A 72,089-nucleotide genomic window follows, 5' to 3' on the forward strand; every position below is an offset into this window, starting at 1 on the left:
GGATGCGGATAATGTCAGAGAAACCAAAATCAGCATCCACATTGAGCCAAACGTCAGGGAAGAATTGATCAAAACCCTCGTGGAATTCAAAGATGTTTTTACATGGTCATATGATGATATGCCGGGATTAAGCACCAATCTAGTGGTTCACAAATTGCCCACTGACCCGGCATACCCTCCGGTCAATCAAAGGCTAAGGAAATTTAAAACAGAGATGAGTGTAAAGATCAAAGAAGAGGTGATTAAGCAGCTGCAGGCGAAGGTCATTCGGGTCACTCGATATCCCGAGTGGTTGGCCAATGTGGTACCAGTGCCGAAGAAGGACGGAAAAATCAGGGTGTGCGTCGACTACCGCAATCTCAACAAAGCAAGTCCTAAGGATAACTTTCCGTTGCCCAACATCCATATCCTGATCGATAATTGCGCTGGACGCGAGATCGGATCCTTTGTGGACTTCTATGTAGGATATCATCAGATCTTAATGGACGAAGAAGATGCGGAAAAGACAGCTTTCATTACAACATGGGGAACTTACTGCTACCGGGTCATGCCATTCAGACTGAAGAATGCTGGGGCAACGTACATGCGAGCAATGACTACGGTGTTTCACGACATGATACACAAAGAAATTGAGGTGTACGTAGATCATGTGATCATAAAGTCTCGACGACAGGGAGACCATGTAGCAGACCTAAGGAGATTTTTTCAAAGACTCCGAAGGTATGATATCAAGCTCAACCCGGCCAAATGCGCATTCGGGGTTCCATCAGGAAAGCTGTTAGGATTCATCGTCAGTCGACGGGGTATTGAGTTAGACCCATCCAAGATCAAATCCATCCGAGATTTGCCACCGCCAAAGAATAAAACGGAGGTAATGAGTCTATTGGGGAGGCTAAATTATATCAGCAGGTTCATCGCCCAACTCACGACAACTTGTGAACCCATATTTCGGCTGCTGAAAAAAGATGTTGCGGTAGACTGGACAGCGGAGTGTCAAGAGGCTTTCGACCAAATCAAAGGGTATCTGTCCAATCCCCCTGTGTTGGTTCCACCTGAGCCAGAGAGGCCATTAATTCTTTATCTGACAGTCCTGAAGAATTCGTTTGGTTGTGTACTGGGGCAACACGATATCATAGGAAGGAAGGAGCAGGCCATTTATTATCTTAGCAAGAAGTTCACAGTGTATGAGGTCAAGTACACTCAACTCGAGAAGACATGTTGCGCCCTAACTTGGGTGGCTCAGAAGTTGAAACACTACTTGTCCTCGTATACTACTTATCTCATCTCCCGTTTGGACCCATTAAAGTACATCTTCCAGAAACCCATGCCTACAGGTAGGTTAGCAAAATGGCAAATCTTGCTCACAGAGTTTGATATCGTCTATGTGACGAGGACGGCCATGAAAGCCCAAGCGCTGGCCGACCATTTGGCAGAGAATCCCGTTGATGAAAAATACGAGCCTTTAAGAACGTATTTTCCCGACAAAGAAGTGATGCATACAGGTGAGTTGGAATTACCCGGGGAACCGGGTTGGAATTACCCGGGGAACCGGGTTGGAAGCTTTTCTTCGATGGAGCCGTGAACGCGTAAGGGGTTGGAATAGGAGTAGTACTCATTTATGAAACAGGACGTCACTATCCTGTTAGAGCTCAACTACGCTTCTATTGCACCAATAATATGGCCGATTACGAAGCCTGCATTTTGGGTCTGCGATTATCTGCGGACATGGATGTCCAAGACGTTCTGGTCTTGGGAGACTCGGACCTTTTGGTACATCAGATTCAGGGTGAGTGGGAAACACGGGATTTGAAACTCATACCCTATCGACAATGTTTGCACGATCTGAGCAAGCGATTTCGATCAGTGGAATTCAAACATATCCCAAGAGTCCATAACGAGGTTGCCGATGCATTGGCCACCTTAGCATCAATGTTACACCACCCCGACAAAATGTATGTTGACCCGTTGCACATTCAGGTTCGTGATCAGCATGCTTATTGTAACGCGGTAGAAGAGGAAGTAGATGACGAGCCTTGGTTTCACGATATAAAGGAGTACCTCAAAATGGGGATATATCCGGAACAGGCCACTGGAGACCAAAAAAGAGCCCTTCGGCGTTTGTCGAATGGTTTCTTCCTCAGCGGAGGAGTGTTGTACAGAAGAACCCCGGACTTGGGATTGTTAAGATGTATAGATGCCGGTGAAGCCACGACGGTTATGGCAGAGGTACATGCTGGAGTTTGTGGGCACATATGAGCGGATATGTATTGGCAAAGAAGATCCTTCGAGCAGGGTACTATTGGCTCACCATGGAGCATGACTGTATCACTTTCGTGAGGAAATGCCATCAATGTTAGATACATGGAGATCTGATTCATTCTCTGCCAACAAAGTTGCATACGATGTCAGCCCCCTGGCCATTTGTCGCATGGGGCATGGATGTCATTGGGCCTATCGAGCTGGCAGCGTCCAACGGCCATAGGTTCATTCTGGTGACCATCGACTACTTCACCAAATGGGTTGAGGCTAAAACCTTCAAGTCGGTAACTAAAAAGGCAGTGGTGGATTTTGTTCACTCCCATATCATCTGCAGATTTGGGATCCCGAAAGTGATCATCACGGATAATGGTGCAAATCTTAACATCAATCTGATGAGAGAGGTATGCCAACAATTCAAGATTACACACCGCAATTCCACCCCATATCGTCCCAAGGCGAATGGAGCGGTCGAAGCAGCCAATAAGAACATCAAGAAGGTACTGTGGAAGATGGTGGAAGGATCTAGACAATGGCACGAGAAATTACCCTTTGCCTTGTTGGGTTATCGCACTACAGTCCGGACTTCCATAGGTGCAACTCCTTATTTGTTGGTATACGGAACGGAGGCAGTAATACCAGCGGAGGTCGAAATTCCGTCCCTCCGGATTGTCGTTGAAGCCGAGATTGATGATGATGAATGGGTCAAAGATCGACTGGAACGGTTGAGCTTGATAGACAAAAAAAGATTGGCAGCAGTGTATCATGGTCAGCTGTATCAGAAAAGAATGGCAAGAGCATACAATAAGAAGGTACGCCCCAGAAAATTTGAAATAGGGCAGCAGGTATTGAAACGGATCCTCCCGCATCAGGTCGAAACAAAAGGCAAGTTCGCCTCAAATTGGCAAGGACCTTATATCGTGACCAGAGTGTTGTCCAACGGTGCTTTGTTCCTAACAGATGTCGAGGGAAGATGTGTCGACATGGCTATCAATTCTGATACAGTCAAAAGATATTATGCGTAATTTCTTCGATTATGATAGTTATTGGTTCGTTTGTTTGTATTTGGTATTTATTGGATAATGAAATGACGGAGGCAATTCTTTCTTCTATCAAAACACTTTTAACACTTGCTTCCCCCTTTTGAGCCTTAAGTTATTCTTTCATACCCCTCTTTTGGAATCACTAAATGGGAAAAGATATGAAAAAGAAGAAGAAATTTAAAAAAAAGAAGAAGAGAAAGATAAAAGAAAAACAAGAGAAGCTAGGAACTACGTTTGACCTGATTCCTTAAAGAGGATACGTAGGCGCCTCACGGCTCGGTCATAGTGTGCATAATGCGCATAGCTCAACATAGCGTAAATATAAAATTCCCCAAGCAAGAAAACTGGGGCAGAAATTATGTTTTGAATATCCAAAAGGGTTTGATTCCAGGAGTTGTAACACTTCACCCATCGAAGTCAAGTTAAATATTTGACACACAAAACCAACATCGATGCCCAAAAGACCTCCCGATCAATGTCCGAGAAGTGCCAAGTTAGGACAAGGGAAGCCGAGGATAATACGCTGATCTCCAGCAAAGAAGGGGATCATAAATGAGAGTGAACTGATAGCCAGAAAGAATCTCTGAAAGAGAGAATCATGTCGGCAACACCCCAATCCCCCGTTGAAGGGCAAAATGAGAGAGTCTCATCGGTGGAAACCTTCGCAGGCACCATAAGGCGACGAAAGATGAGAGATATAAAACGAGAGAGTCTTATTGGTGAAAACCTTCACGGGCACCGTAAGGCGCCGGGAGCTGAGAGAAAAGAGAGAGTTTTATTAGTGAAACCCCCTCGAAGGGCACTGTAAGGCGACAAGACAGATTGGCAAAAGGATCCACATTTGCGAAGAAATGGACACCTATTCATCCCCAGCCAGTAAGGCCATCAGGCAGGTTGATTGGTACAAATAGACTGGGTCGGAAATCCATGGTGCACGACATGATCATAAGGACCAGTCATATCATCCAGAGAAGTTCTTTTCTTTTTCTTCTTCTTTCCCACCAGTATTTGTTCAGAAAGATTTTTCTCCGTTTCTATCTTTTTCATTTCTTTCTAAAAATTCGTTTTGAAAAGGATTTTTTAGAGTTTACTACCAGAGGCCAAAGTGGTACAAAAGCAGAATACGAATGGGACAGGCCAAAAGCCGAGGCAATAAGACAAAAGGCGTTTGTTGCAAAACCAAAGGACGAATTGTTTAGAAAGTTAAGGGTGACGTGAAGAAAGCGGAAAACGACGGGTGAGGGACTTGTGGACCAAGTTCCAAGAAGGTTCCCCCGCAGAATGTCGATAAATCACGGACCTAGGTCCGAGGTGGTCAGACACCACAGAAAGGAAAATTAATCCGCTGCAAGATAACCCTAACAGTCCTAAAGGTTATCCCCAGGTGATAACATTCTATGTCTTGCAGTTCTGGGAGGAAATAAACTTCTAAGAGAGTGGTTTTGGGATTGAAGAGGACTCCCACAGCTTGTTCTGAAAAGAGAAAGCAAGGAAGGGATAAGTGGAAAACCATCCCCAGCAGGCATGTCACCCCCAGCAAGCAACTTTATCCCCCAACCAGTTTTGGGAGCGCAGAGCAAGGAAAAGAAAAGAAAAATCATCCCCAGCAGGAAGGACACGGCTGCTCACCATGATTAAAACTAACAAAATCCTCTTTGTCTGCTGTAGGAAAATAAAGGTTGATGATGGCAGAGGGACGCGACGCAAGAAAGGTCACCAAACTGGGGCAGAAAATTTTCTGCTGTTTTCAACATTTTTCTCGGAGGAACGAGGAAACAGACTCAAACATTTCAATAGGAGACGCACTTCCTAAGTTTAGTTTTACCAATAGGAGACGCACTTCCTAAGTTTAGTTTTACCAATAAGAGACGCACTTCCTAAGTTTAGTTTTACCCCTAGGAGACGCACTTCCTAAGTTCATTTTACCAATAGGAGACGCACTTCCTAAGTTCATTTTACCAATAGGAGACGCACTTCCTAAGTTTAGTTTTACCAATAGGAGACGCACTTCCTAAGTTTAGTTTTACTAATAGGAGACGCACTTCCTAAGTTTAGTTTTACCAATAGGAGACGCACTTCCTAAGTTTAGTTTTACTAATAGGAGACGCACTTCCTAAGTTTAGTTTTACCAATAGGAGACGCACTTCCTAAGTTTAGTTTTACCAATAGGAGACGCACTTCCTAAGTTTAGTTTTACCAATAGGAGACGCACTTCCTAAGTTCATTTTACCAATAGGAGACGCACTTCCTAAGTTTAGTTTTACCAATAGGAGACGCACTTCCTAAGTTTAGTTTTACCAATAGGAGACGCACTTCCTAAATTTAGTTTTACCAATAGGAGACGCACTTCCTAAGTTTAGTTTTACCAATAGGAGACGCACTTGCTAAGTTTAGTTTTACCAATAGGAGACGCACTTCCTAAGTTTAGTTTTGCCAATAGGAGACGCACTTCCTAAAGTTTACTTTTACCCAATAGGAGACGCACTTCCTAAATTAAGATTTCACGCATAGGAGACGCACTTCCTAAATTATTTTCATTCATAGGAGACGCACTTCTTAGTTCAAAATCATTAAAGTTTCACCCATAGGAGACGCACTTCCTAAGTTTATTTTACCCCTAGGAGATGCACTTCCTAAGTTTAATTTCATGCATAGGAGACGCACTTCCTAAATTAAGTTGTCATTATTAAGAGACGCACTTCCTAGTTTGAAATCATTAAAATTCCACCCATAGGAGACGCACTTCCTAGTCTGGGTCGTTCAGGTTATATTTTTGTTTTAGGAGACGCACTTCCTAGTCTGGTTCATTTAAGATTTCATTCGTAGGAGACGCATTTCCTAGTTTGAGTCATTGAGATTTTACCCATAGGAGGCACACTTCCTAAAATTGATAGTTCATTTATAGGAGACGCACTTCCTAGTTTGGCTTTTTCAGGTTATATTTTATTTCAGGAGACGCACTTCCGAAATTGAGATTTCACCCTTAGGAGATGCACTTCCTAGTTTGATTCATTTTAAGTTCGACCATAGGAGACGCACTTCCTAGTTTAGTTTATTGAAGTTTTACCTGTAGGAGACGCACTTCCTAATCAAGGTCTTTCAAGTTTTTTAGGAGACGCACTTCCTAAATTGAGATTTTATTCATAGGAGACGCACTTCCTAGTTTTAGTCACCGAAGTTTTCACCCCTAGGAGACGCACTTCCTAGTTTAGCTCATTCCGATTCAACCATAGAAGACGCACTTCCTAGTTTGAGTCATTGAGGTTTTATTTCAGCAGACACATTTGCTAGCAGGAGTTTTTTTTGTTGTTTTTACTCGTAGGAGATGCACATCCTAGTCTAGTCTTTAGTTTACTCCCATCATTGCATCAGTAGTATAAGTGGGTTACAATTTTGCTAACGACTCACAAATCTTCCCAGTGCAAACTGGGTTAGGAAATTTCGTTTGTTTTGTTTGTTTAGGTTGTCAGGAGCCCGCCTGGAGAATAGAGGTGATAAATTTTTGAAAAGTTGTTAAAGTCAGGAGCCCGTATGGAGAATGGAGGCTGATTATTTTGAGAAAGTTGTTGAAGTCAGGAGCACGCCTGAAGAATGGAGGCTGAATTAAATTTTAAGAAGTTGAAGAAGTCAGAAGCCCGCCTGTAGAACGGAGGTTGTTATATGTTGAAGATTGATGAAGTCAGGAGCCCGCCTGTAGAACGGAGGTTGTTATGTGTTCAAGATGAAAAAGTCAGGAGCCCGCCTGTAGAACGAAGGTTGTTAAATTCAAGATGATGAAGTCAGGAGTCCGTCTGTAGAACAGAGGAATATCTTTCAAGGTCAAGCAGTAACCCATTGGAAGGCAGAAGGTTACAACAGAAATCCCCAGCATTCAATCCAAGTTAGAAATAGTAGAAGCTCGCCTCAAGAATGCGAGTAAACAGTCTGAGATGATCAACAGAAGCTAGTCACAAAAACAAAAACAAGAAAAGAAAAAAAGCAAGCATAGAAAAAAAAAAGAATCCAAAGTACGGAAGTGGAGAACAGATGTGGTCTGCTCAAGAACTAGCACCTACAACTAGCAAGTATCAAGGTTCAAATCCAAAGTTTGTATGAAGCACCATTCAAGACTCAAGATCAAGTTTCAGAAGACTTATAGATAGGAATCCTTGTAACTAGTGGCTGATAGGCTTAGTTAGTCTTTTTCATTTTTCATTTTTGATGTAATGACAGGACCGCGGACCGGAACCTCAACGGAATGGCACCTCGATCGGCTCTTCACCTCGGTACACTCTACCATCTCTCTCATTTCCGAACTACACGTGGCCTGATTCCTTTATAACCAAGGATATGTAGGCAGCTCAGATACCAGGGCTCTGTCACATTCCCTTCCTTTCCTTAGTGTAGTCCCTCCAAATAATGGTCGGGTCAAAAACATGTCTAGTCGTTCTTTGTCGAAAAACTCTTCGTGTTTCCAGTCAAAGAGGGGCAGCTGTAAACGTGTGATTTTTGACCCTCCCCGGGTATTTTCACATTTTTAGCGTGAATATTTAAATTGGGTCTAATATAGCTATTTTGACTATTTTACTTTATTTCATCGCAAAAGAAAAATTACAAAAATATATATATAAATTTTAGCTTATGTATTTCGAAAATACAAAAAAATAGTACTTTATTTTTGTACTTTATATAATTTCGAAAATTATAAAAAAAAAGTTATTAACGTTTTGTAGCCATCTTAATCTTGAAAATACAAAAATAATACTTTATATTTTATCTTTATATAAAAACGAAAATGAAAAAAATAGTTTTATTTATGCTTTGTAGTCATTTTAACTTAAAAAATATAAAAATAGTACTTTATGTTTTTATCGTTGTATAATTTCGAAAATTACAAAAAAAAAAGTTATTAACGTTTTGTAGCCATCTTAATCTTGAAAAATACAAAAATAGTACTTTATATTTTATCTTTATATAAAAACAAAATGACAAAAATAGTTTTATTTATGCTTTGTAGTTATTTTGCTTGCATAAGATTAATTGAATAACATCGTGTTTTATTCTCGGGTCTGGGCAAAGAATAATATTTGGGTTCAAACTACCGTTTTTAGGCCTAATTTTCGGACCTAGCCCGTAATAATCTGAGCCCACCACACATGGGGGACACGCGTGGGGAGCACAGACGGAACACCACACACGGGGAACCCCACCGCGCATGGGGGACACATGTCTTGGACCCCTACACACGTGGGGTCCATGTTTCTTTGCACAGGCTACAAAATACACAGAAGGGAAAAAAGGAACGGGGGGATTTTGAAAATTTTGGAGGAGGGCACTATTCACGTTCTTCTTCTTCTTCTTCTTCATGAAGAAAGAACTGAACAAAGGGAGAACACTTTGACTTGGCTTCTTCTTCCTAAAGAAAACAAAGAAGCCCTAGGAGAAACCCCTACCCAAAAACCACCAGCTCCCCGCCACCCACTCTCTCACGTCCAAACGCCACCACCAAACGACCATTCCAGCAGCCCCCACGCACCAGTCCCGTCGAGCAGCAGCTGTTGCTGCAGCTCGTTGCGCCGTTACGCCCCCAAACAACGACCTAGTCATCTCCTTCATCTTCCTCGCAGCAACTTCCCTTCGAAAACCCCATAACTGGCCGGAAAAACCAGTAGCTTCACCATCTCCTTTCGAGCAGCAGGTGTGGCTACGTTGCTGCATTGCATCACCAAACGACCCTTCATTCCCGTCAAGCAGCAGCTACTGCTGCTGCGTCGTCCAGCCTCATCGTCCCACACTGTCACTCACCGGCGACCACCAGCAGTCCACCATTGCTGCTTCACCATCTTGCCCAAATGACCTGCCATAGCTGCTTCTTCCTCACATCCAAACGACCCCTCATTCCCCGTCAAGCAGCAGCAACTGCTGCTGCGTCATCCAACCCCTCACGTCCAAACGTTCGAGCTTATGGCGCGAGCTATTCCGTTTGAGCTTTGATGACTGTTTCTATGGTTTCCCGTTTGAAGTCCGTTGGAGTGCCGATGTGAGGTTCCAGTTCGTTGGTTTCGTTGCTTCATCTCGCCGACTATGGCTCCATTTCGGTTTGACGAATGAGTTGTAAACCCCCAGCAGTGTTTATCATTAGAGGTTCGTTTCTAATCTTTGTTTGAGTTGATATCGGTTACTATCATGTCCGAGCTTGAATACATGTTATGTTGAAGATTTTGTTTAAATCTGTCAAGTTTTAGTTTTGCGCTTATGTTACTGCTATCTCAAATTGGCATGCTAGACGAAACGTTGTGCAAAAGTTTTCATGTTTGTGACTAGTTTGCCGAATTTGTAGTCGGATTGATTTAATAAGTTCTATCATAATTTTGTTAGTCATTATTCTGTTGGTTGCCATATGGGTTAGTTCTAATGTAAGTTCATGTTTAATTGTAATTTGTCAAGCTTGAAACACTCTTTATTAGCCGTACATCCTGCTAGCTTCCATTGTTAGATTAATAAATTAGGATTTCCCTTTTTTAGAGACGAACAAAGTAGAAAATTGTAGTTGCCTTAAGCTTACCCTTTTAAAATAAAAAATGAGACGAGCCTCGCCAAATAAAACGCACAGATTGCGGGGCGGTCACAAAAGTATATGTTTGAATTAGAATTCGGGACAGACCGTCTAGCGAATTTTACGGTCTTCCCCAAATGTAACAATATGCTAGTCGCTTTAGGTGTGTATTTAATAATGTATCTCCCTAAACTCGAGTGCGCATTTATGTGACTCAAATCCAAATCTCAACGACATTGAAATTTGTCTTTAATCGCGGGTACATTGATTGTGACGCGGTTTGAGATACATTTTTACAACGTTGCAATTCCTTGTAAAATAATAATAATAATTATGAAAGCGGTAAAAAGATAAAATTTGCACATAAGTTCATATTTGTATAAAATCAGATAATCAAGCCGAATATAACAGTTGAGCGACCGTGCTAGAACCACGGGACTCAGGAATGCCTAACACCTTCTCCCGGGTTAACAGAATTCCTTATCCGGATTTCTGGTGCGCAGACTGTAATATGGAGTCATTCTTTTCCTCGATTCGGGATTAAAATTGGTGACTTGGGACACCCTAAATCTCCCAAGTGGCGACTCTGAAATAAATAAACAAATCCCGTTTCGATTGTCCTTTAATTGGAAAAAACTCCCTTGTACCCTCGCGGGGCGGAAAAATGAGGTGTGACAATATTGAGTGGGAAAGGAGGAGGGAGAAATGAATGCACATATAGTGGTAGTGGGAAAACACCTCTACTGTGTGCTTCTGCTGCATTTTTGGCTCTGGCTATTGCCATGGTGATTGAACACACATATTTGTTGATTGTTGTGAGCAAAGCAACTCCTCCTCATATACTTTATTGGGATCCTCATTCTGATTCTCTCAACACTCTTGTTTGGCAAGCTGAGGGTTTTTTTTGCTGTTGCGGAGATATTGTTACTAATAGGGCTAAGTGTAGAGTCTGGACATCTAAAAAATTGGGAAATAGCAAAGGAAAGTTGTTTAGTAGTAGGACAAGGATTATTCTTAGCTGCTGGAGTTTTTGGTCTACTGAGTACTGACAGTTTTCTTGGCGGCTGGTTTATACATGATAGCACTAAGAGCACAAAGACTATTGCTTCATCAAGAAAGTATAAGTGCTAATTTTGTTAAGACTGCTGCATGCCTGCATCTGTTGCACCTTGATAATTTATTGTTTTTATTGTTAATTTTGTTAAGTTGTTGCATCTGTTGGTTAAGACTGCTGCATCTGCATCTGTTAATTGGTAATGCAGCCAGTAAATGAGCTATTTAGGTGTTGCATCTGTTGCCTCTTTGAGACTTTGAATTGTGCATACTGCTGCTGCATGTGTTGTTGCCTTTTGAATTTTTAGCTTTTGCTTAGTTGCAGTTACATTAGACTGTTGCTGCATCTGTTGGAAAGATATTGATAAGCTGATGCATCTGTTGGTTAGACTGCTGCTGCATCTGTTGGTTAAGACTGTTGCATCTGCATCTGTTAATTGGTAATGCAGCCAGTAGATGAGCTATTTAGGTGCTGCATCTGTTGCATCTTTGAGCCTTTGAAGTGTGCATACTACTGCTGCATGTGTTGTTGCCTTTTAAATTTTTAGCTTTTGCTTAGCTGCAGTTACATTAGACTGCTGCTGCATCTGTTGGAAAGATATTATTAAGCTGCTGCATCTGTTGGTTAGACTGCTGCTGCATCTGTTGGTTAAGACTGCTGCATCTGCATCTGTTAATTGGTAATGCAGCCAGTATATGAGCTATTTAGGTATTGCATTTGTTGCATCTTTGAGCCTTTGAATTGTGCATACTGCTGCTTCTTGGAATATTTGATACATAATATTGTCATGGCCATGGTATTCCTTGCTTATTGACATGATATTGTTCAACCCACTTTCCCAAGGGCACTGACACGTAAAATATTTAAGGGTTTATCAAACTATCAACCATTGTCTACTTGTCTCTAGTGTGTGGTAGCTGAAGAGCTAGCTACTTTCACTTGAATCAATTTACATGGACTCGTTTACGGGCAGATATTACTCCCATTGTTCTAACTTTTTTTGGTTAAATTACTGAAATGCAACAATCTGAATGGGTCTTGGTTAAACCGAAACCGTACTGAAACCATACCGAACCAAAATAAGAAATACCGAACCGTACCGAAATAATTTGGTACGATATTTGGTATACACAATCTATAAACCGAATACCGAAATACCGAACCGAAATTCTTAAATACCGAACTGAAATACCGAATGCCCACCCCTAGCGGCTATAGGGCAAGGCAAGTGAAGCCTTGCCTTAGGCCCCAAATAATTAAGGCTCCAAAAATAAAAAAGTACTACTATATTATTATATAATATATACTTCATAATTTATATTCATGTAATTATTAATAAAAGATTTTAAATTTTAATAATTTTTAACATTTGGTAGACGTAAGATTAAATGAGTTAATTGGAGAAAAAAATTCTCACTAAATTAAATAATATATTTACCTTCTCATCAATTTTATTTTTCTTTCTTTATGTATAGTCTTTTTTCATGGTTCTTACGATTTTACTTTCTAATTTCAACTCCAATTCTCTAAATTAACTATTTTTTTTGTCACATTTGATTGAACCACATACCAGAAAGCAAGTTCTTTTGTGTCTCATCTTTTTTAACTAAGAATTCCCCGAGGCAAATGTCGCAAGGTTCAAAACATGATGAATAATGGGCTCATCCTTTACCATTTTCACTTAAGGGAAGAATTCAATACCATATGATGTGCGCCTAACTCATACATCACGAGTTGTGCTCTCACGACTATATCAAAGTCATGTAGGTTTTTTTTGTGTCTCAATATTATATGAATTTTATAAAAGACGTTTCAGGGTCTTTTTAATATATTTTAGTTTAGGCCACCAGTTTTGTTGAGCTGCACCTCATTGACAATCAACAATTATTTACAGAGTGTTGCCCCACTATAAACGTACTGTTCAACCATCTTCATTCGCATTTGGTAACTGAATGACAAACTCGCTGCCTATAATGTTCTTGTCATTGTTGCTTTATTTTAACTGAGACTCTATAAATTTTATTGAGAATGTCAGGAGCAGATAAGTGGCTCTAGTAGGAGACTAGTAAAACCTTGATTTAGGTCCCCAAAATTTTTAATAATGGATTTTATAACTTTATTTCAAGTTAGACAGTATTAATTTTTGTAGAAAAAATAATAAAGTACAAAAAAAATTTTAAAAAAGAAAGAAAGTGTCTACTCTTAAACAGTAAAAATATTTTTAAAATTTTGAATTAAACTACTTAAATCTTCATATTAATAAATATATTTTCTACAACAATATCAAAGGTAACCTATTGCAAATACATGGCTAATATCTCATTTATTTAAATTTTTCTTTTCTAATATAAATAATAATATTACTCTTTGAAGTTAAAGACTATGTCATTTAAGAATATATGCTATAAACAACAAGTATGAAAAAAATGGCAAGATTAATTTTTTTGCATATATGTGTGTATACATACTAATAAAAAAAGTATAAGGCCTCTTATTAAAGTTTGGCTTTAGGCCACCAATTTTACGGAGCCGTCCTTATTCTTTATTGCTTCAATTATCAGTTGGTAGTGTATTCTAAACGTGTCTTGAATGAGGATTCATAAAGATAAAAAGAAATGTATGTAACGAATTGTTGAGTGGAATATAAAGCAACTTTAGAATTAATTATAAAGCATCTGGCACATAAAGTTTCACTTGCTCTTCAAGAATTTCTGTTATTCTTTAAAATCCAAATATAAGATGTTTTATTGACTTGAAAATGGGAATATATACAGAGTAAAATGAGGAACTGCCTAACCTATAACAAATTTGAATATGAGGATCTATAAGTTTAGAAACTGAGCTTTATCCTACTATAGCAAAATTATAATATGGAAATTCTTGTTCTTCTACTATCCAAAACTCTTTCTAGTTGAAGCTCCAATCTTGATAAGTGCATCTGCGATACAATTTGCTTCTCTACAGCAATTAGTTATCTGGCATGTCATATTTCTAATAAACCCCTTATCGCACGACATAATGTGATAAACACCATGGTATTTTCCAAACATTTTTTACCACATTACATACCAACAGTAAATCCATTTCAATTCTTAAGGACTGAAAACCATTACAACTCTAAACCATCTGATAGAGCTCTAACCTCTGCTTCATTGTTAGTTTTGATGCCCATAATATATTGCAAATACATATAATACATCTCCTTTCTCATTTCGCAGTACATATCCTACACTCGCCCTTTTACTCCCCCAAAAAAATATAGTAGGGTTTTGCAATATTGTCACGGAAATAGGATACCTAAAATTGTCCAAATTGTTCATTAAGTTCCATCTATGTATTCCATTGAATGTCAAGTAAGGGAGCACCTTGTATAATTGTCACATGATGTTATTAAAATTTTTTGCAGTCCACCAATCCATCACGACACATCTCAAATACTTTACTTGGAAAGCTAATTCCATTGAGGGTCAAGAAGTACTTCCATGAGGCTACAACTACTAGGTCACTTTCAACAAAATAAATGTTGCAAAGATTCTTCTTTCCTATTACACAGAGGATCCCCTTGCCTTAACTCTCTAGTGGAATGGAAGAAATCATAATTTTTTCCATTAATCAATAAAGAAAGTCTTCAAATCATATTTATCCAATCATTCAGAAAAGCCAACAGCTCGCAGGACTTTGAGAAGATACAACCAAGAAGCTATATCATAAGCCTTTGTCATATCAAGCTTAAGGATCACATCCCCATTTCTAGCTTTTCGATTCATGCATCTAACAATCTCCTACACCACTAAGACATTTTATGTGATATAATTATCTATTTCCTATTAACTAGAAATGGGATCAGAGCTTTTCTAATTTTCTTTTTAGGGTGACTTAAAAATTAGGGATCCAATCTCTCCCATTGACATGACATATTACTTAGTCCAAGATATATCATATCTAAGTTGATAGAAAAATCCTGTGAACTAAAAGCGAAATGCATTATGTTTAGTAAAGCTCATACTAATAATAATAACTACCAGTACTCTTCTCCAGTATAAATATCCCATTTTAGTAAAATCACCAAATCAATTGAAACATGTGCATCTCGAACCTTCTCTCCCATTAATTGAATACTTTAACAAAATATTATAAGGCATGAATCACAGACAACCCTAAGGGGTGAATTATACACGAGACGAAACGCTATTTGGGGGCTATAAGGGGTGAAAAGCCAAGACATAGAGCGTGTGTAAGACAATTCAAAATGGTAATTTCCAGAGAGTTTTAGCTTCCTTGATTCCGGGTAGACCTGTTAAATGGGTCGACCCGACCCGAACCCGAACCCGTTGACTCTTGGCCTGTGGGTCCTTAACTGGGCCGATCAAATTTACTTTCTTATAGGGGCCGGTCCGAATTTAACCCGTTAATCAAAACATGTTGACTCGACCAGGACCAGTAACCCGTAACCTATTAACCCGGACCCTATTGGGCCGAATCTAATTTAATTAAAAAAGTTAAAAACTAATAAATGATAAAAATTTCAAACTTCATATATATATATATATATATATATATTTCAAACATTATACATATATACAAACTTGAAATTACTACATGTCCTTGAAGCCAATTAGAATAAAAATGAAAGAAAAACCATACTTTATTAACATTAAATTTGAGAAAGATATGGCATTCGATTATTTCTATAACTAATAATCTAAAATATATGGAATTCTCCTATTTCGACAAAACGCCTCATAGTGTGTGGTACTATATTCTTTCTTCAATGTTTGAATTCAATTTTTTACCACTTATCTGAATATATATGTGAGCTGATCCGGGCCTGTTGACTCGTGAGTCAGCTACCAGTTCAAGTCCGGTCCTGTTCAGTGGATCAAAATATTATAGCCCGGCCCGGGCCCTTTAAATTAATGGGTTGCCCGGTTAGGATTTTGTGGGTCATGGGCCGGTTAAAGGGTTAATTTTAATGGGTTATATGGGCCGATTCGTGGATCGACCAGACCCATTTGACAGGTCTAATTCCGAGGAGTTTAAAGGTCGCCTCACACAAATGCAACTTCCAACTTTATATTTTAAAACATTTGTTTAACCTATGGTGTTATTTAGTTTATCTTAGAAAATTCGGATAATTTGCAGTTGTGTAATTGGAATGAATAAAAGGGGAAAAGTGGAAGATAATTTCCTAGATGGAGGGAAGAAGGAAACGAGAACCCTTATATAGGATTCTTAACCCTAATATAGAGTTATGAATTTTTTATTTTAACAATGAGGTTTCAAAAAAGAATAGTTTTTGGTTTTGGAAAGTAAAATAATTCATTGGATAACACAATAATCGGTAACTAAAAGATCCATTAGGTAATTTATAATTTTTTATTGATTTTTGTTGTATTTTATATTTCTCTACATTTATTCTCTTGAACTATTTTAATAATGAACGAAAAGAAAGCGGAGAAACGAAGAAGTGGTTAAAAAAAATCACCATAGGACTCGCCAAACATGTCAGTATTCTTTGAGTGGTCTTTGATTATGTATCAAGTGCCCGGGTCTTGGATCTCAACTTTCCGGGTTAACCCGACATCTCTAATTACCAAAAGCCCTATAAAAGCCCTAAGCGCTTGTATTTTCGATCTTTTTTTCCTTTTCCAGCAAGTTAGCCCCGTGGAAACAGGTAAATTCGACCGTTGTATTTGAACTCTGAAAATAAGCTGACAGTTCATTTTCATTATGATTGATGGGTTTATTACTAAATTTTGCTCTAATTTCCACTAATTTTGAGTTTATTTGTTTGTCGTAACCCAGAGTGAAATTTTACGTCGTTTGTGTGGACCGGAGAATGAGTTGAGGTGATAATGAGTAGACTCTCATTTAGGCCGCGCCCTCTTGACATTCACAAGAAGTTACCTATTCTAAAATCTGTAAAGGATTTTGAGGATGATGATACGACGTCTAATACTCGCAATCATATCATTCGTCTCGCTGCTGAAGCTGCTGATGTTGAGGTTTGCTCAACCCAAGTTTTGATAATTTACTGCATTCCTGTTTCTATTGGATTGTTATTGTAGTTTGGTTTGACATGTGTGTGTTTAAATTGTATATAGCAGTCATGTTGACATTGTATTATTTGAATCAGTGGAGAAGCCAAGAAATTTTTTTCTAAGGGTGGTCAAACTTGAACGAAATGAAAAAAAAATTCCAGACAAAGGGTGTCCAATATATATAGCTCTAAAACTTAATATTTTACCTATACATACAGTGTAGATTTTTTACGAAGGGTGGTCACCCTTAAGTGAATGTAGCTTCGCCCATGATTTGAATATGAACGCTCTAGAGAAGTATATTTGAGTTATGCAGATGAAATGACTGTTTATGTATGTATCTGACCAAGCCTAAGTGGGTAGATTTATTCGGTACCTGAGATGGTAAAGGTAGTAGGTACCGGTGAAATAGTCGGGGTGTGCGCTAGTTGGCCTGGACAACACCATCATATAAAAAGAAGACAGTTTAGGTCTCTTTTTTCTTCCTTAATATGGAGGCAGATCATGCAAACATTATCTATGTCGTCGCTAGTATGTTAAAATAGAAATTAAAAACTATTAGAAGAAACTGGAAAAACTGTAACGATAAGAAATATTCCGATTCCACAATTTCCTTGTGCGCCCTTAAGGAATTTTAACCCCCTCACAAGTTGCCAAGGTAATGGATTAAATCCTCCCAGGATGAAACAGATTAAATCTTCCTGCAACAGTGGCAATACAAACCGCAGGATACCAACGAACTCAAAGAACGGAGCAAAATCACACTTACGAATTTAAAAGAGAAACTGCGAAGTAGAATGCTGGATTTTCAGAAGGAAGTTCTATATTTTCTCAGTATGTGAAAAAGGAAGCCATGCCTCGGAATTTATAGGCAATTGTCGCAAGAGGTGTGATGTTTGTTCATAATGTGAACAGAAGGGAAAACAGCGTTCAGCGTTTTGGATTATACATTCCAGTTAATTCCGTTAATGAACTGACTTACACTTAATTAATTCTTAAATAATTAATTAAATAAACTTTGTCCAAAAAATTAATCTCATCGATCGATCATTTGACAAATCCGAATCTGAAGCCGAGCCGAGCGACGACGACGGCGCGAGGCTTCATTCTCTTCAACTCCTTTAAGAGCTCTAAGAAGTGATCCTATATTTATACACACAAGTGTAGTTGTCTCTCACCAATGAGGGACAAAGTTCATTTGTCATAAATGAAAAAGCTCACTTGATTCAAATTTTCCAAATTTTTCCTTTCCCTCCATTTTATTTCCCACTATTTCCCAATTCACACTTCTAGTCTTTAAAGCCCAATGGCTTAAAGTCCAACAATCCCCCACATGAATGGGAATGACTGTAACAAGAATGAACATAGATGAAAGCGGTGTGATTTGCAAGTAAGGATTAATTGCATCTGGATAAGTAAGTTTCCCTTTGAACTTTCCGTAGTGAGCATATGTTGGATATACTCGGTCAATCAGTAGATTTGATATCTTTGAACCGTCGAACTTTAGTGTATACCTAGACAACCATATGTCACACAACCAACCCTTAACCGTCTTTTGGTTCTCATTGTTGTGTTCGTTTCAGCCATGAACACCGCCTAGTTTCATAAGTGCGTAGAGAATTGGCCTTACAGAATTCTCATTGAAGCGGCACTTCACACTTACATAGGTGATCCCTAAACGTGTAATCCTTTAGATTGACACTATTTGATAAATACCACATCAAACTTAGGTAATCATTAAAGAACGTGTAAAGTTCTATCCTTGTTACTGAACATTGTCTTCATCACGAGAAGGGACCAAAGATTTTACTTTGACAATGTTGAACCGGTCAATCACAACTTTGTTTGAGCTCCTTGAACCTAGATCTCGGAATATCCAAAATTCTAGGTAGAGTTACCGCCAGGATGACTTGTCCTCGGCCATAGTCCCATTCCCTTAGATGATTTCTCAATTCCCTCTCTAGTTAGGCCTTTTGTAAGCGGATCCGCCACATTATCCTTTGATCTTACATAATCAATAGTGATAATTCCACTAGAGAGTAGTTGTCTAACGGTTTTATGTCTTCGTCGTATATGACGAGACTTTCCGTTATACATAACGCTCCCTGCCCGTCCTATTGCAGCCTCACTATCGCAATGTATGCATATAGGAGCCAAAGGTTTTGGCCAGAACGGAATGTCTTCTAAGAACTTTCGAATCCATTCAGCTTCTTCGCCGGCCTTATCCAAAGCTATAAACTCTGATTCCATTGTAGAGCGAGCGATGCACGTCTGTTTGGAAGACTTCCAAGATACTGCTCCTCCGCCAATAGTAAAAACATATCCACTTGTGGACTTTGTTTCTGTTGAGCCGGTTATCCAATTTGCATCACTATATCCTTCGATAACCGCAGGATATCTATTGTAGTGCAAAGCGTAATCTTGGGTATATTCCAAATATCCCAGAACTCGTTTCATTGCCAACCAGTGACGTTTGTTGGGATTACTTGTGAATCGACTAAGTTTACTTATTGCACAAGCTATATCAGGACGTGTACAGTTCATGATATACATTAAGCTTCGCAACACACGAGCATAATCCAATTGAGACGTGCTTTCACCTTTATTCTTTACAAGATAATGGTTTAAGTCAATTGGAGTTCTTGCACTTCTAAATTCCAAGTGTTTGAATTTTTCCAGTACCATTTTCACGTAATGTGATTGAGACAAAGCCAGACCCTGAGGAGTCCTCTGGATTTTAATTCCTAGAATTACATCGGCAACTCCTAGGTCTTTCATATCAAACTTACTAGCAAGCATACGCGTAGTAACTTGAATGTTGGCAATGTCTTTGCTCATTATTAGCATATCATCAACATACAAGCAAACAATGACTATATGATTTGGAACATTCTTAATGTAAACACATTTATCATATTCATTAATCTTAAAGCCATTTGACGACATTGTTTGATCAAATTTTGCATGCCATTGCTTGGGTGCTTGTTTTAGTCCATAAAGGGACTTAACAAGTCGGCACACCTTCTTTTCTTTTCCCGGAACCACAAATCCTTCAGGTTGGTTCATGTAAATTTCTTCCTCTAAATCACCATTTAAGAAGGCTGTTTTTACATCCATTTGATGGATTTGAAGACCATACAAGGCGGCTAACGCTATTAGCATCCAAATGGATGTAATTCTTGTTACCGACGAGTATGTGTCAAAATTGTCAAGACCTTCTCGCTGTCTAAATCCTTTGACAACAAGTCTTGCCTTGTATTTGTCAATAGTACCATCATCTTCTATTTTCTTCTTAAAAATCCATTTAGAACCCAAAGTTTTGTTACCTGGAGGAAGATCAACCAATTCCCAAGTGTGGTTGCTCAATATGGATTCTATTTCACTATTGACAGCCTCTTTCCAATATTGTGCTTCTGGGGAAGACATTGCTTCCTTGAAGGTTCGAGGCTCATTTTCTAGCAGGAAAGTCAGAAAATCTGGACCGAATGAAGTAGATGTTCTTTGACGTTTACTTCTTCTCGGATTTTCCTCATTAGGCATACCATCTGTTGTTTCCTCCCGAGGTCGTTTTGACTTTTGGTAGGACAATTCACTTTCCGTTTTATACGGATAAATAGTTTCAAAGAATTCAACATTATCTGATTTTATTACCGTATTAACGTGGATCTCAGGATTTTCTGATTTATGAACCAGAAAACGATATGGCTTGCTATTGGTTACATATCCAATAAATACACAATCAACCGTTTTTGGACCTATCTTAACCCTTTTAGGTTTAGGAACTTGTACCTTAGCTAAACACCCCCACACTTTGAAGTAGTTCAAGCTGGGCTTCCTTCCTTTCCATTTTTCATAAGGAATGGACTGTGTTTTACTATGAGGTACGCGGTTGATTATTCGGTTAGCTGTAAGTATAGCTTCCCCCCACAAGTTCTGTGGTAAACCAAAGCTTATCAACAACGCATTCATCATCTCTTTCAACGTTCGATTCTTTCTCTCCGCAATTCCATTAGATTGTGGAGAGTAAGGGGCAGTTATTTGGTGAATAATGCCATTTTCTAAACATATTTCTTCAAAGGAGATTCATATTCGCCACCCCTATCACTTCTTATCATCTTGATTTTTTTGTTTAATTGTGTTTCAACTTCACTCTTGTATTGCTTGAAAGCATCAATTGCTTCATTTTTACTATTAAGTAAGTAAACATAGCAATATTTCGTACTATCGTCAATAAAAGTAATGAAATACTTTTTCCCACCGCGAGATGGTGTTGACTTCATGTCGCAAATATCTGTGTGAATTAAGTCTAAAGGACCTGAATTCCTTTCAACGGACTTATAAGGATGCTTAGCATACTTTGATTCCACATATATTTGACATTTAGAATTAATGCAATCAATTTTGGCAATACTTCCAAATTTATCATTTTTCGCAATGTTTTGAAGTTGATGTGACCTAGGCGTGCATGCCATAAAGTGTTTGACTCAAGTAAGTAAGAAGAAGCATTAACTTTATTGATAGGAACTGCTATTACATTTAGCTTAAAAAGGCCCTCATTCAGGTAACCTTTTCCTACATACACATCATTCTTACTTAGTACAACACTATTAGAAACAAAAATACATTTGAATCCATTCTTGACAAGAAGTGAGGTAGACACAAGATTCTTGCGAATTTCTGGAACATGGAGAACTTGGTTTAGAGTCACAATTTTTCCCGACGTCATCTTCAACGCAATTTTGCCAACTCCTTCAATTTTGGCTGTAGACGAATTTCCCATGAAAATTGTCTCGTCGGGTCCTGCGGGGGCATAAGAAGAAAAATAACTTCTTGTTAGCACAAACATGGCGGGTGGCTCCAGAATCAATCCACCATTCTTTAGGATTTCCTACCAAGTTGTATTCAGACGACATGACACACAAGTCCTTCATTTCTTCAACATTTTCAACCATGATTAGCTTGATTCTTCTTATTCTTCTTCTTTTGTACATCAGTCTTTGGTGCACGACAGTCCACGACCTTATGCCCAGATTTCCACAGTTGTGGCAATTACCCTTGAACTTTTTCTTGCTTGGGTAATTCTTTTGTCCAGAATCCTTCTTTCTCTTCTTATTATGAGGCGCCTCCTCAACAATGTTAGCCCTTATTATTGTCGAGTTGCCACGTGACTTCTTTTCAGCATTTTTGTTGTCTTCTTCTATCCTCAAACGAACAATCAAATCTTCAAGTGTCATTTCCTTACGCTTGTGTTTTAGATAGTTCTTAAAGTCCTTCCACAACGGAGGTAACTTCTCAATGAAAGCGGCGACTTGAAAGGCCTCATTTATGACCATACCTTCAATAATAAATTCATAATTAATAACAAGATAAATCTTATTAATAAAATTATTGATTCGGGTCATACCTTCAGCAAGGAGGTCATGCACAATGACTTATAATTCTTGGACTTGAGTTATGACCGACCTAGTGTCAACCATCTTGAAATCCAAAAACCTTGCAGCCACGAACTTCTTAAGTCCGGCATCCTCAGTCTTCTACTTCTTCTCAAGCGCATTCCATAACGCTTTTGAAGTTTCCATGACACTATAGACATTGAACAAGCTATCTTCCAAACAACTCAAAATGTAGTTTTTGCACAAGAAATCAGAATGTTTCCATGCTTCAGTTACAACAAATCGTTGGTCATCCGGAGTGCCTTCAGCTACGACCGGAGGATCCTCCTTGATGAATCGCTGCAAACTCAACGTAGTAAGATAGAAAAGCATCTTCATTTGCCAACGTTTGAAGTCAATACCGGAAAACTTTCCGGGTTTTTCTGCTGCTGCCATAGCATGAGCAGGAGTTGAACAGCTCGACGAGGCAGCAACACTCGTAACAGTAGCACCCGTTCCATTAGCATTAGTTTGGTCCTCATTTGCCATTTTTTTGTAAAGTTGGCAACAAACAGAACTTTTCAAAATCAGTGAAGGTTTTATATCTTCAAACTGAATACCAAACCAAACATTCAAAACATAAACGGTGAAGTTTATTATATTCTTCAAACCGTATTCAAATTTAATACCCTGGTAAAGTTTTTATGTTCTTTAAGCCGGAGTAAAAAATATATCGGAGTAGAAAGCACCAAGGCTTTAGTCTCCAAACCAGTATACAAAATATATATCACAGTTCAATATAGATTTCAACACAGAAACGTTAATATAAAATTCCTTAAGCTTGTCGTCGCTACTGTGTTAAAACAGAAATTAGAAAACTATTAGAAGAAACTGGAAAAACTGTAACGATAAGAAATATTCCGAGTCCACAATTTCCTTGTGCGTCCTTAAGGAATTTTAACCCCCTCACAAGTTGCCAAGGTAATGGATTAAATCCTCCCAGGATGAGACGGAATAAACCTTCCTGCAACAGTGGCAATACAAACTGCAGGATACCAACGAACTCAAAGAACGGAGCAAAATCACACTTACGAATTTAAAAGAGAAACTGCGAAGTAGAATGTTGGATTTTCAGAAGGAAGTTCTATATTTTCTCAGTATGTGAAAAAGGAAGCCATGCCTCGGAATTTATAGGTAATTGTCGGAAGAGGGTGTGATGTCTTTTCATAATGTGAACAGAAGGGAAAGCAGCGTTCCACGTTTTGGATTATACATTCCAGTTACTTCCGTTAATGAACTGACTGACACTTAATTAATTCTTAAATAATTAATTAAATAAACTTTGTCCAAAAAATTAATCTCATCGAACGATCATTTGACAAATCCAATTTACATGCCACAAAGATGCACCACAGGCTTGCCCCTAGTGTAGTACTCGACTAATCGAGCCCCACTCAGTCTAAGATCAATAGGACTTTATTTGGTTGTAATGTAGGCTAAGGGACGGGTAGGATACATTTGGATATAGTGACTAACCTCCCTAAGCACTTTTAATACAATTACGTTGAATTTAAAAATCATCATTTTGTAAGCCAACACTCCACCACATTTATTTAAACATCCCCATACATTAGGTGCAATTTGTACAAGCTACCACTTATTAATCACTACAAAATATATGAACTTTTTTTTTCATGGTGCTTTTCTTTTTACGCTTCACATTCTGCACCTTTTCTCTATTTCCATGGTTCCACTTCAAAAATCATTTTCTTCTCTGAAATTTTTGTCCGGGTGATCTATGTCCCTAATTCTTCAATGTTTTTGGATTTTGGCTCCAAGAATAATTTCTTAACTAATATGTGTGTGCTAATGTATTTTTCATGCTTTGGTTGAACAAAGGGGAATACATTGCCTTGAGAATCGCCTATGCGGAGTGTTGGGCAATATTTTTTGGTATTTTATTTTCCCTATTATTGGAAGTATAATGCATACCATGCAACTCAGTGTTTTTGTTAGACTTCTCTTTGTTAGATTAGAAGGTAATAATTGGCAGCTTCGGCTGAATTAACGGGATTCTTAGTTTTGGAACTAAAATCAGAATTTTTTTTACTACATTTTTAAAACAGACTGCTCAAAACAATATTTTCTAGCATAAATTTGTGATAAGATAAGTCATGATGCTTAAGAAAGACTTTGCTTGTATGACTGTGTTTCATCGGTTCTGTAGGTGTTGTGTACTTATCTTGTTAGATCAAGCTGACGACTATATATTGGTATTGGTTAACATAGAGGGTTCTGGTTTTCTTAAGCATATTATTGAACATATCCAAGAAAGGTAGGTTATCCATTTCATTAAACTTAGAGATGTTTTCCAAGTTTCTTAAGAGATGCATACCTATGTACTTTGTGGTTTTCAGATTAGCATCTGATATGCTGTTTTGTTTTAGTTGTTTCTATTTCTAAGTCTTATTTGCACAACTGTCTTCAAGGGAAAACCCCTTTATACTGCCTTTCCGCTTTTGCTGGTCTCTAATTAAAATAGGAGATTATAAGTTATCATAAGTCTCTTCATTCTATAAATGGGCAGTAGTCGTTGATGGTTTAGTATTTTTTTTTGGGGTCGGTGTTACTGATGGTTTAGTATTATTGAACGAACAAAAGTATGAGCCAACTGCCAAGCGGTTTACTTGCTTGATGAGGGCTTCCTTCTTTCATTTTGAATGATGAAGCATGAACATGAACTGTTGCTCCTATTATTTCGTGGTTTTCTTTAAGAGATGGAGAAATCTTTGGGATTGTAAAGTACCTGTTGTAAGAGTTTTAAGGTCTTGATGGTTTAAGGTGAGATTGAGAATCCTTATTTCCCCTAATCGAAGCCTTCAGGCATCTTTGGAGTGAAAGCATTTTTGGGTCAAGTTCCTTGTGAGACACTAAGGTGCAATGTCGGACTACAATGGGTATAGTCAAATCTTTTGATATGTTTAACCTATTCTACTTTTGAAGCACCAGGAAACAAGGTGAATCATTTTTTGTTCAATCAATGATGAATATTTCGAGAAAATGACTTGTGATCATTTAAGAGTTTCCCAATTGTTTCTTCCCAGGAAGTGACTCAGCCATAGCCATAAAGCTGGTATATCCATCATACTAGAAGGATACTTTTAGATGCTAAAGTCATGTTGCTGTGCACTACACTCAACTACATTGGGGAATGAACAACTGTTTTTAAGTGAGAGGAAAATAGATGTTCAATAATCCATTTTGGTTTCCTTATATTTTAGACGGGATCAGCTTACCTACAAAAGTCCACTTGTCCTTTTATTTTTCCTTTTTGTTTTATTTTTGTACTTCTTATAAAGAAATCTTAACAACTACTATTCTTTTTTTTGCATTTTGAGGAAACAGTTCTTGCTTTAAACTTGCACTGGAAGTTATATACTAGGATCCTAGAATATTTTTGAAGCTGTGAAGTTTATGGTGCAGAATAAGATGTGGAATTTAGGCTTAATATCTGGATAAGTTATATTTGTAGCTAAACCGATTTTGCTGGAAAAACTTATTCCTTAGGTACAACAGACTTCTAGCAAGAAGTTGGTTCCTGAAATACCTATACCTGAGTATGTGGTGGTGGATACATATGAAAGAGATTATTCACGCACTTTTGCTCAGCCAACATCTTATATACACGCTAGAGGAGGTATGCGAAGAACATGGCTAGTATTTTTATTTTACTTCAAAGTTGATAATAATTTATGAAATTTTGTCAAATTAACTATAGCCCGGGCCGAGATTGGAGAATTTGTTGACTACAATCTTGACAATGAGGATGAAGATTGGCTTCAAGACATAAACAGAGAGAGAAAGGCTCTTGCAGCTGAAAAGTAAAAATCATACTGGATATCCTACATGTATATCGTGTTATGTTCACTGTCCATTTAATTGGTTTGGCAGTTTTTTTACCTCAAATAATGTGTTTTGAATGATTGTTGTCTGTTTCTCCTTGTAGTTGATCTTTCCATTTTTCTTTTTGAATGAACGCATATATTACACTGTTTAAGATTGTTTTGCCAATAGTATTTATTGGATTAATAGTTGCACTTCTGTTGAAATGGTGAATTCTGGTACTTGTAACTATTCATTCAATCAAAATAAGTTAGACCTGCTAAAACCTATCCATGGATTATGGATGTGGATATATTTTACCTTATCTATCCAAAACCAAAAAGAAAAAGATTATGGATATTTTCTGTGCATGATCCATTATAGGAAGTAACGTATCACTGTATCAGGCACTAATCACGCATATGACCATGACACCAGATCTTAGGCAACCTAGAAATCAATATTTAAGGAGGAAAGTAGGAGATAGAATGATGCCATTATATATCCATATAACGACTCTTTAAGCTATACATTAGCCAATTAAAGTGCTGCCTAGATAGTTGCTAATAAATCATGAAAGCACAATTTTAGGAAAAGCGACTCTTTTTCCGATCTTGCCATTGTTGCCTGAAGTGCTCCAGTGTGTATCAATAATGAAACCTGACTTTACTTTTTGATGCTTTAAATCACATTGGCATTCAAGCAATTCTTGTGGGATCTTTACCAGGCTCTGGAGGACAAAGCTTGTGAAGACAATCACAACACAGGGACATGTTATATGGCGTGGATGTTTAGAGCAAAAGCTCATGATTATTGTGATCTTCTTAGGTTACCTACCTTGAGCTTGTCTTGATCAATAGTCTTCTGCTCATTGTCTGGCAGTCCGTATCTATTTGCTATAAGTGGTCGATCCATTTTCTAACCTGATTTTTAACTACATGCGAGGTACTATTTCTGATATGTCGAAAGCTTGTTTGTCACTACCTCAGCTCTAACAGCATAGAATGCTTTCTTTCCTTAGTGTATCCTTACAATTTCTCCTAGAGTTCGCTAAGTAACAGACCAGGCTTTTTCTTTTTGAGCTTTCCTTTTTGTCCTTGTTGCTCTCCAACTCAGTTGGAGTACTATGCAGCATTCCCTCAAACTGCTCTCATTCCCCCTCTCAGTACTATATTATCTAATCGTTATTCTGTATTTTCTCCAATTTTTGCTTTCATCTATAGGAGTTTCACTAGTATTCATTATCTTTTTTTTTTCTACCAATCTTATAAACCTTATTCATGATTTGAATTTTGGATAGCTTATCCTGACATTATTTGTTGCTTGATATAGGCTGGAGACTATTCTGCACAAATTAGAGGTTTTAGATCACAAGGCCCGAGAAAGAGCAGGAGTGATTACTCCTACTCTTGGCTCGCCTATCCTGGTGCTCCTAAGTTTTGATGCTGCTGTTGAGGTGAAAATAGCTCTGCTTAATCTGTGTCTTTAGATGGTTTTACTTTGGCATTTTTGTTGCTTTGTTATCCTAAGAATCTCCTTTAGAGTAGTTGATACTGTTGGTTCTGGAATTAAGTTCATCCTTTTGTTGTTAGTGTGGGCTTTATAGAGAACCTGTGTTCATTATTTTAGTTACCTCTTATGCTACCTGCAAGAATGCAACAAACTTCTTAGTGGCAATGTGTCACTTGATTGGATGAAGAACCAAAACCGTTCCCTTCTTTTTGTAGACCTGCTTTTGTTTCTTGACTAAGTGATCTGATGAACTAAGTGATCTTAAGGGGTGCATGGGGGTATTTTCAAGAGTCATCATGGGTAATAGTTTTCTAGTGCCAACTATGTCTCTTTTGGTTGTTTGGTTCATTGATTTCATGCTCGTTTATCTTCTCTTGAAAAAGAAGCGTTCACATAAAGCTATTGAATTATGGATGCAATTATATTACAGGGTTGGAGGGAATCGCCCATGTTGTGGTATCCAAATGGCATAACTGTTTTCCTCTACGGAATTAGAACTACCAACATCCAATGATAATTTGTGTGTAACTTCTGGTCTTTGACATTGAAGAAGGATTATATTGAGACCAAAGAGTTTGATTTCTTATACATGATAGATTTCTCATACTTAATTTTTTTTTTTGGTAAGTAAGAGATAGGTATCATATAAGTTTCAATTTGACAGCATGAAGATTTACTGTTTAGAGAGAAACAACTTCTAGATTTCTCAGTTAAGGACCTGAAGAGGTATCAGTTTAATGGGAATTGTGTTGAACTCGCAGCTGACAGTGTCAAGTAAATTAGTAAAGAAAGTCTGAAATCATTTTGATCTTGGCCTTCTTTGGCACGTTTTACTGTCAAGTTGAAAATTGCCATGTTCCAGTATGCATTTTGTCAGGTCAATGGAAGGGACAACATCTTTTGTAGGAGATGTCTGAAAATTACTGTTTCACTGGGAAGCATTAGTTTGCAACTTATGTCAATATATTGAATATGTGCATTCTTCAAGTATGGAGGCAACCTTATGTGGGGAAGCATTTTTGTTTCTTCAGTTCCAAACACGTAACATGTACAAGAGCTTTCTGCTTCTTGTGTGATCCTAGTTCTGGATGACATGACTGATTTTGCTTCTCTGAGTGTGTTGCAATTCGTTGGTCTTACTTATTTTCCGAAGAGTTGGCGTGCGTTGAGTCTAATTGATCGTCTTTCTTCTTTCTTTCTTTCTTTTTCCTGAAATCTAGGCACTGCAATCTCTAACAATCAAATATGGAGTTTTCCAATCAGTTTATACTTACTGGAAAGACAAGGTACGCATCCCTCACCAATTTATTATGTTTGATTTAATGACACCATTTTATGTAGTGTAATTTGATGACGACAAAGTAGATGTGATTCCAGTTGGAGAGATCATCAAAGTTGGTATTGAAACAGATACTTGTATGCATACAAGAAACATCTACGAAGTTCCTCTCCACTTATTCTTATATTAGCATGATCATTTGTGGCCATTGTAATCAGTAAGTCTACAGATGAATCTGTCCTGTTAAACTTCAGATCATGTTTTATTATCAGCAGCTGTATGCAATAGGTTCTAGTGTAATCCTCTATCAACAAAAATTTAAGTTTGGATCATTTGGGATGGCTGAAATTATGTATCTTAAATAGTTGTGGATGGATATGATAGAAAAGACCCAATTTACTGGACATATAGAGTTCTAACAAGTTGTGTTGTTCAAACATCTATAAATCTTTTTTCTGTGTGGTTATATGACTTAACGCTTATAATTTTCTTTATATTTTTTAACTTCCTATTCAATTCTAAATATGGTGGACTTTATATGCACAATAAGAGCTCTTTTATTGATACGTTTCTTGATATCTCAATGATTATTCAGTTAGTTACCGAAATGCAAAGGGCTTCAAATACTTGATCAATGGGTGTTATCATATATTTTTTTTTTATCAGCATTGGTGGAATCTTAGTAAATTGGTATATTATATATATTAAAGATGAATTCTCACACATCTTTTTTTTATTGGGAATTTGCATTTCTTGTCTATCAGCGGGAACGGTGGCAGAAGCCTATTCTTCGGCGTTTGCAGGTCAAGTTTTAATTTCTGTATTTGTAGTCCAAATATAAGTAATTGCATTGGTGTTACGCGCAGTACATATATGGTTCGTCAAGCAATTGTCTTTGCCTTCCATAATCTCATCAGTTTGTTCTGTAGAAAAAATGCAGGGATAAGGTTCTCCTCCCCGAAATTTCTCTGATGGTTTTATCATTTGAATTTTAATCTTCGGACTGACTCATCAGGAAAAAAAGAGAGATATCCTGATATATTAGCCTTTTAAAGTCAAAGATTCCATTTTTGAATTTATGTTGATAAATGACCGCCACCCTTTCTACTGATGGTTTTTAAATATCTCTTCAGCCTTATATAGTATTGTGATTCGGTGGTCATATAATGATAATGAGACTTCTTGGGTCATGTCTTAGGTTGGTAAATCTGGTGACATAAGATTATGGGCTTATTTCTTCATATACAATCCAGCAAATTGCTCACTGTGCTCGTTGTTCATTTTTCATTGTGATCTCCTGTTTTTCCCATTTCAACTGAAAGTATTGTTCAAATGATTGCTGACATATTCTCAATCAATCACACGTTTTTGCATCTGTTTCCCCATTTGATCAATATTTTCGTGTAACAAATCTCACATGAAATATTGCTGCATCCTCACTCCTAATTGCACCAACTTTCTTTAACATGTGATTGGTTATATCATTCCTAATGAAAAGATTTCACATTCCTTTTCTTTATTTCGTTTTGGTGGATTTTCATATATGCACCTTCGTCAGAGAATAATGGTATTTAAAGTCGGTGTTCCATTTTGTGACTCCATCAGTTACAAGTGATTACATTCTGACTGCCTTTTCAACCTTCATTCGTGCAGCCTCCTCCACCTGTTAGTGATACCAATCCATATAATGTATTTAGGCCAAGGGAGAAGGCTCACAGGCTTCACACAAGGAGGGTATGTGACTCTGGTTACTTTAACCTAATCTTCTTGTTAAAATTATCGCCCTTGATGATTTGTTATGATGTATTTTATTTTCTTCCCTTTTTCTGTCATAGATGCAAAGGAGGGAAAACAATGTGCAGTCATTTGAAAAGCTTCGCCAGGTGAGCGTGGAGTTACAGATGGAGTTCTTAATTCGTTTCTTCTGTGTTCTGACAACTAGAAACAAAAAACAAACAATTGCCAAACAGGGCTTTCATTTGTGGTTGTTTTATCGTGTCCTTGCCCCTTATTGGCCCAGGCCACTCTGTTATGACGATCTTGCTCAGCATCTTTCTTAGTCTGCTGGCAACCCGTATTATAAACATTTTGCACAACCAGCTGACCTTTCTTTTATCACCCTCATTTCCTTCATTCTACACTTTTAGTAGTTGTAGACAATAAATTTGCGTTGAGAAAATAAAATCAAGACCAAAGGTATCGCAACAATTGTAGTATTTGATTTCGAATATTTGAGTGTACAATCTCTATGAATCCTCTGATTCTTCCTTCCAATAGTAAATAAATTCAAGGGCCTTTGAGCTTGATCTTGAATCTATATTTGTTTCCACGAACGATGATCTTGTTCTTGAGCTTGAGCTTGAGCTTGACTGCTTGAACTTGATCTTGATTCGTTCTTCGTTCTTGAGCTTGAACTTGAACTTGATTGCTTGAAGCTTGAAACTTGTAGAGAAATTTGCGGCGTTTGATCCACGAGCTCTTTTTTTTTTCTTGTTATAACTTCTGATCCCTTTTCTGGGTTATGAAGACCCCTATTTATAGTTGTGGGAGGGAAGAGTTGTGATAAGAACAAACTCTTTCCGACCAATCAAATTGAAGTGTGACATGGCCGCATTTGATTGGCCAGAACATGTCACTTGCACACGTCGTGCAATTTCATTGGCCTTTCAGTGTGACTGGGCATGCCTTGTCATTTTGACACGTGGCATGATCCTATTGGCTCTTCCGCTTGACTTGGTCCGTCACGTCATTTGACACGTGGCACCAAACTGGGTCTCTAGAAAGATGACATCTTGGGCTTAATGAAGTGGGCTCATCACTTTAACCCAATTTAAATGGGCTAACCCAATGGATTAAATAAATAGCCCAATGGATTAAGACTTATTTATTTAATCCATATTTATTGAACTTATATAATTAGGTCAATTATATTAGCCCATAATATTTATTTGGACCAATATATCTTGAATTTAAAATATAATCCAAATTACTTATTGAATTTAAATTCAATAAATTTTGTATGCCTACAAATGCCCCCCTCAGTGGGACATTCAATAAATCAAACGGTTCCTAATTTCGACCAAACAATAGTTTGATTCACAAATGACGATCTTTTGCTAGGTGACACTCCTCATAACCGCCCATTGTACCTGGTTGGCTATATGCGCGATGAAAAGGTAAATCGAATTTTGGTTGATGGAGGATCCTCAGTGAACATTTTGCCAATCCACACTGTGAAAGAACTTGGTATTCCCATGAACGAACTCTCAGAAAGTCGTGTGATGATCCAAGGATTCAACCAAGGGGGGCAAAGAGCCATAGGCGCGATCAGGCTGGAAATCACCATTGAAAATATGCAATCAAGTGCATGGCTACATGTGATCGATGCAAAGACTTCATACAACATCTTGCTTGGAAGGACTTGGATACATGAGAACAAAGTGGTTCCATCTACCTACCATCAATGTTTGAAATATTATGAGGGTGAAGTCGAGAAGAAGATAGTTGCTGATGATGAGTCATTCACCGAAGCTGAGTCACACTTCGCCGATGCAAAGTTCTACTTGAAGAACCGCATTGTGAAGGAGCTAAAATTTGATGGTGGCATGAAAAGCAAGAATGACGAGCCCATAACTAAAAGAGCTGAGGTGACTATTGGTAAAGCCAAAGCTGTTACTGAGGAGGTACACGCCAATGTGAATAAATCTCATAAAGAGGGGTATTGCGTCTTATGGAAAGAAAGTAAGTCTCGCGCTCCAATATGTCCCTAAAAGGAAGAAAGACGAGGGCGAATCATATAATCTCCAAACCAAGACGCTACGGGAGTTAACTCTTCCGGTAAAACGAATTGAGGCAGTAAAGTTGTCCTCAACGCCGCTTGCAGGATTTGTAGCCCAAAATCGTTTGCAGAATATGGCACTCCCTACAAAGCAAATAGATGAAGGTTTTGATCCTAACGCTTACAAGCTATTTGAAAAAGCTGGATACAATCCCAATGAGTCATCAAAGTTAGGGAAGCTCCCATCAGAAGCTGCAACGAGGAAACCACGTGAAGGTCTGGGATACAAGCAACCGTCACCAGTGCGCATCTCAATAAGAAGGGCGAGTAGCAATTATATCAGTGTAGAAGACGAATCTGCCGCTTCTAACAAGCCTTCTGTCTTTGATCGGCTTGGAAAATCAACTGTGAGAACTTCCATATTTGAGAGATTGGGTCCATTAAAGAAGGGGAATAAGTTCCAGAGAAATTATTGAAATACAAGAATACCCGTTTCACCCAAAATTCACAAGATCTCTAAAGATTTCCAAAGTTTGGTTCCTTCTAGAATGAAGCGACAAACAAAAGTCATGGTTTCGTGTGATGAAGTATTGAAGGTGAAGCCATACACTGTGGTCTACACTAAAGAACGTAATGAAGACGAAGAAAGTGTGGGTTCTTCGTATCATGTTACTACACAAGGCGAGCATGGTGTTTTATCTCTAATGAAGGATGACGAGAAAGTGGACGATGTTTCACCATGTTATCACATATCTTTCAACGATGGGGACCCTCAAGAAGATGAAGACGCAAATGATGCTCCTCCAGAACTTGAAGAAGGGGTGAAGGCAACGATTGATGCCTTAAAAGAAGTTAACCTTGGCACTGATGAAGAACCAAGACCCACCTACCTAAGTGCTTTACTAGAAGTTGATGAAGAAAGCACTTATATTGAGTTACTCAAGGAGTTCAGGGACGTCTTCGCTTGGAGTTACAAAGAGATGCCTAGCTTGGACCCGAAAGTAGCAGTCCATCACCTTGCAGTCAAAAATTGTGCTCGCCCTGTTAAACAAGCTCAAAGACGTTTTAGGCCAGACTTGATTCCCTTGATTGAACTGAAGTTACCAAACTCATCGAAGCTGGCTTTATTCACGAAGTTAAATACCCAACATGGGTTTCAAGTATTGTCCCTGTAAGGAAGAAGAATTGCCAGATTCGAGTATGCGTTGACTTTAGAGATCTCAACAATGCATGTCCGAAAGATGAATTTCCGCTTCCTATTCCAGAGCTGATGATCGATGCTACTACTGGTTACGAGGCAATGTTTTTCATGGACGGTTCGTCGGGCTATAACCAAATACGCATGGCACCAAAAGATGAAGAGCTTACTGCATTCCGTACCCAAAAGGGTATTTATTGCTACAAGGTAATGCCTTTTGGCTTGAAGAACATTGGTGCTACTTACCAAAGGGCTATGCAGAATATTTTCGACGATCTTCTCCACAAGAATGTCGAATGCTATGCTGATGACTTGGTGGTGAAATCAAGAGAGAAGGGCGACCACATGAAAGACTTGAGGATGGTATTTGATTTCTCCGGAGGTACCAACTTAGGATGAATCCATTGAAATGTGCCTTTGGAGTTACTTCTGGAAAGTTCCTTGGTTTCATTGTCCGACATCGAGGGATCGAAATTGATCAAGCCAAAGTGAATGCCATTTTGAAAATGCCTGAGCCTCGAGATATCCATGAATTGAAAAGTTTGCAAGGAAAGCTAGCATACCTTAGAAGATTCATATCAAACCTGGTTGGGAGGTGCCAACCATTTAGTTGCCTCATGAAGAAAGGCATTCCTTTCAAGTGGGACCAAGCTTGTAGCAATGCCTTCGAAAGTATCAAAACCTACTTGATGAAGCCTCCAGTTTTAGCAGCTCCTATACTTAGAAAGCCATTGATACTATACATTGCGGCTGAAAGCCATTGATACTATACATTGCAGCGCAGGAAAGGTCTGTTGGAGCACTGTTGGCCCAAGAAAATAGTGAGGGCAAAGAAAACTCTCTTTACTACTTGAGCAGGATGATGACACCAAACGAGTTGAATTATTCGCCAATTGAGAAGTTGTGTTTGGCGCTAGTCTTCTCAATTCAAAAATTGAAGCACTACTTTCAAGCTCATGTTGTCCGTCTTGTTTCTAAAGCAAATCCGATCAAGTTCGTGATGTCAAAACCTGTCCTTAGTGATCGACTAGCGAGATAGTACCTCCAATTTCAACAATTTGAGATTTTGTACATCCCTCAAAAGGCTGTAAAAGGACAAGCATTGGCAGACTTCTTGGCAGATCATCCGATACCTGATGGATGGGAGCTAATTGATGAACTACCTAATGAGGACGCAATGGTCGTTGAAGTTCAACCTCCATGGAAGAAGTACTTTGATGGTGCTGCGCATCGTGGGGGAGCTGGGGCTGGCGTAGTATTTGTCACTCCCCAAGGTAAAGTCTTGCCCAACTCCTTCACCTTGACACAACTCTGTTCCAATAATGTTGCTGAGTATCAAACATTAATACTTGGGCTTGAAATGGCTGTTGATATGAAGCAATTGCAATTGCAAGTCTTTGGTGACTCTCAGTTAGTGGTCAATCAGCTTTTAGGTAGTTACGAGGTCAAGAAGCCTAAACTACGCCCATATCATGATTACGCTAAAAAGTTAATGGGATGGCTCGGTGATATGACTATTCAGCATGTGCAAAGGAAAGAAAATAAGAAGGCGGATGCTTTAGCTGCCCTAGCTTCATCTTTAACCCTGCCTGATCAAGTGCAAGTTACTGTCTGCCAAAAATGGGTAGTACCGCTGCCAAATGAGGCTGAAGGTGAAGAAAATGAACTCAAGCATCTTGTTGATGTTTCTGAAGTCGAGAAAGAAGAATGGAGACAATCCATTATCGACTACTTGTGCTGTGGGATACTTTCAGAAAATCCGCAGAGAAAAACTGAAATCCGTCGTCGTGCACCTCGCTTCCTTTACTACAAAGATACCCTATACAGAAGATCAGTCGAGGGAGTACTCTTGCGATGCTAGGGGAAGATGAAGCACTCCAAGCTTTGAAAGAAACGCATTCTGGGGTATGTGGGTCACACCAGTCTGGACCAAAGCTCCACTTCCATATAAAAAGAATGGGATACTATTGGCCAACGATGGTAAAAGATTGCTTGGACTATGCTTGAAGACGCAAGGCTTGTCAATTCCATGCGAATTTTATTCATCAACCTCCTGAAGTGTTGCACCCGACTGTTGCATCCTGGCCGTTTGACGCTTGGGGATTGGATGTTGTTGGATCACTACCAAAGTCCTCTGGTGGGCACCTATACATTCTGGCTGCAACCGATTACTTCTCAAAATGGGCTGAAGCTGTTACTCTCAAGGAGGTAAAGAAGGAAAATATTGTAAATTTCATCTGAGTAAACATTATTTATCGCTTTGGCATTCCTCGCTGCATAATAACGGATAATGGAAAGCCATTCGATAATAGGTTGATGAACAAGATTTATGATCTCTTCGGCTTCAAGCAACGTAACTTTTCGATGTACAATGCTGCCGCCAATGGTCTAGCTGAGGCATTCAACAAAACTCTATGCAACTTGCTAAAGAAAGTCGTCTCCAAATCCAAATGAGATTGGAATGACCGTATGGAAGAAAATCTATGGGCATATAGGACGACTCACCGCACGCCAACACAAGCGACTCCTTATTCATTGGTTTATGGAGTCGAAGCCGTCTTGCCACTTGAGCGTCAAATACCTTCATTACGACTGGCTATTCAAGAAGGGATCACTGATGAAGAAAATGCTCGACTTCGATTAGCAGAGTTGGAGGCTCTTGATGAGAAGAGGTTGGGAGCTCAACAGAGTCTTGAATGTTATCAAGCTCGATTGTCTCGCGCCTTCAATAAAAGAGTTCGCCCGAGATCCTTTCAAGTAGGAGATCAAGTCCTTGCCGTACGAAGACCCATAATTACTTCCCATAAACCTGTAGGGAAGTTCACTTCAAAATGGGATGGGCCATATGTCGTACTCAAGTGGGGCTTACAAGCTGGTTGAAGCCGATGGCATGAGAATCGGCCCTATCAATAGCAAGTTTTTGAAGAAGTATTATCCTTGAAGTTACAACGCTCCTTGACACATGAGCCTAAACTGCATGTTACTAAACTCCTGGCCCACATGAGTCTAAACTGTGTACGACCCCCTATAAAAAAAAAAGTTCGCTAGGTTGAAAACTTTGAAAGAGGCGACCTAGGCAAAAGTTAGGACGTAAAAAATTAAAAAAAAAAAAGTCCGCTAGATTGAAAACTTCGAAAGAGGCGGCCTAGGCAAAAGTTAGGACATAAAAAAAATCACCCAGTCTGAACTACGGTATGACTTGATCCTCTTCGCCGAGGTACGTAGGCAGCTTAGAGTTTCATTCTAAGTTCAGTTGCATAAGTCCAAAAGATACATATTGCCCCAATTGTTGTTCGAATGAAGTATGAAGGAATGTAAGATCAAGCTGAAATGCCATCCTCCCGTTGAACTTTGATCTTATTTGATTTAAAGGGGGAAACCCTCCATGGTAAATTGATTTCTTCAATGGGCCGATTTTAGGAGGATGTCAAGTATTTGTATTGAAGTCCAGGGATTCTTATGTCTTCAGGTTCTCCAAACCTTAAGTTTGTTGGTCTCCAAGTCCACCCTCTGCCTTTCAAAAAAAGAGGAAGTGAAGAGAGGCGTCAAAAGGAAACACAAGTATAAGGAAAAGATTGCTTGGTACAACGTTTCAAATTCGGTGAGACTTGAACCCAAGATATTTGTGAGAATATAGCTCTTAAATTTCGATTGACGGCAAGTAAGACATCTTCCGATCTTGAGGCTTCTATACCAAGATATGAATTTTTTGGTGAGACTGCGCAAATCTGGAATTGATAGCGTGGTGCAAGATAATTTCAAGATATTATCTGGGACGATTCTGAAGTTGTTTGATTGAGAATTTTGGATATGTTCTAAGTCTTGAAGTCTAGTTTTCTTGAAATCAAACGGTTTGCAATTTCGATATTTCTACACCGAGATATGAATTTTTTGGTGAGACTGCACAAATCTGGAATTGATAGCGTGGTGCAATATAAAGTTGATTTCAAAATATTATCTGGGACGATTCTGAAGTTGTTTGATTGAGAATTTTGGATATGTTCTAGTTCTTGAAGTCTAGTTTTCTTGAAATCAAACGGTTTGCAATTTTGATATTTCTACACCGAGATATGAATTTATTTTTTGGTTAGACTGCTCAAATCTGAAATTTTCAACACGGTGAAATCTAAAGTTGGTTTCAAAATATTATCCAGCGCGATTCTAAAGGTTTTTGATTCTAAGTATTGGATATATTTTAGATATTAAAGTCATCAAACGGTTCATTATTTGGACTCTCCTACGACAAGATATGAATCTTTTGTTACAAGCGCGTAAAGCTGGAAATTATGCGACTAAGATAAAAGTCGGACAATGTAAAGCAAAAGAGAAGCTGAAATATTTAAGCCCTCGAAGTCTCCAAGTTGAAGTTTTCAAGTCCGTCGGTATTCAAGTTAAAGTCCCCAAGTTGAAATCTTCAATTCCGTCGGTCTTCAAGTTGAAGTCTTCAAATTCGCCGATCTTCAAGTTGAATTATTTAGGCCCTCCAAGTCTCAAAGTTGAAGTCTTTAAGTTCGTCGGTCTTCAAGTTTCAATCTTCAAATTCGCCGATCTTAAAGTTGAATTGTTTAAGCCCTCCGAATCTTTGAGTTGAAGTCTGCAAAGTCCGCCAAATCTTCAAAGTTCTCCAATTGTTCAAGTCGATGTCGTCTTCAAGTTGAAGCTTTATAACTTTTCAATCTTAAGGTGGACATATAAATCCCTTTGCACCTTAAGTTGGCCTCTTCGTGAGTTTGTCCTTAAAAGGAACTATAACTTTTCAATCTTAAGGTGGACATATGAGTCCCTTTGCACCTTAAGTTGGCCTCGCCGATAGTCGGGTTGCTTTGAGAGTAATCTCTCCGATAGTTGGGCCACATTGAGAGTAATTTCTCTGATAGTCATGCCATTTTGAGAGTAATCTCTCCGATAGTCGAGCCACATTGAGAGTAATCTCTCCGATAATCGGGCCATTTGAGAGTAATCTCTCCGATAGTCGAGCCACATTGAGAGTAATCTCTCCGATAGTCGGGTCGGGATGGGTACTCATCCCTTCACACGCTAAGACCGCTTTCTTCATGCGTGGATCATCTTGTTGAACAAAAACATATCTTTCTCGCTTGACCTACAAAAAGAAAAAAAAGACAACGAAACAAGAAAAGCACAAGAAAAGAAGAAAAAGAAATTACCTCAAATACTAGCACTTTCCGATCGTTAAAGAAACGAACTCAAGAGCAGCTTGAAGATGCCGATAGCTGATTGATACTCAAAATATATGAGAATATGGGGTTTATATAGATTCTTCAAAGTGGCTGTGGGAAAATAAATGCCGATGTGGGATGGTTGTAATCGAACTCCAAAAAGAATTCATATTGTAAGAATCATTCTCCTATTTGGGCAAGGTTACTGTGAGGCTGTGATTTATTTATGCCATGCCAAGCAAAGCTATCAAAGCTATTATACTGCCAATGGGATTCTAGCCATCCCATTTTGAAGTGAACTTCCCTACAGGGGAAGTAATTACGGGTCTTTGTACGGCAAGGACTTGATCTCCTACTTGAAAGGATCTCGGGCGAACTCTTTTATTGAAGGCGCGAGACAATCGAGCTTGATAACATTCAAGACTCTGTTGAGCTCCCAACCTCTTCTCATCAAGAGCCTCCAACTCTGCTAATCGAAGTCGAGCATTTTCTTCATCAGTGATCCCTTCTTGAATAGCCAGTCGTAATGAAGGTATTTGACGCTCAAGTGGCAAGACGGCTTCGACTCCATAAACCAATGAATAAGGAGTCGCTTGTGTTGGCGTGCGGTGAGTCGTCCTATATGCCCATAGATTTTCTTCCATACGGTCATTCCAATCTCATTTGGATTTGGAGACGACTTTCTTTAGCAAGTTGCATAGAGTTTTGTTGAATGCCTCAGCTAGACCATTGGCGGCAACATTGTACATCGAAAAGTTATGTTGCTTGAAGCCGAAGAGATCATAAATCTTGTTCATCAACCTATTATCGAATGGCTTTCCATTATCCGTTATTATGTAGCGAGGAATGCCAAAGCGATAAATAATGTTTACTCGGATGAAATTTACAATATTTTCCTTCTTTACTTCCTTGAGAGTAACAGCTTCAGCCCATTTTGAGAAGTAGTCGGTTGAAGCCAGAATGTATAGGTGCCCACCAGAGGACTTTGGTAGTGGTCCAACAACATCCAATCCCCAAGCGTCAAACGGCCAGGATGCAACAGTCGGGTGCAACACTTTAGGAGGTTGATGAATAAAATTCGCATGGAATTTACAAGCCTTGTGTCTTCGAGCATAGTCCAAGCAATCTTTTACCATCGTTGGCCAATAGTATCCCATTCTTTTTATAAGTGGAGCTTTGGTCCAGACTGGTGTGACCCACATACCCCAGAATGCGCTTCTTGCAAAGCTTGGAGTGCTTCATCTTCCCCTAAGCATCGCAAGAGTACTCCCTCGAATGATCTTCTGTATAGGTATCTTTGTAGTCAAGGAAGCGAGGTGCACGACGACGGATTTCAGTTCTTCTCTGCGGATTTTCTGAAAGTATCCCATAGCACAAGTAATCGATAGTGGATTGTCTCCATTCTTCTTTCTCGACTTCAGAAATAGCAACAAAATGCTTGAGTTCATTTTCTTCCCCTTCAGCCTCATTTGGCAACGGTACTACCCATTTTTGGCAGATAGTAACTTGCGCTTGATCAGGCAGGGTTAAAGATGAAGCTAAGGCAGCTAAAGCATTCGCCTTCTTATTTTCTTTCCTTTGCACATGCTGAATAGTCATATCACCGAGCCATCCCATTAACTTTTTAGCGTAATCATGATATGGGTGTAGTTTAGGCTTCTTGACCTCGTAACTACCTAAAATTTGATTGACCACTAATTGAGAGTCACCAAAGACTTGCAATTGCAATTGCTTCATATCAACAACCATTTCAAGCCTAAGTATTAATGTTTGATACTCAGCAACATTGTTGGAACAGAGTTGTGTCAAGGTGAAGGAGTAGGGCAAGACTTCACCTTGGGGAGTGACAAATACTATGCCAGCCCTAGCTCCCCCACGATGCGCAACACCATCAAAGTACATCTTCCATGGAGGTTGAACTTCAACGACCATTGCGTCCTCATTAGGTAGTTCATCAATTAGTTCCCAGTCATCAGGTATCGGATGATCTGCCAAGAAGTCTGCCAATGCTTGTCCTTTTACAGCCTTTTGAGGGATGTACAAAATCTCAAATTGTTGAAATTGGAGGTACTATCTCGCTAGTCGATCACTAAGGAAAGGTTTTGATATCACGAACTTGATCGGATTTGCTTTAGAAACAAGACGGACAACATGAGCTTGAAAGTAGTGCTTCAACTTTTGAATTGAGAAGACTAGCGCCAAACACAACTTCTCAATTGGCGAATAATTCAACTCGTTTGGTGTCATCATCTTGCTCAAGTAGTAAAGAGAGTTTTCTTTCCCCTCATTATTTTCTTGGGCCAACAGTGCTCCAACAGACCTTTCCTGCGCCGCAATGTATAGTATCAATGGCTTTCTAAGTATAGGAGCTGCTAAAACTGGAGGCTTCATCAAGTAGGTTTTGATACTTTCGAAGGCATTGCTACAAGCTTGGTCCCACTCGAAAGGAACGCCTTTCTTCATGAGGCGACTAAACGGTTGGCACCTCCCAGCCATGTTTGATATGAATCTTCAAAGGTATGCTAGTTTTCCTTATAGACTTTTCAATTCATGGATATCTCGAGGCTCAGGCATTTTCAAAATGGCATCCACTTTGGCTTGATCAATTTCGATCCCTCGATGTCGGACAATGAAACCAAGGAACTTTCCAAAAGCAACTCCAAAGGCACATTTCAATGGATTCATCCTAAGTTGGTATCTCCGGAGCAATTCAAATACCATCCTCAAGTCTTTCATGTGATTGCCCTTCTCTCTTGATTTCACCACCAAGTCATCAACATAGCATTCGACATTCTTATGGAGTAGATCATCGAAAATATTCTGCATAGCCCTTTGGTAAGTAGCCCAACGTTCTTCAAGCCAAAAGGCATTACCTTGTAGCAATAAATACCCTTTGGGGTACGGAATGCAGTAAGCTCTTCATCCTTTGGTGCCATGTGTATTTGGTTATAGCCTGATGAACCGTCCATAAATGACATTGTCTCGTACCCAGTAGTAGCATCGATCATCAGTTCTAGAATGGGAAGCGGGAACTCATCTTTCGGACACGCATTGTTAAGATCCCTAAAGTCAATGCACACTCGAATCTGGCCATTTTTCTTCCTTACAAGGACAATACTTGAAATCCATGTTGGGTACTTAACTTCACGAATAAAGCCAGCTTCGATGAGTTTGTTAACTTCTGTTTCAATCAAGGGAACCAAGTCCGGCCTAAAACGCCTTTGAGCTTGTTTAACAGGACGAGCACCATTTTTGACTGCAAGGTGATGGACTGCTACTTTCGGGTCCAAGCTAGGCATCTCTTTGTAACTCCAAGCAAATACATCCCTGAACTCTTTGAGTAATTCAATATAAGTGCTCTCTTCGTCAGCTTTAAGTAAAGCACTTAGGTAGGTGGGTCTTGGTTCTTTATCGGTGCCAAGGTTAACTTCTCTTAAGGCATCAACTGTCGTCTTCACTCCTTCAAGTTCAGGTGGAGCATCTTTCGCATCTTCATCTTCTTGAGGGTCCCCATCATTGAAGGATATGTGATAACACGACGAAACATCCTCCAATTCCGCATTATCTTCCATCGAAAATGGAATGCCATTCTTGATTTGTCCAGTAACATGATACGGAGAACCTACACTTTCTTCGTCTTCATCACGTTCCTTAGTATAGACCACAGTATATGGCTTTACCTTCAGTACTTCTTTACATGAAACCACAAGTTTTGTTTGCCGCCTCATTCTAGAAGGAACCAAACTTTGGAAATCCTTAGAGATCTCCTGGATTTTGGGTGAAGCGGGTGTTCTTATGCTTTGAAAATTTCTCCGGAACTTGTTCCCCTTCTTTAGTGGACCCAATCTTTCAAACACCGAGGTCCTCACAGGTGATTTTCCAAGTCGATCAAGGACAAAAGGCTTGTTAGAAGCGGTTGATTCATCTTCTACAGTGATATCGTTGTTGCTCGCCCTTCTTATTGAGATGCGCACTGCTGACGGTTGCTTGTATCCCAAACCTTCACGTGGTTGCCTCGTTGCAGCTTCCGATGGGAGCTTCCCTAACTTTGACGGGTCATTGGGATTGTATCCAGCTTTTGCAAATAGCTTGTAAGCGTTAGGGTCAAAACCTTCATCTGTTCGCTTTGTAGGGAGTGCCATATTCTGCAAACGATTTTGGGCTACAAACCTTGCAAGTGGCATTGAGGACGACTTTACTGCCTCAATTCGTTTGACTGGAAGAGTTAACTCCTTTAGCATGTTGGCTTGGCGATTAGATGATTCACTTTCATCTTTCTTCCTTTTAGGGATATATTGGAGTGCCGGACTTACTTTCTTGCCACAAGACGTAACATTCCCTCTATAAGACATATTCGTGTTGGGTTGTACCTCTTTACTAGCAGCTTTGGCTTCACCAGTAGTCACCTCTTCTATTTTAGTTGAGGGCTCTTTATTCTTGCTTTTCATGCCATCATCAGCTTTCAGCTCCTTCACAATGCGGTTCTTCAAGTAGAACTTTGCATCGGCAAAGTGTGACTCAGCCTCGGTGAATGGCTTATCATCAGCAACTACCGTCTTCTCGACTTCACCCTCGTAGTATTTTAAACATTGATGGTAGGTAGATGGAACTACTTTATTCTCATGTACCCAAGGCCTCCCAAGCAAAACATTGTATGAAGTCCTCGCGTCGATCACATGCAGCCATGCACTTGATTGCATATCTTCAATAGTGATTCCCAGCCTGATCGTGCCTATGGCTCTTTCCCCCCTTGGTTGAATCCTTGGATCATCACACGACTTTCTGAGAGTTCGTTCATGGGAATACCAAGTTCTTTCACAGTGTGGATTGGCAAAATGTTCACTGAGGATCCTCCATCAACCAAAATCCGATTTACCCTTTCATCGCGCATATAGCCAACCAGGTATAATGGGCGGTTATGAGGAGTGTCACCTAGCAAAAGATCGTCATTTGTGAACGTGACCTTTTCCTCACAAGCATTAACTTCTTGAGGAGTGGACTCGATGGGCTTTTCTGAAGATGGTGCCAACTGTAGGTCATCACTCTTTTCTTCCCCTTTGTCAGCATGGCAACAAGAGGCATCAATGCCCTCATGGGAAATCTTCGTGCGGAACCAACTTGGTAAAAGCTCCTCCAAGGTCACTGGATTTCGTGGCTTTTGAGAATGGTGCATCTTCACTTTTGCTTTCTTCAAATGCCTAACTGGATTCTTTTTCGTTGGTCTTTTTACCATCATCTTCCTTGTTGGTTGTTCTATTGATTCTTTTCGTGGGCTCCTTTTGTGGTGCCTACGACGAGTCACTAATGTCCAACCTTCATCATCATCGGGTTGATTGACTTCAGCTCTGTCGCTCTCCAGTAATTCTTCATCTTTACTTTCTTTAAAACCACATAAGTCGTCCGGACTGAATGAGCCAAAGGTGATAGAGACTTGGTTTGCACTTGCTTTCTCATCTTCAAGCACAATCTTCTTTTCGCGAGCCAAATCCATGACTTTATCCTTGAAGACAAAGCACTTCTCCAGAGGGTGGCTTATAAGTCGGTGATATTTGCAGTAGTTTGGGTCATTTGTTTTCCCAGCTTCATTTGGTCGCTTCATCTCCGGAAGCTCAATGAGATTTAACTCAAGGAGTTCTTCGAAAATGGCTGGCACATCAGAATCCAGGAATGGGTACTCTTTTTCCTACATTTCTTTTAGAGTCAACTTTCCACTTGGCTTGTCTTGAAAAGAAGTGGATTTCATACTCTGCTTCTTGCTCACCTTCGTCGTGAACTTCATAAGAGACGTATTGACATTCATAGCTTCTTTGCTTTCAGACTTGGGTACGAACTTGTCCCACTTCCTGACTTCTTGCTTGTCATTCGCATTGCGAGGTTCATAGATGGGTAGCCTTTCGTTTCCAGCGGAGGCCATGCTCAATTCCATGTCGTGGGCACGAGTTGCAAGTTCTTCAAATGTGCTAGGCTTGATACCTTGCAAGATGTAGCGCAATCCCCAATGCATGCCTTGGATGCACATCTCTATGCCTGAAGCTTCACTAAGCCTGTCTTTGCAGTTGAGGCTTGCATTCCTCCAACAATTGATAAAGTCGATAACTAGTTCCCCTTTTCGTTGACGAGTATTTGTAAGCTCTATCATACTCACCGTGCGTCTTGTGCTATAAAAGCGATTGAGGAATTCTTGCTCTCGTTGATCCCAGCTGTCGATAGATCCAGCCTCGAGGTCCGGGTACCAGTCAAAAGCATTTCGTTTTAGCGAGCGGACAAACTGCTTGATGAGGTAATCTCCATAAGTCCCAGCATTGTTGCACGTCTCCACGAAGTGCGCAACATGTTGCTTTGGGTTACCTTTACCATCAAACTGTTGAAACTTCGGAGGTTGATAGCCAGCAGGCATCTTCAACATATCGACCCTTGCAGTGTACGACTTTGCATATGTAAGGGAGGATTTGGCAGCAACTTCATATTCGTTCTTAATGGTTCCTTCGATGAACTCCTTCAGTTGTTCGATTGGAATCATTCCTTCAGATGAGACAGGGATAGCCTTAGTGGATGCTGCTTGTCTTGGGGGAGAGTCACTCTCTAGAACTTCTGGGAGCTTGCCGGGTGCATGGGTAGATTTTTCTTCCATCAAGATTCCCACCCTGTCTGTTAGCTTGTCAATTTTAGCCTCTTGATTTTGCATGCATTTTGTCAAGCCAGCGATTGCTTCCGTCAGGTTTGCCAACTACTCCTCCATAGATGAAGAGTTTGTCACCATGGCTTGCATGATTGTCGTGGATGACGGAGAGTAGCATGGATTTTCACACAGATTGATCCTTGATTGGCTCACGCTATGTGGTGTAAGTGGGGTGGATCCATCGCTTGAAGCATCATCATCTTCCTTCACAGCAGAGTGCTTGGAGCCGGAGAGGTCAAGCAGAGTAAGAGTTTTCTTGATCTTTTGAGCAACATCGCTTCCTCCTTCAGATGCGTTTGTGGAAGATCTTGCTCCTTTTGAGGATGAAGATCCGAAAACAGGGGTTGATGCAGACGACACTTGGGGTGCTTGTTGTCCTAAAGAGCTTGCTTTGCTCCTCGTAACTGGTTCGAAGCTTCCAAAGGTGACATCGAGGATGCTTTCCACATCAGCATAGAACCTGGAGTTAGCAGCCTTGGTGGATGTTGATCTGGAGTTGATTTTCTTCGAAGCCATTTCAATGTTCTTGAACTTTGGTGATTGAAAGGTTGAGATGAGAGGTAGAGATTGTCCCACTGGGCGTGCCAGAATTTGTAGACAATAAATTTGGGTCGAGAAAATAAAATCAAGACCAAAAGTATCGCAATAATCGTAGTATTTGATTTCGAATATTTGAGTGTACAATCTCTATGAATCCTCTGATTCTTCCTTCCAATAGTAAATAAATTCAAGGGTCTTTGAGCTTGATCTTGAATCTATATTTGTTTCCACGAACGATGATCTTGTTCTTGAGTTTGAGCTTGACTGCTTGAACTTGATCTTGATTCGTTCTTGAGCTTGAACTTGAACTTGATTGCTTGAAGCTTGAAACTTGTAGAGAAATTTGCGGCGTTTGATCCACGAGCTCTTTTTTTTTTCTTGTTATAACTTCTGGTCCCTTTTCTGGGTTATGAAGACCCCTATTTATAGTTGTGGGAGGGAAGAGTTGTGATAAGAACAAACTCTTTCCAACCAATCAAATTGAAGTGTGACATGACCGCATTTGATTGGCCAGAACATGTCACTTGCACACGTGGCGCGATTTCATTGGTCTTTTAGTGTGATTGGGTATGCCTTGTCATTTTGACACGTGGCATGATCCTATTGGCTCTTCCGCTTGACTTGGTCCGCCACGTCATTTGACACGTGGCACCAAACTGGGCCTCTAGAAAGATGACATCTTGGGCTTAATGAAGTGCTCATCACTTTAACCCAATTTAAATGGGCTAGCCCAATGGATTAAGACTTATTTATTTAATCCATATTTATTGGACTTATATAATTAGGTCAATTATATTAGCCCATAATATTTATTTGGACCAATATATCTTGAATTTAAAATATAATCCAAATTATTTATTGAATTTAAATTCAATAAATTTTGTTTGCCTACAGTAGTATCATCCATTCCATCTTCAACTTCTGCATGATTTGAACATGGTATTGCAACACCAAGCCAGATAATCACGTTTTTTGTGTTTCAACCTCCCTGTTTTCAGTAATGGATTTGAACATCTTTTTAAGATGGTGAGATTTTAAGTTGCACATTGTAGGTCATTCTTGCCTATGTTCTTGGTGCCCTCATTTGGCGTCATTGCTTATTTGATATAAATTCTCTCAAAAATGATTTTCTCGTGATATAAAAATAACGAACTAGGAAACAAAAGCTGTTGCCCTACATGATTTCCTCTAGCACGCCTCCCATATACTTGGTAAGAGGGATAAACTGCATCGCGTGCATGGGCTCTGCTGTTTACAGATGAACAGATATCGTTTCTCATCCAGGGGTCTGCTGTCTACAGATGAACAGATATTGTGTCAACTTCTTTTTCAAATTGAATTGTAATGTAAAGAATCTTACATGACTCAAAATTCTGCAGGTCAGGCGCAACCTTGACCAATCAAAGACCATTCTTGAGGCTCTCATTAAGGTTTGTCTTTCTTAGCTTATTGCAACGTTAGACTTACAAAAGAACAATTGCAATGTGAAGATATGGAGAGCATGTTCTTTTGTCATTGTAAGCTGGTTACCACAAAATGAAGAAATTACAGTCCTATAGAAAGTCAATCTATCTGATCGCCCAATCAGCGTTTTCAACTCCTTTCATGTGATTATATGCAGAGAGAGGAGAAGAAACGAGAGGTTGTGGAGAGTGAGGTTAGTCTTCAGAGACTTCAAATGAAACACAAGGTATGTGGAGTATGGTATTATCTTCTTAAACCTTTGCAACTTTTACGCTAGTGATACCTACTTGCAGATGTGATATTGCTATTTGACAATCCATAATTTAATTACTTTTGTCGCGTCACAACAGTAGACAACATTTTATGAAGTGTGCCTGCTCTCTGTTTAATAATCATTGATTTCTGAGTTATATGAAATTGAGAGTTTATTAGATTATATGTGCTGCTATGGATTAACCCAGTACTGGAGAAGAACATTTCAGTAATCCATTAAAAGTTTGTACTACCAATAGGCTGGAAATAAACCATTTTGGATAGGTTAAAGTGGAGTAACTCTTTATGGAAGTAGTATCGTTAATGATGGGGTAGATCGTTCTTAGCTAACTGCCCTTTTGTCAACTGCCATATTACCATGGCCTCTTCAATTCAATGTCTTTTAGCACCATAACTGCTTCTCCGCTCTTCATGGTATAAGTTCTCTGAAGTCATTTATGTGGAATGTGGTTTGATTCTGAATTGATAGTAAGACTTTTCGGTTTTCAGAATGAAATTGAACTTTTTGAGGACACGTTGACTCTGCCTGGATTTCCTTCCTTCCCAAGTAAGGAGGTTGGTTCAAGTGAGGAGGAATACATTGACTCGGATGACGCCGCTATTAGCCGCCCACATGCTCAGACTGCTGTCTCACCCCATCTTCTCTTCTCTGACTCAAAGCCGGTAATGGCTTCTGCTGGAAGCATGAGGCGCGGGCAAGGGTTAAAAAGGCGATATGTCCCATATGGAGGGCTCCACAAATTGGTGCGTCCCTACTCTTTAGTAAATTTATTCCTTTTTTACTCTCTCCTCTATAGTCATCCATATGTTTGTATATGATTTACACGTATTCCTTTTCACATAAGCACAACACAACATAGAAGATAATGCAGTTGTAGTACTAAACTAATTATCAGACTTCGCTCTTATGGGTTTGATGTAGGATCCAAATGAGCCACTTCTCCTGTTCACTAGACCTCTTGATCCAGAGAAAATGGTAGCTGCAGGTATTTTACCTCCAGATTCGTCAATGGGAAATGGTCTGGCTGCACGCACATTTAACTCTCGTGGAAGGATTGGCCGAGGTGGCAGAATAGTGTTTGATAGATGGAGCCCACTTATGCATACTCCAATTGATTGTGGTGATGCTTTATATGTACCACCAAAGGGCCGGCATTCTGCTCATCCCTGATGTAATCAACCCTTCCCAGGCTTCATTTGTCCGTCCAGGCTAAGTTTGTATGCCTGCGGTAACCGTAAGGGGGACGCTCAAGACATGAGGGAGATGACTCCGTGGGTGATTGTCCAAGGGTTGAGCCTGCTGCAGGATATATTCTTGTCATTGTTTCTTTTCTTAGTTAAAGAATGGAAAGCATCCGCCCCGCTTGTAGATTTTTGTCCAAGAGGATAGGTAAACAGAAAGCTTTTTTCTCTACTCCTGCAGTCTCCTACTTAGATAATGCATGCTTCTACTGTAAATAAAAATGAAATGATGAATGTAACCGGGGTTGGTCTTACATTGTAAAAAGAATCATTGCCTTTATCTTCTCATTTTTTGTTTCACTTTATGATTCGACCTTGTATAGTTAGGCGTGGCCAGTGTTGAAAATTGAAATCTGTCTTCATGGTGCAGCTGAGACAAATCAAATTATCTTGTGATTATTTGTCTGTAATTTTTTGACACAATTTAACAAAAGTGGTAAAACAGTCTAGTAAGTCACGATATTCTCTTACATTAGAAAATGTTTCCTATTAGACGTACCCTCACACAAGTGAGACAGTAACTATCTTTTGCTTACCATATATATAAAAAAAAAGGAAACTAAGATGGATTGTCATCTATGATGACTTTTATAAATTTTCATCCTGTTATGTTAGTACGAGTAAATGATATCAATCTTTTTGGTAAATTATATGCATATAACCATTTTTTTAAACCATCCTGTGATGACCCGAAAGGTCATCTCTTTTTTTAGAAGTCAATTGTGTTCCGAGGCCTTAAAACCCTCTTTTTGTCTCACCTCGATTTGCCTGCGCAGTTCGGGTGCGTTTCCGGAAAGCTTCTATGTGAAATTTAAGAAAAATAATAAATTTGGCATTTAAAATTGATTAAAGGTGACTTTGGTCAATATTCTTGGTAAACGGACTCGGACCCGTGATTTGACGGTCCCATAAGGTCCGTAATAAAATATGGGACTTGGGCGTATGCTCGGAATCGAATTTCGAGGTCCCTAGCCCGAGAAAAGAATTTTTAAAGAAAATTGTTTGCTGGAAAATATAAAGGCTTTTAGAAGTGAAATGATGCGTCTTCTTGATGGTATCGTGCCCGTATCTTGGTTCCGGAGCCCGGTACAGGTTTAAAATAATAATTAAGTCGAATATGTGAAATTTGGTAAGATCGGAGTTAATTTGGTATAAATCGGGCCTTTAGTTGAGAAAATAGAAATTTCACTGTTCTTAAGGAGTTTCATGAATTTGAGGTTAAATTTGTAGTTGTTGATGTTATTTTGATGATTTGATCGCACGAGCAAGTCCGTATGATGTTTTTAGACTTACGTGCATGTTTGGTTTGGAGCTCCGAGGGCTCGGGTGAGTTTTGCATAGGCCACGGGGTGAATTGGACTTAGGAAATTTCAGATTTTTTTCATCTGGTATTTGTTGCAGACTCTGATCTCGCAATTGCGAGGTCAGGCTTCGCAATTGCGAGCCTATCAGGTTTGGTAATTGTGATAGGGCTGATCGCAACTACGATGAAGGCCCTGGCTAGCTTTGCTCGCATTTCTTCGCAAATGCGAAGTCCTCAGTAATTCGCAGCAGTCGCAATTGCGAAGATAGCAGAAATCCCCAGGGTTCGCAATTGGTCGCAATTACGACATCTGCGACCTGATAAGTGGGATTTTGATGGGATTCTTCTTCATTTTACAACTTTTTCAAACCCTAAACTCCCATAGGCAATTTTCTTGGAGAGAGTTCTTCTCCAAATCATAGGTAAACGATTTCTAACTTATTTTCCTCAATATAACATCTTTTTTACATGATTTCACTCCAATATCTAGGGTTTTTCATGGGGAATTGGGTGTTTTTGGGTAGAAGTTAGGATTTTCAAATTTTGGGGATTTGGACATCAATTTGTGGTCGGATTTCAAAACTAATTGCATATTTGAGTTCGTGAGTGAATGGATGATCGAGTTTTGGTTTGAACTTCGGGTTTTGACCAATTGGGCCCGGGGTCGGTTTTTGACATTTTGGGAAAAACAATGGGAAACCTATTTTCATGCATTAGAATTGGATTATTTAGCTTTTATTAATGTTATTAAGTAAATTGTGACTAGATACAAGCGAATTGGAAGTGGAACCGAGGGATAAAGCAGTAGTTGAGGCTTAATCTTGTCCTTGAAATCGAGGAAAGTGTTTGGCCTAACCTGAGCTTGAGGGAATAGGAGTTGTGGTCTATTTGCTATGTGTTAGTATCGAGTACGACGTATAGGTGTGCTGACGAGTATCTATACGTTGGTGTCGAGCATGCCCGTGGGTCTTATATCATGATTGTTGTGACCCTATTATGTATCGGTCATGCTCAAATTGATGATTATTAATGTTGAACAAAGATTATGAAAGTTTCTTGGTAATTGACTATTGTTGAGTATTGGTTCAAGTTAAGTTTTATTTTGTAAAGTAATTGTTGAAAATGAGGTTGGTTATAGCTGATTCCCTTACCGGGATGTTATTGTTAATATTGTTGATTCCCTTGCCGAGATGTTATTGTTGATATTGTTGATTCCCTTGCGGGGACATATTGTTTCTATTGTTTTGGTGAGGAAGAGTGTAAAGCACGAAGGGTGATGTCGTGCATGATATTGTGAGTGAGTGTAAAGCACGAAGGGTGATGCTGTGCCGATTTTATGAGAGTTAATGCTATAAGGGTGATGTCGTGCCATGATCTGAGAGTTAATGCACGAAGGGTGATACCGTGCCGATATTGTGAGGAATAATGCATGAAAGGTGATGTCGTGCCATGATTATCTGAGGTAATGCACGGAGGGTGATGTCGTGCCGTTCTTGTTGTTTCATATGGTGAGGACGAGAGTAAAAGCATGAAGGGTGATGTCATGCACGTGTTATCGTTTCTTTCTTCTTGTTAATATAGATATGATGTTCATTATGCTTCTTTATTGGTTTATTGTTAGAATCGGATATCCCCCGCAGCATGTCCCCTTCCCATCGTATTATGTTGATTCCTGTTATTATGATTTTGTTTGTATATGACTTAACCTGTGCAGTTTGAGACGGTGACTCCGGGACATCAATGATGTCGGCAGCTTCTCTAGGAATCGGAGTAGTTTCTCGAGGGACAGTGGCCACAGGTTCTTCCTCGGGCTCCCGAGCTGAGGAGGGTTCAACCTTACGGTCATCCCCCTCCAGTGCTGCCAGTTCTTATGCAACATCGGATGACTCGTAGGCGACAAACTCCATGTCATCATCCTCGGGGTAGTCCCTAAACCGGTAGAGAGAATTAGGGCCCGGGACCCTTGCATGAGTACTTTTCTTAGTACTCTTTCTTACCCTGACCACAATCTTCTTCTTTTTGGCCTTAGCGGGAGCACCCGAGGAGTCAGGGGACCATTTCTTCTTTCTTGTTTTCTCCTCCTTCTTTGCAGCAGACTTGGCAGTAGGTTGTACCGAAGCAGAGGGTTTTTCATATGGGGCAAGGCCACAGCCTCAATAATTGCTCTTAATTTATTTTTTAAAGGCGTAGACATCGTCGTGATGGAAGACTACTCTGGTTTTGGCCACCTGGAGATCCCAAAAAGGGATGTGCCGCCGAGGTCAGGCGGGCCGAGTTCGAGTCTAAAGCTTGTGAAGTAGTTCCCTGCCCCGAGTATGGACCCTGACCGGAAGAAGACAGTCATATTTACAGTACCGACAGATACCGAGATGATATCTGGGCCGGTTGGTATGGCCAGCTACCTTCGTTCTTTGGTAACTGAAGGGGACCAAGTGAAGATGAACGAGGTGGATGTGTCGAGCCTCTTCAACGAGGCACAACAACACTCAATAGGGTATACTTTCTTTCCCTTATATCTATAAAGAGTTCATTTTGCCTTAGTGAATTTTAACATTTTTGCCTTTTTTATGCTTCAAGCCTTGATGCTTCATCATGAGAGCTTCCACCGGTCTTAAATGGAGGTGAGTCACCTTGAATTCGAGCTCAAGGAGCAGGTCCGGCAAAAGGACATGTACAAAGCTCTTTGTGAGCAAAAAGATGAAGTCCTTAGGGACCACTCTGTACTCCAAGCCAAGTTGGAAAAAGCTTAAAAGGAGGCCTCGAAGGTGAAACAGGATCACGCCCTACTGGTTGTGCTGCAAGATCAAGAAGTCCAAGGATCCATCCAAGATTAGGATTTCTTTTCTTTGAAGATTAGGATTTCTTATTTTTTTTATTTCCTAGTAATTTAATTCTTTTTTTGGTAGGATTATATTCGTAGTTCTAGTCAAACTAGGATTGTTACTTGGTATCCCATCCTTACTAGAATTCTCTTTTCTATTTTAGTTAAGATAGGTTTTTCTTACCCTTATTCTTAATCTAGTTTAATTAGGATTAGTTTTCTTTACCTCGTGAATTTTACTCATTATAAGGCCTATTTAAAGGGCTCAATATGCTAAAAATAATGATGGTTGATTAGTTTTTCTCAGCTCTTGCTTCAAAAACATGATTTACTTTTTATTTCATTGTTCTTCCTTTATTCAACGCTTCTTGCAATCTTGCGAGATTCAAGAACGTGTGGGTGAGGTTTATTTTTATCTTACATTCTTCTAACGTGAGTTTGAAGAATGCTTTCACTAGTTTTGTGAAAAATTTAGTGGTGTGCTTTTGTTTTTTCTCTCTTCTTTGTGCTTGAGAGGTGCAAAACCTTGAAATTACATCAATTTGGTATCAGAGCGCAAGTTCTACGTCTGAATTCTTAACTTGCTGTCTTATTCTCTGTGTTACCAAACAAGAAAATAGCAAGTTCGTGATCCTCTTCAATGGATCTTCAATTAAAAATTAAGAACTATAGTCCTTGAATGAGACAATGAAGAAATTAAATTGTAGCTAAATAGCTTGAAGAAATTAATAAGGCATCTGGCTGAATTGATTGAAGGTTTGGTGCTTCAATCACCACATACCATACCAGTGATACCACCACGTCTACCACTTTACTATCCACCAATTCAACCGCATAGAGCATGCTATATTGAGCAAGTTGAAGAGGTTGAAGCTGACCAAGACATAAGAATACCAACGCCCCATGCCCAATATGATAAATATTCAGATAATAAAGGGAATGAAGAGGATAAAACTGATGAAAACCAATATCAAATAAGCGAGGACCAAGCATTGGATCCACAAATTGAGGAGTTACCACCTAAGTTTTATAATGATCCATTAACTATGTGTGTCATTAACTTTCCGGATTTCAGAGCATAGTTTTTTAATGATCTATTAACTATGTGTGTCATTGACTTTCAGGCTTTCAGAGATGCGCCCCATGCCCAATATGATAAATATTCAGATAATAAAGGGAATGAAGAGGATAAAACTGATGAAAACCAATATCAAATAAGCGAGGACCAAGCATTGGATCCACAAATTGAGGAGTTACCACCTAAGTTTTATAATGATCCATTAACTATGTGTGTCATTGACTTTCCGGTTTTCAGAGATGCTCAACACAACATTGACTTGATTTTTGACTTTATCATTCCAAACAAGACAACATATTGCATTAATTCTAAAGTCCAAAGAAATATGCTAGAACAAGAGGAAAAATTACCTACAAAGAAGTGGATAATTGAGAGTTTGAGTCCATATATTGGAGAACAAGATGTCTTCACGTTATAACTATGTATGGCTATCATCAAAGTGGCTATTGGTGTACAAGAGATGCAATTGATGCATACCCAAGAAGAGCATTTATCTCCATACTTAATTCAAAGCTAGACATGGAGTTGGTTAAGTTTCATGAAGTTCTAACACCAATAACCTCATGTCATCAGTTAAAATTTGAGAGTCAATATAGAAAGATTACATGGAGAACACATGGTAGAAAGTTGAAACTTAGAAAGTGGGATTTAGTTCGATCACATGCTAAGTTTTCTTACAACGTGAAGAAGCTCTATAATAAGCTAGCAAAGTGTAACTTGAAACCTGGTGAACATTGGGTCCTCATTCTTATTATAGCAAATCTTGCGCTATCTATAGAAGCTGTTAGACTCGAGGACGAGTCTTTTTCAACCAAAGGAGAATGATGTAAGATCAAGAAGGCCAAGAATCCAAGAAGTCCAAGGATCCATCCAAGATTAGGATTTCTTATTTCTTGTTTCCTAGTAATTTAATTCTTATTTTTGTAGGATTAAATTCATAGTTCTAGTCAAACTAGGATTGTTAGTTGGTACCCTATCCTTACTAGAATTCTCTTTTCTATTTTAGTTAGGATAGGTTTTTCTTACCCTTATTCTTATTCTAGTTTAATTAGGATTTTCTTAGCCTCATCAATTTTACTCATTATAAGGCCTATTTAAAGGGCTCAATATGCTAAAAATAATGATGGGTGATTAGTTTTTCTAAGATCTTGCTTCAAAACTGTGATTTACTTTTTGTTTCACTATTCTTCCTTTATTCAACGTTTCTTGCAATCTTGTGGGATGAAAAACGTGTGGGTGAGATTTCTTTTCTTCTTACATTCTTCTAATGTGAGTTTGAAGAACGCTCTCGCTAGTTTTGAGAAAAACTTTAGCGCGACGCTTTTGCTTTTTTTCTCTTCTTTGTGCTTGAGAGGTGAAAAATATTGAAAGTACATCATGTTGAAAAAGTAAAAGTATTTTATATTAATAACAAGAGGTTAAGCGTAGATGCTAATGCTGCAACCTCGAATGCCCAAGGGAAATAGACATGATCGGCCAGCTTAGGGTCGGGATGAACGAGGTCAAAGCCTCAACCGAGGAGTTGAGGAGCAAAATGGATCTCCTGGATTTGGAGCGGGATGCCACCAAAGAGGATTTTGCATCGACCAAAGTACAACTCCAGGCGATGAGGGAAAAAGCCGACAAATGGTCTCGGCTAAATGAGGAGCTCCAGCCACAACTCGACTCGACCATTACAGAACGGGATGCTCTTGGTAAGAATACATTGTGCTGAAGTCCAAATTAGAGGCGTCTTTGAACAAGGCCTCTAGAGTTCAGGACATGTTGGCCCAGTACAAGAACGATATAGAGGTAGCCAAGGCCCGTGTAATAACGAAGGCCGAGTATGTGAAGTGGTTGTCTCAGAGAGAGACCCTTAAGAAGGTCCATGCTCGAGGAATTGACCTAGCGGCTGAGATTGAAGAGGCGAAGAGGCTTGAAGCCGAGGCCAAAGCGAGATACCAGCCCGATGGTTCGGGTAACAAGTCGGGCTCCGATGAAAACTGGACGGGAAGTGACTTAGTTTATTTCTTATTTTTTCTTGTAGCTATTTTGTATTTTGGGAGCGTTTCACAGTGCCTATGTAAATACCTATTGGTATATATATATATATATAAATTATTCTTTCGGCTATGCATTGTGTCCTTTAATTTTTTTGTATTTGCTTATATCTAAGACTTATAAAATTTGACATCACTTAAATTGTTCGTTCCCCGAAGCCCAGATGACTCCTGGATTATATAATAACTCCAAATTGCTTTGACTTTGGAGATCCTGATGGTATACTATAATCTCGTATTAACTCGCTTATTGCATTCTAATTTGGTGCACTTTAATTGAGTTTGAGCTTGAATCGCTAGTGTTTTGCACTTATTGCATGTTTTATGCCTTGTAGGAGTGATTCCGACTGATGTTGATATTATGGAGCTAATTCAAGCTATTTAGAACTTTGATGTCTGAGTAAAAGCCCAAAGGATTAAGACGGGATTGTGTTCGGGGGTCGAGAACCACGTCTGGATATCAAAAAGTCAAGAAAATCCGTACTCTAAGAATTCTTCACAGTCGCAATGCATGGGGCATTACGGGTGTTCATTTTGCTGCTGCCTTGAAGTTTCATACTCCCTAATAAACTCCACTAGTGCACCGTGTGGCATGTTGCCCCATGCGGCGCGCCTGTGTATTTTTCCCAGAGCTATTTTCCTATTTCGGCTAGGAGAAGGTGGTTTCGTTTGGGCCCGACCCTACTTAGTATAAATACATGTAAAAACGTTATTTTGAGGACTTTTGACATATCTTAGACCTAAAGAAGCTAAGGAGGAGGTGGAGAAGCAAAAGTGCAAGGATTCCATCATTCAACCCTCACTCAAGACACGAGTTTCGATCGTTTTATGTTTTCCCTTGACTTAAATATATTTGTGATGAATTGCTCCATATCTATGGCGTAGTTCTCTTTAGGGATTGATGGATTTGGTGTATTGATACGTGTTTGTGTATTATAACTCTAGTTTTATGTATTGAATCATTTGGGATGTTTTAATCATTGCATCTTTATTCACTTGTTCATGTAATCGAGAGAGGCATAACTTGTGATATCTTTGCATTATATTTTGTTGGATGAATTTATTAATTCTTCTTAGTAATCGGAAGAAGCTAGTTGAATTTTTTATTAAACCTAGTTAGGAGGATAATCGAGAGAGGTTCTCTTAAAGACTAATCCATTACGAATTCTTGCATATCTTCACGTGCTTAAAATTGGTTCATCTTGTGAGGTTGAGACTTAATCGAAAGAGGAGTTTCTATTAAACAATTGAACTAATAACCAAGTGAATTCAAGAGACTCACTTGAACATTAGAAGTGAATTATCTAGAGTTAGATCCCAAACATTTGTCTTGCACCTATCCTATCAACCCTGTCTTCTCCCAATTGATAACCTTCTTTGCCCAATACTTGTGTCGATTGTAATTAGCCAATAGTTTAGACTCTTAGTTAAATTTAGTTTTAATCACTCAAATCTCAATTGTTGTTCATCTTGGATAGTAATTTAACTATGAACTACGATAATACTGTTTAACTCCAATCCCTGTGGATACGACATCATATTTTACTATATTCGACTAGCAAGCATTTTAAGTGTGTGTTTTGTGCTCGTCAAATTTTGGCATCGTTGCCGAGGATTGGCAGTTAATACTTTTGGAAATAGTTTGTAGTGATAATTCAAGTATTTTTACTTTTATTTTATTTTATTTTTCTCTTTTTACGTTTGGGTGTTCTTTGACTGTGCGCAGGATACAGGTTAGATTGGTGCATGACTCGATTTTCTGGAAAGAAGTGCAACCATACGAACCAGAAATCGAGAAACAACTGCAACAATTGAGGAAGGTAAGAAATCTCCCTGAGAATACAGAGAAGGTTGGGCAATCCTCAACCAAAGAAACTATGGCTGGAGATAATGATAATGTTAATTTGGTTACGAGGGAGGTAGCCCAACTCAGAGAGAAAGCTGCAAGGGATGCTGAGGAAGCAAGACTTAGAGATGCACAAATTACTTACGAAGAGGAGAGGGCTCGGAGAATTGCTCAAAATCAGCCTTTGGTTCCAGATCAGTTCGGAAATATAGCTCCCGGTGCTGGGAGACCACTTGGTAATTATGCTAGACCGGTATACAACCAAGGCTTATCAAGTGTGAAACCACCTCCAGTTGCAACCAACAATTTTGAGTTGAAGCTAGGGTTGCTTCAAACTCTTCAAAGTTGTTGTGTCTTCAGGGGAAAGCCAAACGAAGATCCAAACAATCATCTTATGGACTTCGAGAAGATTATTAATACCTTTAAATACAATGGTGTGTCACAAGATGCAATTTACTTTAGGGCATTCCCCTTCACACTCAAAGATTATGCAAAACACTGACTTCGAAGCTTGCCCCAGGGATCAATTAGAACATGAGAGGATATGACCATAAAATTTCTTGGTAAATATTTCTCCTCAGCTAAGACGGGAAAGTTTAAAGAGAAATCCATAACATCTACCTAAATGAGACTGAAACTGTGTTTGAAGCTTGGGAGAGGCTTAAGGAGATAGTATGAAAGTGTCAACATAGTGGAATGGAACTCTGGATGCAACTCCAGGACTTTTGGGATGGTTTGATATCGGCCTCACGCAGAACATTGAGCAATGCAGCTGGAGGCCCGTTGATGAAAAACATTCCAGAAGAGATAGTCACAATTCTAGATGAGTTATCTGAATATGCAAATCAGTGTCCCTCTGAGATTTCTGAAAGAAAAGATCAACTAGTGTTCACCAAGTTGATTCTAACACATCTGTGTAGGTACAACTTGATGCCATGGCCAAAGAAATAAGGAATCTAACCTTAACCTCTATACATAATGAGCCTCATGTAGCCTGTGATAGATGTGGAAGAGGACACCCTACTCATGAGTGTCAAGCTTCAATGGAGGAAGTGAATGCTGTGGGTAATTATAGCTTCAATGCAATGGGTCAAAAACACCTCGGTTTTTCATGGAGTTCACTTTTGTTGGTACTGCAAATTCATGGCAATAAAACAACCCCAAATTTCAGGGACAACGAGCTTCAGGATTCCAAAATTAGCAAAGACAGTAGTTTCAGCCTCAACAATCAAATCATCCTGGTTTAGAAGATCTAATGAAGTCCTTCATTGTCAAAGTTGATGAGAGACTTGAAGCTCATAGCTCATCTATACGGGAACATGGTGCAGCTATCAAAGAAATTGGTACAGGTTTACGGAACTTTGAGAGACAAGTGGGACAAATTGTAGCTATATTGTCTGAGAGAATCTTAGGTACTCTGCCAGCTGATACTGAGAAGAATCCTAAAGAAACGATAAATGTTGTGGCCTTGTGCAGTGGGTGATATGCGGGAGAATTTTGGCACATTTAATACCAATTGCTTAGATTTTAGCTCTTTTTAAATGCAATTATTGTTTATACTTATCTAATTTTAATGTTTTGCAGTGTATGAGGCCTAAGGACCCAAGAACATGGAAATGAAATCAAAAAGCCGTAAAAGGACAAGAAAAAGGCAAAATGCAATCGCATATGTGAATATGCGGACCGCAAATCCAACATGCGGACCGCATATTGCTCAGAGGAACCACAAAGTCCAATAGTCTGTTTGGCCAAATTCAAGTGCAAGAAATGCGGTCCGTTATGCGACCGCATAACAGGTTTGCGCGCCGCATAATGGATCACAAACCCCCTGTAGAAATTGCTGAAGTCTGAAATACGGTGACATTATGAGGTCGCAAATCAACAATGCGGACCGCATAACCAAAATGCGACAACTACCTGGGAACTAGGGTTTTGAAGATGCGATAGTCTTGACGAGAATACGGACCGCATGTCTGTTATGTGATAGAAATGCGGTCGCATAATTAACCTGGAGGGGCATTTTTGTCCGAAATTGGTCCCGAGTTTTAGCCCACTATAAATAGATTTATTGGGATTTTGTGGGGGAAGCTTGTCTGGTTTTTGAGTTACATTCCAACCTTTCAATATTCCCCTATTTTGGAAGCTTTAGGAGTGAAGAATCTTGTACTTTGTAAGTTTTATGACATTTAATATTCTCATCTTTTTGTATTTTAGCATGAGTAGCTAGCTTTAAATACTAAGGTTGTAGACCCTAAATGGGTGTTATGTTAATGAGTGTTTAACATTGAATATATATATAATGGTTGGTTGATATATATTTATTTCTCATTCTTCATTTATTGTTGGTGGTTGCAAACATTAACAAGTGCCATTAAACTCTTTCTTTACTTGGAAAATTGAGTTAGGGTTTGGTAGAAGTAAATATTAAAGACTCAAGGCTTTAAACCTTGTTTAATAGAATCGTTTAGTAATAAGTGGGTTTTATTTGACATAAATTGATTGCTCTTAATTGCAACTCTTTTATATTTGAAAAAATCATAAAGAGGAAATACTACCCAACTATCGAAAAATATTGGGTAGTCATTTAGAAATCATTTGCATAACTAGAGGACCTTCCATTAGAAATATATCATATTAACACCGATAGCATTACATTCCATTGACGGGGACACAACCTTGGTTTCTTTAATCAAATTATTTACATTCTCAAAGTCACAATTAGGTATCTCGTTAATTCTCAACCATATCATTCTCTTGTTACGTTAACCGAATAGAATTACGACTTAAGTCGAGTTACACACTACTCAAGTAAACTTTTCACACTTATTCCCTGTGGGATTCGACCCCAACCTTGTTAGGTTATTATATTTGACACCAACCGGCTTACACTATTTAATTAAAGTGTAATTTGAGCGTATCGAATTTTGACGCCGTTGCTAGGGAATACGGTTTTGAAATTAGTAATTAGTGTGCACTTTACTTTACGTCTTATTCTATTCCATCATACTTTGCTTGTTTTTCTTGGTGTTGATAGGAAGACCTGGCCGAATATGAGGAAGAAATGGAAGAAAATCCTTTTGCGGACATAGATGAGTACAATGAGGATACAAATGCTATTGTACCTCCGGTTGTTGGTGCTGCAACTTTCAAGGTGGAGCATGGTTTAATCCTAATGCTCAAAGCGGAGGGGTTTTTCAGGAATTCCACTGATGATGATCCGACACAACATCTTAGAAACTTCTTGGTTGTGTGTGCGATGCATAAGCAGAACAACATCTCAGATGATGCGCTAAGGTTGAGGGTGTTCAAGTACTCACTAGCTGGGGATGCAAGGAAATGGCTTCAAAATATGCCACCAAATTCCATTCATTCTTGGCCTGAACTTGTCCGAGCATTCTTACCTAAATGGTTCCCACAAAGTAAGAAATCTGAGCTCCGGGATAAAAAAAATTTCAAGCAAGTACCGGGAGAACATCTACATGAGGCATGTGATCGATTCAAGTTATATTTGGTGAGGTCTCCCAATCATGGTTTTTCGGATTCTATCTTGTTGGAGAAATTCTACATGGGTTTAGATCCTATGAACTAATCTATAGCCAAGAATGCAGCTGATGGATCTTTTATGGATAAAACATTCGCAGGGATCATACAAATACTTGACAAAATGGCAAAACATAATCAATCTTGGCACTCAAAGGACACCACAGGTGGAATTGCATATGGTTCTCCCTCCTTGACCACCATGATTAAGCAGAATCAAGAAAGAGATCAAGTAATTGTGGGGCTTGCCACAAATGTCAATGTGTTGACAAAAATGTTCACTGAAAGCCAAACGAAGAAGGTAAATATGGTGGAAGATGTGCAACTACCATCAAGTGAAGAGTATGAGGAAGCCAACTATGTCAACAACTCTCAAGGAGGCTATCAAAGGAAATAATACCAAGGTCAAGGACAACAAAATCAATGGAGACCTAACCCGCAAGGGCAAGGCAACCAATAGTGGCAAAATGACCAAGGGGGCTCAAATCAAGGAAATTGGAATAAAAACAACAACAACTTCTTAATTCGGAGTTCAAACCCTTATGTTCCTCCAAAGGGTCAATATTCAAATCAAGGTTCCTCAAATGATTCTAAGTTGGAAAGCATGCTTGAACGGGTATTGCAAAATCAAGAGAGGTCCGACACTTCTATGAGGAATATGACCGAGCTTGTTGGTTCTCATACCGCATCCATTCAAAAATTGGAGATGCAAATGAGAGATCTTTCTAGGGAACAAAATCCAAAGCAAAAGGGAACACTTCTTAGTGACACAATTGCAAACCCAAAGGGTAGTAGGAGTGGTCCAACTTCTTATATCATGGCAATTACTACTCGGAGTGGGAAGGTACTACAAGGAGAGAGTGAGCAAGTGGTTGAAGTAGAAGAGTCTGAACAAGAGGTTGAGGTTGAAGAGCCAAGAATTGTTGAAGCTAAAAAGGTTCCGGAAGAGTTGAAAGTTCAAGAAGTGAAGCGGGAAGATTTATAGGAAAAGGTAAAACAGACACCAAAAGCTCTACCACCTATTCCTAGACCTCCTCCTCCTTTTCCTCAATGACTTGCGAGGAAGGTTGATGATAGCAAACTCGAAAAGTTCTATGACATTCTCAAGTAGTTATCGGTAAACATTCCATTCGTTGAAGCATTTCAAGAGATGCTGGGTTTTGCTAAATATTTGAAAGACTTTATCACCAAGAAGAGAACCACCAAAAATGAAGTGGTGAATATGACTCACGTAGTTCCATCATTGCAACAACCACTGTTCAAAAGAAAGAAGACCCGAGAGCTTTCACTATTCCATGCACTATTAGGGCGCATGATTTTGCAAGAGCCCTTTGTGATAATGGGGCTAGCATCAACTTAATGCCTCTTGCCATTTACAAGCAAGAATGGTTAAGTATGCCAAGGCCCACAAGTATGAGATCGCAAATGGACGATCGTTCCATAAAGAGACTGGTGGGAATTGTCGATGATCTGCTTGTAAAAGTGGGAAAGTTTCATTTACCCTTCGATTTTGTAATCCTTGTATGTGCAGTTGACAAAGAGATCCCTATCATCTTGGGGAGACCATTCCTTGCCATATGAAGAGCACTAATTGATTCGGAACGGAATGAGATCAAATTCCGTGTGAATGATGAAGAGGTTATATTCCAAGCAAGCAAGGGTATGAAACTACCACATGAATATGAAAGCATCTCGGTGATTGATGTTGTTGATGAAGTGGAAGATGCAGTTGAAATAAAGATGGAAGAACAATGCCTCGGTGAGGCGTTGGTGGATATTTTGGTAAACTTCGATGGTAAAAATATGGAGGGGTATATGGAATCAGTCAATGCATTGGAAGGGCATAGGTCCTACACTTATGCTCCGAAGAAGCTCTCTCTCGACTTGGAGAATAGAGCCACTCCTCCCGCAAAGCCTTCTATTATTGAGCCACCGCAACTAGAGCTCAAACCACTTCCACCACACTTGAGGTATAAATTTCTTGGCTCAAATTATACTCTACCGTTAATCGTTTCTTCTTTGTTGGATGATGTGCAGGTAGAACAATTGTTGAATGTCTTAAAGGAGCATAGGCAAGCTATTGGGTGGACAATTGCGGACATCCGAGGGATTCTCGCCGGAATTTGCGAACCCAAGATCCAATTGGAGAATGAGAGTAAACCAAGTGTGGAGCATCAATGAAGGTTAAACCCATACATACAAGAGGTGGTAAAGAAAGAAATCATCAAGTGGTTGGATGCCGGGGTAGTCTACCCTATTGCCGATAGTTCTTGGGTGAGCCCGGTGCAATGTATGCCGAAAAAGGGAGGCATGACAGTGATTGAAAATGATAAAAATGAGCTCATCCCAATAAGAACGGTGACTGGATAGAGGGTGTGTATGGATTACCGGAAGCTAAACAGGGCTACGTGCAAGGACCATTTCCCTATGCCTTTTATTGATCAAATGCTTGATCGGCTAGCGGAAAGGTCATTTTATTGCTTCTTGGATGGATACTCCGGCTACAATCAAATCAATGCATTGGAAGATCAGGAAAAGACAACATTCACTTGTCCATATGGGACATTTACATTTAGCCGGATGCCATTTGGGCTATGCAACGCTCCGACCACTTTCCAAACTTGTATTATGTTAATATTCTCCGACATTGTGGAGAATTTATTAGAGGTATTCATCGATAATTTCTCGGTCGTGGGTGATTCTTTTGAGCATTGTCTAGACAACCTTAGATAAGTGCTTAAGAGATGTGAAGAAACGAACCTTGTGCTAAATTGGAAAAAATGCCACTTCATGGTGGAAGAGAGCATTGTTTTGGGACACAAAATTTCCAAACATGGCATAGAGGTTGATCGGGCAAAGATCAAGATCATTTCCAAGCTTACTCCACCTACTTCAGTTAAAGGTGTCCGAAGTTTCTTGGGGCATGCCATTGCAAATCCCATGTGCAAACTCCTTGAAAAAGATGAAAAATTTGTATTTGACGAGAAGTGCCTCAATGCCTTTGAGGAATTGAAACAAAATCTCACCACAGCACTTATTATTGTCACACCCCTCTTCCATTCGAAATCATGTGTGACACCAGCGGTGTAGCTATTGGGGCAGTGTTTGGCCAACGTCATAACAAGGTTCTCCACCCGGTCTATTATGCAATCAAGACACTCGATGGCATGCAAATGAACTATACGGTGACTGAGCAAGAACTTCTTGACATTGTTTATGCCTTTGAGAAATTCCGGCTTATTTGTTAGGATCCAAGGTGATAGTGTACACAGACCATGCTGCTCTTCGCTATTTTATGGAAAAGAAGGATGCAAAGCCTAGGTTGATTCGATGGGTCCTATTGTTGCAATAATTTGACTTCGAAGTCAAAGATTGAAAAGGAATGGAAAATCAAGTGGCGGATCACTTATCAAGGCTTGAAGAGGCAGGGAGACCAAAGGATGATCTTGAAATCAAAGATGCTTTCCCGGATGAACACATATAGGCATTATCTAACACTTTTGCTCCTGGGTATGCTGATATTGCTAACTACTTGGTTAGCGACCTTATTTCGGATGGATTGGAAGCTTATCAGAAGAAGAAGTTTTCGGCAATACTATCACCATTCTTGTTCCATATTTGTGCTGATAACATCATCAGAAGGTGTGTTCCAGAAGAGGAGATTATGCCAATTCTAAAGGCATACCACGACTCACCGGTCGGGGTTCACCATGGGGGCGATCGAACGGCGGCAAAAGTGCTTGAATGTGGTTATTATTGGCCATCGATTTATCATGATGCCAATCAAATGGTCAAGGCTTGCGACCAATGTCAAAGTCAAGGATCAATCTCCAAGAGGCATGAAATGCCAATGCACTTTGTGATGGAGATCGAGATATTTGATGTGTGGGGAATTGAATTTATGGGCCCCTTTGTAAGCTTTTGTGGGATGAAATATATCTTGGTGGATGTGGACTATGTGTCCAAATGGGTTGAAGCAATTTCCTTACCAAACAATGAGGCATGCATTTCAACCATCAATATTTGCTGAACAAACTGCCCAGGTCTGCGACCACTATGCGGTCCGCATAGTCAAAATGCGATTGCATATGTATAGCAGACTTCCCATGGTGACTTTTCTTCCCTTTCACTCGCAATTTTACCCTATGTTATGATCTTTTGAATCACCTGCACTCTAACACACACTTTAAATTGCTCAATTAAATCTATCTAACAAAAGTTAAAATTTAAAGGACAAAAGGATGTTACCACACATGGGTTGCCTCCCATGAAGCGCTTGATTTAACGTCGCGGCACGACAAAGTTGGCCTCTCTTTGGGTTCACTCATTGGTTAGGCATGGACCATCATTGAGAGCCAACTGTTCCACCAAGTGTTTTTCTCCATCTATGCCCAAGTAGTGCTTGACTCGCTGGCCATTTACTTTAAAGGTTCGAAGCCCATCCTCCGATTCTAATTCCACAGCTCCAAAAGGGGATCATCAACCACCTTGAATGGACCAGACCACTTCGATTTGAGCCTGCCCGAAAACGATTTGAGCCTTGAGTTGAAGAGCAAAACCAAGTTACTCGACTTGAACTCCCTTTTCAAGATCTTTTTGTCGTGGACGAACTTCATCTTTTCTTTGTACACAGCTGCACTTTCATATGCATGAAAACGGAATTCCTCCATTTCATCAAGTTGTGTTAACCTCAAATTTGCAGCTTCAGCCTAGTCCAAGTTTAACCTTTTTAAAGCCCACATGGTTGTCCAGTTCTATTGGTAGATGACAAGCCTTGCCGAAGACTAACCGATAAGGAGAAGTGCCAATAGGAGTTTTGTATACCGTGCGGTATGCCCACAATGCGTCATCTAGCTTTCTTGACCAGTCGGTCCTGTTTGCATTAACAGTTTTTGCTAGAATATTCTTTATCTCCTGGTTGGAAACTTCAACTTGGCCACTTGATTGGGGATGATAAGGTGTGGCCACCTTATGTTTGATGCCATATTTCTCTAGTAGCCCCGTGAAAGCCTTGTTACAGAAGTGAGACCCACCATCACTAAGAATGGCTTTAGGAGTGCCAAACCGCGTGAATATGTTTTTCTTTAAGAATGTGGTCACACTCCTTGCCTCTTAAACAAAAAAAACGAAACAAAAAGAAAAAGGAGAAAGGAAAACGGCTAGTTGAAATTGAAAGAGTAAACAACGATCCCAAATTGTTGGATTCACCTCCTAAGTGTTTCTCACTTATCCGTTCTTGGTATGTTCTCCCTTCCCGATTTCATCCCTGTTAATCTTTAGTTTTAATTTTGTTGTGTGTTTTCCTGTTTTCTAGTTTCCTTTAGTGTTTGTTTTTTTTCTTCCTCGTCGTTATTTGGGTATCTTCTTATAATGGGGGTTTCTTGGTTAATTAGTTAGGCCTGGGGTGCTGGGTAGTGAAATTAGGGTCACCATTGTAGAGGGTGGAGTTAAAACATTAAGGACAAAGACTTTTGCGGACTGCATAGACGATTTGCGGTCCCCATCATTACCGCTTAAGAAACCCTAGGTGGCTTGAGAAAGATGACAAATTGCGGAGGCTTTGCAATCGTATAAGTGATATGCGGACCGCAAAGCCACCACATACTTCAACAGTTTTTGACCTTTTGTAACATATGTTGTTTGCGGCTGATTTGCGATCGCAAATCCATCTTTACGGTGGGTTTTGTGATCGCATAGTGTGATGAACTTTCCAAGAGCATAGTTTTACGATGGTTATGCTAACCGTATAATGGATATGCGATCACATAACCCATTGCATAACTATTTCCTTTCAGCAGACAAAAGTTTTGCGACAGGTTTTCGGTCTGCATAGTGGTTATGCGACTGCATAACCTATCACATACTTGACTTTCTTTGTAATGTTTTCTTCTGATGTTTTCTATGTTGCTCACACTTCATTTCTTTGCAGATATGGATCCCAAGATACATAATGCTTCCAAGAAAAGGGCCTCCACCGGTCGTCAAGCACAATAAGTCAAGCGTTCACGACCGGAATCATCCTGACCTACTACTGCACATCCCTCCCAGTCTGATAAGGAGGAGACCTTTCCATCAGTTGACCTACAAGCTGAGGCAAGAAGAAAAAGAGGTGATGATTTCCAACTCAGGTTAGAGGTCGAAGGCTCTAGGAGTCTGTATAGATAAGGACTCACAAAACGGAAAATCCTTGAAGAGAAACAACTGAGTCTAACCGGGCCACAGGAGCAATACCCTCACATATTGGAGAACATCAAAGCTAGAAACTTGGAGATCTTCACTGAGCTGCCTGATGATTACAATGAAACATTGGTGCATGAATTTTACCCATCTTATGGATCCTCCAGAACACCTCATCACAAGCGCAACAAAGTATTCTGTGAGACTGTCTTGGTTTGGGGGGAAGTAGGTGCTTTGTGGCAGTGACACTATCAATGAGTTATACTTTTCAAACGGGGAATCGGGCACAACAGAGTATGACACCAAATGGGACAATAGGGATAGTGAGCGTGGTTGGATAGCCTCAGTGATAGCCAAGGGGACCCCCGCTTGGATTGACCCTCTGCATAAAATATTCAAAGAAGATATCACAAAAGAGGGTAGATTCTGGCTCAACTTTGTTGCCTTTCACTTGATACCGCCCCGAAATGAGGCTGATATAAGCATTGAGAAAGCTCTTCTAATTGCATGCATTATGACTGGGATCAAAATTGATGTGGGTGACATTATCTTCCGAGAGTTAGGGGTTCGGGCCAACCAGAAAGCCACGTCACTTCCATTCTCGTGCTTGATCACAGCCCTCTGTAAGGATGTGGAAGTCCCTTCAATGCCATACACTAACAAGATGGGGAAAGAACTAAAGGATATTGATATCACGCGCATTAATAACGCGGTGCCACAGGTAGTTGTTGCTCCCCTAGAGGTTTAGATCCAGATTCCTGCTGATACAGAGATCTTAGATTCCCAAACTCTTGTTTCTCCTCAGGCCATAGTGGCCTCCACTTCTACTCCACAGCCCACCTCTCAAGCCACCATTGCACAACTTTCTGCTACACTGCCAGCCGTTTCGAAGATCGATCTCTTAGCTCAACATGCAAATGCTAAGGTAGACCAGCTTCTGAAGAACCTCCCCACACTCAACAGGAAGGCATTGACCCCTATCTAGTCCTCAGTGACGGCCCTACAATAGCAGCAAACATCTTATAGGGATCGCCTGAAGCAGCTTGAGGTGTGGATTGAAAAGATAGAGTGGGGTGAGGTTGGAGACTTGCCAAAGCTCCGTGATAATGTTGCCACACTGAAGACTGATCTCCACAAAATGCAAAATTTGGAGTTCGATCTATCCTCCTTCATGCCCAAGGAAGGAGAGCAGGGAGTGGGCACGTCCATGACTAGATTAGATCTTGATTTTTCCACTCTGATGACAGCTCCTGCACCTCAGACTGTCGAGGCTTCCCAGACTCCATCTTCCCCTGCACACATTGACATCCCTTCTGGGGAAGATTCCGAACACTCTGTAGAGTCTGAAGGTGGGGAGACATACGAGGGAGAGACTGATGATGAGTCATGGTCCGAGGAAGATGAGGGCCCCAGGAGAAAGGCAAGCAGGTTGCTGCCTTTACAGTTGCAAAGGAGGAGGAAGCAGCTGTTCAAACGGCGTTAGGACATTTGCTAGCAGACATGGTCGTCCAAGCCAATTCATCGACCACTCAGCTGTCAGCAGGCAAGGCTAGCAGCTCACAGGCCCCAGCTCCAGTGTCGGGCCAGTTGGAGATCCCTCCTCCATCAGTGGAGGTCACTCATCAGGCCTAGATCTCATCCGCCCCAGCTCCAGCATCAGAGGGTGACCCCACTATCATTCAGCCGGCTTCCGCCCCCCATAGCTCTTAGTGCACCTCAGGGAGCCCCTAAACTCTGTATTACATTCTTATGCATTGGGGACAATGCATGCTTTTCAGTTGGGGCGGGATAGCCTTGTACAAACTTTTTGAAATCCTTGAACTGTTGTACATGTTTTTGTGTTATATAAGCAAATTTCTCGGTAACTTTTGTATATACTTGTGTTGTCTTTGTACATATGTTATCTTTATATATAAACTTGTGTTGTCTTTGTACATATGTTATATTTGTATATACTTGTGTTGTCTTTGTACATATATTATATTTGTATATAAACTTGTGTTGTCTTTGTACATATGTTATCTTTGTATATGAAAAAACAAGTAGATAGTTGGATGCATGTTCATTTTTAGTAATTAGCAATGAATTCCCCTTGGTTTTTCTTCGCCGGGTTCTTTTCCAAGGGTGTAATAATAGAACCATGGCAGTAGGATGAAACATTTTGACGGTTTGGTGTAATTGTCTAGTTTCAAGCATGTATGCCTGTAAATAGTCTATATCCTTCCATTAATATATAAAAAAAATTAAAAAAAAAATTATATCTTTTGTGTTGTATAGGAAATCAACTGTGTGAACTTGAGGCTCGCTCTCTGACTCTATGTTTACCTAGAGCTATACATGTAAATATGATGAAAGCTTCGAGTTGCTAAGTGTTGACTCGAGGGCTAAAACTATGTTGAGTCAAACAGTTCGTGTGCCATGTGTGTGAGTCTTTGTATAAATAATTCTTGTGTTTACTTCTGTCATCCAGAACTTGCCCGGTTGGTCTTTTGATGCTAATGATAATTACATTTGGTTGGAGAAATGACCTTAGGCAGTCTTTGTGAATTAGAAAACCCAGTTAGCCTTTCAAGTTACCCATTGTATAAATATTATCACTAGTTACCCCATTTGAGCCTTTAACCTTTTCTTTGGTCACCTCATTACAAACCTTTCCCCTTTTTTCTAAGATAATCCCCTCTTTTGAACCTGTACCTCCTTGAATATTGAGAATGAGCTAAAAGCCTAAGTTGGGGTGTGTTGTCAAGCCAAAAATTGGCAAGGTTGTACATTGAGTGTAGGAAAGTATACCTCAAAATATTCTTATTAAACTATTCAAGCTCCAAAAGAAAAATAAAAAAAAATATAAGAGAAAAGAAGAAAAAGAAAAGAAAAAGAGATGTATGTATATATATAAATATGGAGCCTTGAAGAAAATTAGAAAGATATTTAAGGTGGTTTAACTTTGGAAATTAGGGGCCAATGAGGGATATGTGGTTTGAAAAGAAGCAAAGAGCAACAAGAAAGAAAAATGTGAGTAGTGTTCAAGGAGGGTGTAGTCACTTGTACCCAAATGTTTATCCGACCCTTCCCTAAACCTACATTACAAGCTTAAAAAGTCCTTATGGGATCTCCAACCGAATGTTCTTAGAAAAAGCGATGAATTAAAATAAGGGCAAGCCTATGGTATGACATGTTGTAACACTTGAAACACTTTGTGAGAGTGAGTGTCTTTATGAATCCGTCCCTTTTGTTGTCATTGTAAATATTGTGAGTTTGGGACTTTCTTTCTAGTAAGGGCACATGAATTGTGAGGTTGGATAGAAGTTGAGTTCTTGAAGTCGAATGCAAGTGCTGAGAGTAACATTTTGTCAAATTGGTCGAGGCTCAAGGTTCACAAGTTGATTAGTTTCTTTGTAAATAACAATGATTGTTCAGGAAGAGTAAATAAACGAAAATGCATGCTTGTAGTACTGACAACTAACACCGTCCTCAGTTACTATTGTTTCATATCATTTAGCTAGAGTCTAGAATAGGATAGTGTCATTTTAGTTGCTTGAGGACAAGCAAGAGTTTAAGTTGGAGGTGTTGATGTGCCGGAGAATTTCGGCACATTTAATACCAATTGCTTAGATTTTAGCTCGTTTTAAATGCAATTATCTTTTATACTTATGTAATTTTAATGTTTTGCAGTATATGAGGCCTAAGGACCCAAGAACATGGAAATGAAATCAAAAATCCGCAAAAGGACAAGAAAAAGGCAAAATGCGATTGCATATGTGAATATGCGGACCGCAAATCCAACATGGGGGCCGCATATTGCTCAGAGGAACCGCAAAGTCCAATAGTCAGTTTGGCTAAATTCAAGCGCAAGAAATGTGGTCCATTATGCTATCGCATAACAGGTTTGCAGCATAATGGATCGTAAACCCCCTATAGAAGTTGCTGAAAAATGAAATGTGGTGACATTATGCAGTCGCA

At 39.5% G+C, this 72,089-nt stretch overlaps 1 protein-coding gene across 2 annotated transcripts; it reads left to right on the forward strand.

Annotated features, from left to right (window-relative positions):
* The first annotated feature begins 16,424 nt into the window (after window positions 1–16,424).
* Window positions 16,425–49,608, forward strand: LOC107763977 (uncharacterized). Of its 2 annotated transcripts, none has more exons than XM_075249405.1 (13): window positions 16,425–16,562; window positions 16,694–16,893; window positions 25,869–25,998; window positions 26,080–26,182; window positions 27,516–27,639; window positions 28,916–28,981; window positions 29,739–29,777; window positions 30,628–30,708; window positions 30,810–30,857; window positions 47,726–47,776; window positions 47,968–48,036; window positions 48,573–48,827; window positions 49,006–49,608. In XM_075249405.1, exons 2-13 carry the CDS (start codon window positions 16,744–16,746, stop codon window positions 49,252–49,254), a joined length of 1,365 nt encoding a protein of 454 aa, XP_075105506.1. In that variant the 5' UTR covers window positions 16,425–16,562; window positions 16,694–16,743; the 3' UTR covers window positions 49,255–49,608. The 2 variants fall into 2 exon arrangements, with proteins under 2 accessions (XP_075105506.1, XP_075105507.1); XM_075249406.1 differs by having other exon boundaries at window positions 25,878–25,998.
* The last annotated feature ends 22,481 nt before the right edge of the window (window positions 49,609–72,089 follow it).

This window comes from Nicotiana tabacum, chromosome 3 (genome assembly GCF_000715075.1).
Source record: "Nicotiana tabacum cultivar K326 chromosome 3, ASM71507v2, whole genome shotgun sequence".
NCBI classification, from domain to species: domain Eukaryota; kingdom Viridiplantae; phylum Streptophyta; class Magnoliopsida; order Solanales; family Solanaceae; genus Nicotiana; species Nicotiana tabacum.

Excerpts from the sequence above, each read along its gene's own strand:
- LOC107763977 (XM_075249405.1), top strand. The coding sequence starts at position 16,744 with ATGAGTAGACTCTCATTTAGGCCGCGCCCTCTTGACATTCACAAGAAG. Across the intron at positions 27,640-28,915 it reads GTTTTGATGCTGCTGTTGAG|GCACTGCAATCTCTAACAAT; the intron begins GTGAAAATAGCT and ends CCTGAAATCTAG. Across the intron at positions 30,709-30,809 it reads ACAGGCTTCACACAAGGAGG|ATGCAAAGGAGGGAAAACAA; the intron begins GTATGTGACTCT and ends TTTCTGTCATAG.